Source organism: Rhinolophus ferrumequinum, chromosome X (genome assembly GCF_004115265.2).
Source record: "Rhinolophus ferrumequinum isolate MPI-CBG mRhiFer1 chromosome X, mRhiFer1_v1.p, whole genome shotgun sequence".
In the NCBI taxonomy this organism is placed as follows: domain Eukaryota; kingdom Metazoa; phylum Chordata; class Mammalia; order Chiroptera; family Rhinolophidae; genus Rhinolophus; species Rhinolophus ferrumequinum.
This window is the reverse complement of record NC_046284.1, coordinates 82,455-154,543: the sequence shown is the minus strand read 5'-3', so window position 1 is coordinate 154,543 and position 72,089 is coordinate 82,455. Positions and strand designations below refer to the sequence as shown.

The following is a 72,089-nucleotide window of genomic DNA, read 5'->3' as shown; positions in this document are numbered from 1 at the left end:
GTGAATTGGAGAAGGTGCTTTGTTCTACTCAAGTAGAAAGCAGCCAAGAGCATTATTTTAGGAATCTGAAACTCTGATTTAGTTCTTCAGTAAATAATGGAAGCTGTTGTATTCAAAGGCTGACGTTATGCAAATTGGGGGCTGAGCTTACTGCATCATAATTGATACAAATTCAGGATGAGACCAAGGGTTGAACGTATCTTGGTAATGACTTCAGTGTCTGTCACCTGCTTTTTAAGGCAGAATGGGGGCTCACAGTGGGGCCAGTTTGAACTGATGAGGTTTATAGCATTCTGCTCTGAATTCAGTTTGAGGAGTGTGTTTGTGAATATCATACTATCATGTGTCCTATTCCCACTTGATGAAGCCCACAAGTTTCTTATGAAGAAATAAGAAATAACTATGGAAAAATCTTGACTCTTCTGATTACTGTCACAGGGAACCTAAGATGTTATGCACTATGTCTGGACAAGGATTGCTTTAAGTCATAGACACTTGATAAAATAAGTAGGTTGCTCCAATGATGAAAGATAAATTCTTTGGTTTTGTTTCTCAACAGGGTACAAGTATGAAGGAGTGAAATTTGAGAAGGGAAATTGTGGGGTCAGCATAATGAGAAGCGGTAGGTCTGCATATGTGTGATTTTGTCTCTGTGTAGAAACCCTCAGCTGTTTGCCAGCAGAGGTGGTCTTGTCTGTCATCACTGTAGCTTTAGCTTACATCTCACCACCTGTTTTGCCCACCCTCCTGGTGCCTTGGAATCCCGGCCTGTGTGTTACTGACTGCATCTTCCCTAGTGGCCTAGTTTTATATTTGATGGGTATGTGACCATATAGGCAAAAGCAGTAAATTGTCAGTAACTTCAAGTATTTCCAATGGTTGGTCTTATAAATGTTGTGTTTGTGTTTGAGTCCAACTGATTACCCTTCAAAACCAACCTTTGTGCAGCCAAATCATATGCCTGTAACTAGAACCTATACCTGTTACATGGGGATGATTATTTCCATTCAGTAACTTAATTAATTCTTTTTTTTGTGCAAGATCCAAGAGACAATGGAAGCCCCGCTTACTTGCACTGGAAACAGTCGGATTATTATTTTTAAAAACAGATAAACATTCCCTTTTTTCTTCTGGCTGTGAAGTTCTGTGTGTGAATAATTGAATACCTCAAGTATAATAGGAGCTTTAAACTCCCTTTGTATTAAAAGGTAGCTCTCAAACAATGATGACTTTGGAGTGATGCAGAGACAGGGTTGTTTTTAACCTTAAGAGCTTAGTGGTCTTATAAATATAAATGTCATATATATTAGGAGCTTTTTACATTTATAGTAGTGACATAAGGTTTCCTCTTAAAGTAAATATAAATGAAAACAGTTCAAGAAAAAATAATAGTACAAGCAGAATTCTTTTTACTTTTTATTAAATTGATTGGGGTGACAATGGTTAGTAAAATTACATAGGTTTCAGGTGTACAATTCTGTATCACATCATCTATGAATCACATGTGTGTTCACCACCCAGAGTCAGTTCTCCTTCCATCGCTATATACTTGATCCCCTTTATCCTCATCTACTACCCCTCACCCCTTACCCTCTGGTAACCACTAAACTGTTGTCTGTGTCTATGAGTTTTTGTTCCTTCATTTGTTTGTCTTGTTCCTTTGTTGCTTTCAGTTTTATATCCCACATATGAGTGAAGACATATGGCTTGAAGGTGGTATGAGAATGATTGACTTTGGTAAACACTTCCTTAAAAGAATTCACACTCAAAAATAGCTCCATGTTCAGAAACCCACGGTGGGGGGGATGCTGTTGGTTGTGCTTCTCTGGGGGGAGAGGGAATAATACACTTTTTTTCACTATTTGCCAGCAAAATCTCTGCCACTGAAGTCATTGCTGAGGCTAAGTGATGTTTCCTGATGCCACCTTTTTCTAAAAGGAGATTCTTTGGTCTGTAGCCCCATTCTTACATACACCTTTTGTAGTTTTTCAGATGAAAATAACAAGTTTAGGTGTTTTAAAGGCTCCCTTAAAATAATAGGAGTAAAATGTTCAATGATATTGGAAAAAATCAGGGAGCAGCTTAACAAAACACTTTATTTCCTGTAATCATGGAAGCATGATAGCTCTAAAACTTGCAAGCCACAATTAAAGTAGCTTATCCTAGTTTCATTGACCTGCACTGAGTATAAAATATGAACATATCAGAACTAAAGAATCATCATCCTATTTTCTTTGTTTTACAGATAAGTTTCATTTCAGCTTCCCAACTACCAAGCCTACACCTCCTACATTTTAAGGTCACTATTTAATTAGATCACATGAGTGCAGTGGTTTTCAATATGGATTCATTAAAAACAGTTACATAGTATAGTTTCATCAGTACAGTTTTTGTGTTAATAACAGTCACAAACACTGCTTTGGCCTATTCTTGGACTTTCACTCCATCTCCCTGTAACCGTTTTTTCCTTCATTTTTATTTCCTTCTTCAAGGTGAAGCAATGGAACAAGGTTTACGAGACTGCTGTCGATCCATACGGATTGGAAAGATCCTGATTCAGAGTGATGAGGAGACTCAAAGAGCCAAAGTATATTATGCCAAGTTCCCACCAGACATTTACAGGAGAAAAGTCCTTCTGATGTATCCGATTCTCAGTGAGTGGCTTAAGTTGGATCTGTAACCTTTGGTTAGGGTTTAAATTACACTTAAGGCTTGCCTTTGTATAAAGGCAAAAATTATTTCTAAATGTGTTTTTCTCTGTTGGATCTGGACTTGCCCTGGGCAGTTCACTGGACAATTTTCACTGTGTGATAAAAGTCAAACTTTATTAGAACCAAAGAGATTGTTTCTTAAAATGAATACATTGAAGCAAAGGATCGAATGAGACGACTTATAGAACACTGAACATAGATTGAAACGTCCCCTGTCTAGCCCAGTGAGTATAGCCATGATTAACTCAAGGATTCATTCCCTCTGGACAAAATATTTTGTTGTCTTATTTGGTTTCCTAAGCTTACTCAGATCACACATGGCATGATCTCCTGGGGTTAGGGCTGGAGGGTGGGTGTTAAATTTGATGTCTCTCATACTGAATGAATTTAGTACTTGTTGTGCATTAGAAAACTGAAAAATGTGTGTGTCATGTCCATTTACTAAAAGTAACGCCTCTGGTAAAGAACAGGTACCTTCAAATGAAGCTTTGCTAGATACTAAGTGTCTTTAGTATCTTATGCTAGATACTAAGTGTCTTATGCTAGATACTAAGCTGCCTTTACTTCAGAGAAACATTGAAGACATTTTGAGATAAATGTTAAGTTGGCAATGCGTTTGGTTTCAGGCACTGGAAACACTGTGATTGAAGCTGTGAAGGTTCTCATAGAACATGGAGTTCAGCCCAATGTTATCATCGTTCTCAGTCTGTTCTCCACGCCTCATGGTAAGTGCTGCCTGAGGCCCTGCATGTCCGTCTGTCCAGCCTCTCATTCTGACGGAAAGCTTATTTGCTTCCACATTAAATCTAAAGCAAATTTTGGGAGTTACAACTTGTATTTGTCATCTCTAAGCTTAGTGATAATATTTTACACAATTCTAATGTTCACATTCAAATGGGAGAGTATGACATAACCCCAAGGAAGGAGGTTGCAATTGTTTTCTTGATGGCCGTGTTTTCCTGGGTAGAACCTGCAAATGGCTGAAAGGCCCCTATTTCTCCAAACAGCAAGAAACGGGAGGTTCTAACTAGCCCTGGGGTCTTACTGAAGTAAGCTTCGTACTGTGAAGCAAAGAGCAGAAGTTTCTTTTTCTTTCTTTCTTCCTTCCTGTCTTCCTGCCTTCCTGCCTTTCTTTCCTTTCTATTGGGGATGGGGAACAGGACTTTATTCTTTCTTAAGTTAGACTTCTGCTCAAACAGCCTGGTGATTGAACTGAGTGTTTGCCATTTCCTGAGGAAGGTAAGCCGAAGTTCAGACCCCAGTTTTTTGTTTGTTTGTTTGTTTTTTCCCCTTTTTCTGCCTCCCACCCCCCAACTCCAGTTCAAGCTGTTGTTTCTCAGTCTAGTTTGTTTCTCAGTCTAGTTGTGTAGGACACAGCTCCCTGGCCCATACTGGTATTATGAGCCTTGCACTCCCCCTGGCTGATGCAGTCAGTCACTGGTCGTCGGTCGGCCACTCACGCTGTCCACTGGCCGCTCACAGCGGTGCACACGGTAGCCTGCGGGAGCCTGCAGCAGCTCACGGCAGCCCAGCTCCAGGGAGAGCCATTGTTCACAGTCTTAGATGTAGAGGGTGCAGCTCACTGGCCCATGTGGGAATCGAACCAGCGACCTCAGTGTTAGGAGCACGGAGCTCCAACCACCTGGCCACCGGGCCAGCTCCAGACCCCACTTTTTGGCCATGCAATCTAGGACAACTGTTCAAGTATCCTAATAAAATAATCATAGGTGCATATAGAAATTTAGTTTTTAGGATAATCATTGTAGAGTTATATTTAGAGTAAGAAAAAATTCAAACGTATGTAAATGACTTACAATAAGGAAATGCTTAAACAAATATATATTAAAAAGATGTAATATTATGTAACTAACTGTTAAATCATGTTTTTGAAAAATATTTAATGACATCAAAAAATCTATGTGACGTACCAAGAAGTCCCTGCACCTGTGTTCCAGTTGAGAGACCATCATCTTATGTATGATCCTGTTTTCAGAAAGAACTGTATTCTCTCTATTCCACCTGCCTTTAAAATAACACAGAACGAAAGACTCTTCAGGGCAAAAGTTGCTGTAACTGATTTTTTTTTCAAATCTGGGATGTAAAACATTTTAATTGTAAGAATTTATTAGTGAGTGGGAAGGGTATAGTCTGACTACTATCAGAGCTTTTCAGATATTAGACATTAAAAAACATAAGAAGAGATTAACCAAGTCTGACTAGGTATCCAAAGGTCACTGCTCTCTGTCCTCTGTCAATTTGGAGTCTAGTGACTGACTATAAAAATTCATGAACTCCAATTACTGTTACCAAAAAATACTGCAATGAGTATAATTTTTTTCCTCTTCTTCTTCTTTTATTTTTTTTATTAGTTTCAGTGTACAAAACAATGTAATAGTTAGACATTTACACCCCTCACAAAGTGATAACCCCCCTCCCCCAATTTATTGCCCCTCTGACATCGCATACAGCTGTTACAATTCCATTGACTCTATTCCCTATACTGTACTCCATATCCTGTGACTGTGTACATATTAAATTATAGTTGACATGCAATATTATTCAGCTTTAGGTGTATGGCACAGTGGTCAGGTATCTACACTGTCCATGGAGTGGTCTCTCTAATAAGACAAGTGCCCACCTGACACCCTACAAAATCTTTATAACATTATTGATTGTATTCCCCAAACTGACTTTCATATCCCCGTGGCAATCTTGTGGTTACCAATTTGTGCTTTCTAATCACCTCCCCTTCTCCTCCTCTTCTTTTTTTGAAGGTGCCAAATCAATCATTCAAGAGTTTCCAGAAATCACAATTTTAACTACTGAACTCCATCCTGTTGCACCTACACATTTTGGACAGAAATACTTTGGAACAGACTAAGTTATTGAAGGAAAATTAATTCTCTTGTGTAATAGTACAGTTATGTTTTGACTTTCTACCTGAATTAGTAATTCACTTGAGGAATAATAGAGAAAATTGTGTTAAAGAAGCTGTATAATTTTTGGAACTGGGTGTAGTAAAAAGGAAATACTTCGGGCTTATTTATTTGGTTATTTCTTGACTGTTGGCACCAAATTCAACAATGAAGCACACACAACTCTTCGAAAATATTTTAATAATATTCTTTATATAAATTGTTTATCCCTCAGTGCATTGAAACTGTTCCCTAATTTCCAAACCTCTCGGTTGGTAGATTGCTTGTAGCCACAAATAAAACTGAAATGGGAGTCAGTTCTTTGGCCCACTATAGTTTGCATTTTCTTGAGTTCACTTTTAGTTTTAGGGAGTTCTCATTTATGTGGCTTTCATTTCTGTTGTCGCCTTCCTCTCCTCTTTACTTCCTAGTACTGTACATACTGGTAAGTTAGAGAGGATGAAAAAAGAATTCGTCCTAGAAGCGTACATTTCCTTAATATCTTCACTAATTGGCAGACCCAGGATATATACTTAGCTTTTCTGTCAAGCCATTATGCTCTTCATGTCTCATTTTCTACCCTGTGTATCGCTGGTAGGTGCCTTGCCAACTGTAATGCAGTGAAGAAGATGGTGGGTCATTTCCTGCAACTGGAACCGTAACATGAAATGACTTAGATTGAACTGATGATGTCTGGATGCTGACAAGGGAGGCCTAAGTATGATCAATGCCATCAATGCTCTAGAAAGGAATTGGTGGTGGTTTTGCTGAGGTGTGGGAGGAAGGACAGCTGGGTCTTATAGCCAAGAAGTAAATTCAAATGTTTGATTTTATTTCCAATTTTACTTATTTTTTAAAATTATGTATTTTTCAGTTACAGCTGACACTCAATATTATTTGACATTAGTTTCAGGTGTACAGCACAGTGGTTAGATAATTTATATAATTTCTGCAATGATCCCTCCATAAGTGTAGTCCCCACCTGGCACCATACATAGGTCTTGCAACATTATTGACTATATTCTCTATGCTGTACTTTTTGGCTTTTAATTTGAACGTTTCTACTGGAGGCCTTTGATTTGGAAATTAGTTTTTTTTCATGTTTGTCAACTAGATACATAAAAATGGGAAAAATACTATATTTTTTAAAACATCCCTAAAATTTATCTCTACACCACTGCTCCAGAACAGTTGGCATGGCAAGTGGTCCACTTCTCTCAGAGAGAAAATAAGAATAAAAAGGAACATGATGCTTATGATAGAAAACTCTCTTTAAAAACCCATTTCTGACATTTAAAAACCAATGTCAACTTCACTAAAAATAACAGAAGATGACAAACAGTTGTCATCTTAAAACTTCTTGAATTTGGTGAGAAACATTTGGCCCCTGTTGTCTGAAGAGAGGATTTTACATCGTACCTGCTGTGTAAATAACCCATCTCTCCGATATTCTTAGCAACAACCATTCTACTGTTCAACCAACCTCTCCAAAGCCTCAGGTAATGCGGTGGAGGAGTATGCAAATTCTGAAACTATAATAAACTCAGTAATAGACTTTGCATTGATTCGTAACCTGTAGCCCAGTTTGATAACGTAACGCAGTAGCACATACAGGTTCACTCATTTGATGATTCTGTAAAGATGGGACCCGATTTAAAGTAGGAATTCTTTTTATTAAAATTAAAGTTTATTGGGGTGACAATTGTTAGTAAAATTACATAGATTTCAGGTGCACAATTCTGTATTACATCCTCTATAAATCCCATTGTGTGTTCACCACCCAGAGTCAGTTCTCCTTCCATCACCATATATTTGATCCCCCTTACCCTCATCTCCCACCCCCCTCCCCATTTACCCTCTGGTAACCACTAAACTATTGTCTGTGTCTATGAGTTCTTGTTTCTCAATTGTTTGTCTTGTTCTTCTGTTTTTGGTTTATATACCACATATCAGTGAAATCATATGGTTCTCTGCTTTTTCTGTGGGTAGGAATTCTTAACTAGGGTATATGAATATATTTCAGAGTCTCTGGAAACCCTCTGAAATGGTAAAATTCTCTGTGTGTGTATGTATGACCAAAGTAAGGTTTAGGGTCTTTGGTTTAAGACAACATCAACTAAGTTCAAACAACTTCTCTCTGTCCCATTGTTCCTACTACCCCCCTTTTCCAACAAGTGTTCACAAAGATGATAGCTCATGGCAGTGAAAACTATTATCATGGAGAAGTAGATTTAAAAGCTAGATTGGATAGCAGTAGAAAGATTCCAACGGGAATCTAGTCAATAATAGTGTGATAACTGCAGTGACAGATGGTTACTAGACTTAGTATGGTGATCACATCATAAGATACAGAAATGTCAAATCACTGTGTTGTACACCTGTAACATAATATTGTTGCCAACTATAATTTAATAAAAAATACAACAAGATACCACTTCATGCCCATTAAGATGTCTGTGATAAAAATTAAGAGATGTTTGCAAGGATGTGGAAAGATTGGAACCCTTTTACACTGCTGGTGGGAATGTAAAATGATGCATCTGCTTTAGAAAACAGTTTGGCAGTTCCTCACATAGTTGAACATACAGTGACACGGTATAATAATTCCAGTCCTAGGCATATACCTAAGAGAAATAAAAGCATACCCTGCCCAAATACATCGTTTTATTAATCAAGTGGGATTGCTGTGTCTACTCCCCTTGACAACACCCATGTGAATATAAAGTTGTTTCTGATAACTTTGGCTGAACTGAGGTTATCCAAAACTTCCAGGTGAGGAAAAAGTAGAAAACTTCATAAGTTGATGACAAATGAAAATATTTAAATATAATGTTTAGAAATAGATGCTCCAGATGGTTCTGTTAAGATAATCAGACAGAGGCAGTGAGAGCAAATCTGAAGTTGTCCCTGGATCAGTCAGCTAAAAGGATAGAAGTAGAAGAGGTAAATTAATTTTACCTTCAACAACATTACAATTTTAAGATTGAAAATAGAAGACTTCAAAGTTCAGAGGAAATAATAATCAAGTGGAAAGGGGGTTAAAATGTTAATGTTTCGTCTCTCATCTAGGTTTATTTCCCCCAGTAGCTCCCCTTGATATTTAACATCTCAAACAGAACTTTCTACCCTCAACAGTCAGACCCTGTGATTCACAAGCAACTTTAGAGTTGAATTTGTATTGGGTCCCTCTGAATCACATTACTCCAGTAAGTGCTTTCTAAACGTCCACGGTAATTTATGTATGGTATGACAGTGGATTGGGAAGTATACCTTAATGACAATTTTTGACTAATTAGTAACATACAATCCTTTATTGCTCCAAGAAGGAAACTTTTACTTTCCCTCTACAGTGATTTGTATTTTATTTTCATTGAAATTTTTTTTGTAGTTGTCTTTTGCTTTTTTAAGTATAGTTGACATACACTATTATATTAATTTCAGTTGTACAACATAGTGATTAGATATTAAGTTTATACCCATCTGTCACTGTGCAATTAGCACACTATTATTGACTCTATTCCCCTTCATTCTTTTCACCCATCCCTGCTCACACACCCCAACCATCAGTTTGTTCTTTGTTTCTATGAGTCTGTTTTTGTTTTGTTAGTTCATTTTATTTTTTTATTCCACATATAAGTGAATTCATGTAGTATTTGTCTTTCTCTGTCTGACTTATTTCACTTAGCATAATACCCTCTAGGTCCATCCATATTGTCACAAATGCCATTAAATTCTTATATGCTACAGCCAGATTTATTTCAGTGTTTGCCAACATTGTTAGGATCTAGGTCTGATAATGTGCTAATTTGCAAAATTATTTTGAGTATTTCAATTAAGGTTTATGAGGAAAATTTCTTTCAAAACCATAACATATTCAAATACTTTTTTAAAAGTTTGCTTAAAATGTGCTTTTTACTATCTTAAATTATCCACCCCTGTAGAGGTGGAAGTCTAAACATTGAAACATTGTGCTACTGTGTGAGAATGAATATTTTAATATTCAAAGAGAAACTGACTAGTTTTTCAATGTCCCTGCAAATGGTGAGGTAATTAATTTGAAAATTTTGTTGTTTATAACATGAAGAAAATGCATGTTAATGTTTACACATTCCTACATAAACCATTATACATATGTCTTTATATCTATATGTATAAAGTTTCCTTTTAAACATCTATACCTTGAATTTCGTTAGTAACCTCTACTCAAATAAGGTTCTTGTCTAAACGTCTCTTCTTTTATATCATTTTTATCTAGAAAAAAATTAGTTGTCCTTTGTTTCTGGTTGAATTGTGTTTTTTTTTTATTGTGTTTGTGATGCAAATTTGAGCTGTTTGTAGGTGATGCATTGGAATAAATAAAATGGGATTTTCGTCAGAGATGATTGAGGTCTTTACCTAGGACAAAGTAAGTACTTTTTTATATTTAGTCACAGTCACCAATGACTATTGCGAACTTCAGCTTTCAATGCTCTGCATGTTCGAGGACTTCTGACTTCTTGTTGGCTAATTGAGGGACATTTTCTCCATTGTGTCCAAAAAGGACTTTTGTGCAAATAGTGCATCTATTGAGGGGAACCTTATTTGGGGCTTCATAAGTATCTCTTGAAATATTTCTCTGAGGGTAATGTATAAGTTAGGAGCAAGTGGACCATTGTGTTCTTTTCTCAGAATCACTGTTCTTTTTTTCAAGTGCCATGCATCCGGAGAATAATAAACATAGTCGTAGGTGTACAAAAATGTGAACCGGACTTCATATCACCCTTAGGTACATAAGACAGGTTCTTCCTTTTTCTTTTTCTTTATCACAAAAACAGAGATAAAGGCAAAAGGTGTGTGAGGCTGAGCAGAGACTGAACGTTAAACTAGTCAGCTTTCTGTTTAAAAGCCATTGCTGCTAATTTCCCAACTCATATCCATGTTGGATTGTAAGAGAGAAATACTGAGCACAGGAAGGGGGGTGTTTGCAAGATGAGATGTTACCAAGGAGTCTACATACCAAACGTACCAATTAACCTAGGAGTGAATAAACGCCACTATACCCCCTGAAATGAGATGTAAAGAAACTTCCATCAGAGTGGTCTGAAATGTTAGGCTTTGCCAACATGGCTTAACAAAACCATAATATATAAAAGAAACAACAATTTTATGCATATACTTTAATAAAGGACACAGGAAGATAAAGCTGGCCAGTATTTGTGGGTATTTCTGTAGCAAGACACATGGTTTGAAGAACACTATCATATAATCACTTTGAGCAGATTGGTGGAAAAAAGGATTTGCAGCAAATTGGCAATTTGAGCTTAATTGCTGGAGTCCCGAGCACCTTTCTTTTTCTGGCTCTCCATACATTTCATGTATTTCCAAGACCTAGTACCAGCAGGGTGATAGTGATTATTCCTTGCATCGTATTGTCGTTGTTTTTAACACCATTCCCTACTAAGACTCTATTTCCTGATATATTACATTCATTCATTGTCTGTTTTAACTGATTCTGTGGATGGCCATACACCAGGCTGCTATAAAGAGCACATTGAATAGTTTTGACCATGTGGGACACAGCCCTAGCCCTTTAGGGGAAGTAAACACTCATGCTGTTAGGAGCCACCGTTCATTATTGTATGACATAATACCTACATGCAAAGAGTACAATTCAATATGGCACATTCCAGCTCTGGCTAAAGAAATGCAGATGTACCGTTCTTCATAAACGGTTTTGCTCTGATTGGATGGAGCTCATGAATTTTCTAAGAACAATGGGATTTGTGGAAGGGTTGCCCAATCTTGTTAGATGTCTTCTATGCCTCCAACAGAGGCAAAGAACATGTCATTTGAACCAACTGAATCCCTTAGCTACTCTGGGAGCAGAGGTTCCAGAATGTATAAATGGAATGTTCTTCACTTGCAGTCACTGTGGGACTTTTTTCTAGAAGGAGAGGACAGCGAATTATTCCTTTAAGGTATTTGCTCCCAATGACCAAGCAGCCTGTTTGGGGGGCAGTGTGTGTGCATGTACATGTAGATAAACAGAGGGTGCCCAAAAAAGTATACACATTTTAAGAAAGGACAAAACTGCATTAGAATTGTAATAATATATACCAATAACAAAAGATGAATACAAGTCACGCCTGACTTCTGCAATTACAAGAGATGCTCAAAGTGGTTACTGTCAGCATCCAGATACTTCTGGTTACGGAGAACTATGGCTTGAGCAACGCTGACCAAAGTGTCCATTTGTGTATATTTTTTTGGCACCTCTGGTATATGTGTGATGAGAGGTGACAGGCTCTGCATGACTCTTATTAGGCTGGTGCAAAAGTAGTTGCGGTTTTTGCAATTGTTTTTAACCTTTTAAACCACAATCACTTTTGCACCAACCTAATACATCCTGTGAATTTCAGGTGCGCATTAGAATAATGTGTATTAAATATTCTTAAAACACATCTGCTGGGATTGTGCTCAAATCTCCATTAACTGCAATGTCTGCACTTTCTGCAATTTGAAATAAACATGGGGAAGCACACTGTTTTCACTGCAAAAGTCAGCCCTGAGATTGGGCTCTGTGAATTCAAGAGAAGATAATGCACTGGCTGATGCCATGGAATGTGAAATATATGAGTGCAGTACAGAGGCACATACGAGTATTACATTTCTATCACATAGAAAATACTAGGATGAAATGCATACTTTAAGATTTGGGACATAGTGGGACTCTTCTGAAATGTGATCTTGCTTTCAGTGCTATAAGCTGCTCCATGGTAATTGCAGTCCCTCTAACAGTGCATGGGAACTATGAGTTCTGCCCCAGACAGCTATGTGCTTTTGAAGGGCATTTCATTTCATTTCTTTTGCCCTTAATTTTTTCAGCTGTCCCATGGGGAAATAATTTCTATTCCGTCTTTCTAAGGACATTGTTGGAATGAATGGAAAAGCATTAATAAAGTACTCTGAGCTCTGCAAGAACAAATCAGCAATGAAAGCATGGGGGAAAGAATGGAGAACACTGGTTGCTTAGAAACACTGTTTGCTTAAACCTTTCATTGCGGTCCTGCAATGACACATATTAACAGCACCATGCAGCTATAAGACCCTAACAATGAGTGTCTCCATTTTGCAAATGGGGAAGATGAGTACCAAAGATTGGGGAACAAGATCCCACAGAGATTACTGGACAGGGTCACAAGGAAAAGCAAGCACAGAAGCCAGAGCTAATTCTCAAATAAACCTCTGTCTCCTTCATCAATAGGCAACCAATTGGGGTGATTATGTACAGTAGTCAATGCTCCATAGTCTATGAATAGTATCAGAGCCTACTCATGTATTTGAATAGTATCAGAGAAGTAGTGAGATCAAGGTGCTGAGAGAGGAATAAGGTGTTTTTATTTCACCAAGCCTGCAGGTAAAACACTGATTGATTTGGCCTTTTGAAGACAGCCCTTCTGGAGCTTCCCTGTAGTCTCCTGACACTGTCTTTTATGACCTGATTTCTGTGCATCAAAGAAGTTCACTCCTTTCTGACTTTGAATTATAGTTAGCAGCTTTCAGGAAAGATTGCTTTGAGGCCTACTGGCTGTGGAGTAAGTAATGGCCCTACTTTTAGAGAAAGGTGCACTTGAATATGAATAGAAGGCAAGTATTGTCCATGGTAAGACCACGTGGATGGCCTCCTGGCATCTGAGTTTGACAAAACCCTGAAAGATTTAGTCATGTCTAGTATTGTCTCAAATGGAAATACTGGCCATAATCCATTTAATTTATGCTAAAAGTCTTACCTTGACCAAAATTACCTAGAGGATCCAAGTGAACAAGTGTTTTTTTGCTATGAGTAGCTGGACCTCTCACTTTCTCAGCTCCACTGGAGTCCAGATACTGCATTGTTTGTGGCAGGCAGTTCTTTTCTACTCAAAAACATTTTAGGGGGAATCATTTAGTAAACTTAACAATCCCTCTAGGAGCTCAACTACGCGATATCTGCAAGATGCCAGTAACCCGTCACTGATCTCTGTAGGAGTTGGGACTTCTATTGTCAATAGCTGGCTGAGAAAGGAAAACCATCAATACTCTTACGTGTGATTATTATAAAGAAGCAGCATTAGTGTCCATACTCACTGATTCAGGCACTAGGACTACAAGAAAGGCCAATTATAAATAAATGGATGTAAACTATCTTAATGGCTGAGCTACCACTGAAACTAAAAAAGAAAGAAAGAAAGAAAGAAAGGATTGGTATATTACTATTAGGTTATCACTATCTGTACCCTAACCCCTGCTGTGAAAACAGATGTTTCGTGCTAATCCTTAGGCCAATTTGAACTGGGAAACTTTACCCTTATGAACAGTATTGTAATTAAACCTGAATATCATCCTTAAACCCTTTAATAAAATCTGTGGTTCATAACTAAGGCTTGTAGTTTTTCTTTCATCAAAACAGTAATTCATAAAGGCTAAAATAAAGCTAGGTAGCAGAGAAAAGAATAAAAGTAATTAGAGAATATTACCACAGGCTGCCACCAGAAGTCTTAAAAACACCAACTATTATATTTAATAAAGTGGAAATCTGATCTGATCTTCCCTATCAGGTGTGGAAGTTTCAGGAATCACAGCGAACAGGTTTCCCATTTACATTGCTGTTCAATTCTCAATTGGAGGACCTTCATCACAGTGTACTGAATCTCCCTCTTGAATTTTAGGTACCTGAGATAGGGACGTCGTTCATAGCTCAGCAGATATTTAAATTGCTATTATGGAAAAAATATGATTGAATAAAAACCTCAGATTTTTTAACCTTGATTTTCACAATGCCACAGCAGGATTTTGTGTAAATATGCTTATGCACACAAATGTAGTCTGATTCCCCTCAATGCCACACAGACCCCATAGATATGATTAACAGTCTTCCCAGAGAGCCTCTGAAAAGATAGGCTTTCACAGATTGGGGAAGGGGAAATTAAGAAAGAAAGAGAGGAAGACTGGACTGAATTCAGTGCTACCAGACTGATGAGTTCAGTCAGTAAATTCAATGACTTGTAAGGTCCTGAAACATGTATCAGCACAAATATTTGATGGAATGCTTTCAAATTGTGAAGCTTTTGGTCAGCCATGGTGTCTTATTTTGAAGATTACAATGGTTCCCAACATTGAACTCTGTAAGCTTCATGGGAGATAGAGGGTCCTGGGAATAAAAAGAAGCAATTCACAGGTGAGCTGAACAATTGTAAATATCTACATGGTGACACCCATTGACAATAACATGCAACTGTTAAAATTACATTTCTATGTGTCAGCATTAAAAAGTTAAGTAATAAAAGCAGGATGCAAAATTATATATACAATGTTGTAATTATTTTTAACCCAGAAATTGTATCTGCAACAAAAAGCCTGAGGAAATACACTAAATTGTAAGTGGTGCATTCATGGGTAATTTATTTTCATTTTCTCTACTTTCTACTTGTATTTCCCACATTTCCTCCACTAAATATATAGTAATTTGATAACACAAAACTTTTTTTTAAATTTACATGCAAATAGCATGAGCTTTGAAATTGTGCAATTTTGAATTCTACTTAAAAAATTTTTTTTCAATTACAGCTGACATTCTATATTATTTTATATTAGTTACAGGTGTACAGCACAGTGGTTAGACATTGATATAATTTATGCAGTGATCCCCCAATTAGTCTAGGACCCACCTGGCACCATACATAGTTATTACAATATCAATGACTGTATTCCCTGTGCTGTACTTTACATCCCGTGACCATTTTGTACTTCTTAATCCCTTCACCTTTTCCACCCTGCCCCCCAACACCTCTCCCATCTACAAACCATCAGTTTGTTCTCTGTATCTATGAATCTGTTTCTGTTTTCTTTGTTCGTTTATTTTGTTCTTTAGAGTCCACATATAAGTGAGATCATATGGTATTTGTCTTTGACTTATTTCAGTCAGCACAGTACTTTCTAGGTCCATCTACGTTATCATCAAAGGTAAGATTTCATTCAATTTTATAGCCGAGTAATACCCCATTGTATAAATGTACCGAATCTTCTTTATCCAGTCGTCTATTGATGGGCACTGAGGTTGCTTCCATGTCTTGGCTACTGTAAATAGTGCTGCAGTGAACGTGGGGGTGCAGCTATCTTTTCAAATTAGTGAATTAGAGAAGCTTATTATTAAGTGACATGATGGAATCGGCAAAAAGAGCCTATTTGTCATCTACATCATTTCAGAGACCTGAAATGCACCAGGACAAAGATTCTAATTCATAGTAAGAAAGCACATAACCTGAACAGGATGTCTGGCTGTTTCCGGATACCCTGGGGGTCTTTTGGGCCAAGTGAATAGCGGGAGTTTGCAGGGAATAGAGGCATCTTTTTCAGTACATTACACAGGGAAATGATGTCTAGAACTTGTGTTTATGTGACTAATACGAGAGTGAAGAACTTAACCATCTTATTCACCAGGGTGAGAACTCCTCCTTTCCTGGTACTTCTCCCAAGACCGCCTCTTAACAGTACAGGTGGCATCCTATGTGCCTCCCTCAGAATACAAACCTGGTCTTAGAGATGCAGGAAATGTGAACACTGCTACGTTTCCGTTTCCACCGCAAGAGATGATGAACCTTCTGGATAATCTGTAAGGTTGAAAAGTGAAAATGATCAAATGTCCCTTTCTCTTGGTTGGGTGGGTATTTATTCACTGGAATAGTTCTTTCTTTTCCAGTCACTGGCTCAACATCATATGCTACTAACAAAATTACCCTGCATAATAACATACTTGACACTGAAATTTTAAAAAGGTGACAGTGGTTGTCCCTTACAGTTTCTGCTTTAGATTTGGGGTGTTACTGTTGATCTCTGCCTTTATGTCTCCCCATTTTGGCTGCCTCCCTGCGTTTATTTCTGTGTATTAGGTAGGGCTGCTATGTCTCCCAGTCTTAGTGGAACGGCCTTATGTAGTAGGTGTGCTGTGGGGCCCAGTGGTGCAATCTCCCACTGATCACCAGAGCTGGGTGCTGTAAGCGTGTCCCTTGCATGGGTTGTGTGTGCCTTCTTGTTGTAGTTGAGACCTGATTGCTGTTGTCACGTCAGTGGGTGGAACTAACCCTCAGGCTGACTGGCTGTGGGGTTTGGCCACAACCACAGTCTACGAGTGACTGTGAGAGGGCTTAACCTGCTGATTGGGATTTGTCCCAGTGTGCTCTGGTGCCTGTTAAGAACGCCCTTTGTGTGTGCCGCTTGTGGGGCTAACTGGGTGGTGCTCTGTTGTGGTTGAAGGCAGTCTCCATGTACGTTGGTTCTGGAGCCTGTTGGGAGGGGCTCCCATGCAGGCCCAAATCAGCCACTGCCTGTGACCAGCTGGGGGCTAGCTGGTAGGAGCTACAAAGTGAGCCACAGTTGGTCACTGCCTGTGCTGGGTCTGGAAATGTGTAAGAGAGCCCACGCTGAGATCTGAGGCCAGCTGCCATCAGTACCAGGCTGGGGGCCACTCAGCAAAAGGCTCAGAGCACAACAAGGCCAGCCGTTGCCCACTTGGGGCCTGCTGACCCTGAGAATTATCCATGGAACACTGCAACATGGGCCAACGCCAGATGCCTGCCCCGAAAATTACCTCTGGTGGTGCAGGAGCTGAGGCCCATTGCCTGCTACCCAACATGATTCAGGTGGTGTGCGAGCTGGATGGGGTGGGGTTCCAGTGAGTCACCAGGGTGGAGCGAGTGGAGTTCACCAGGCCAATCAGATTCAGATTTGGCTGTGTGGGGGAGGGCTCAACACAGGAAAGATGGTGCCTGCAGGCACAAGCTGCAGGGGATAAAGGCTCAACACAGGGACAATGGCAGCTGTCCCTCCAGCTCTTGTCCTGAGGCCACAGAAGTTAGTCTCTCCATGTACGTCTTGCACTTCCCGAGCCATCACTGTGCTGGAGCTCAAGGTGAGTGCCTGGGAGTGAGAACAGTCTATTTGCAAGCCCTTGAAGAGCCTGGGTCTACAGAAGCTCTCTGTATGGACAGAATCCCCACTGATTTTCACAGCCAGATGTTGTGGGGGCTCCTCTTCTCGGCACTGGGGCTCCGGGCCAGGGAGCCAAGAGTGGAGCTGGGACCCCTGACTCCTCAGTAGGAACCTCCACAGCTGAGAGCTCTCCTGATTTTTAACCTCCATACGTGGGTGTGGGTGTGGGACCAGGCCGTTTCATGTCTCTACCCCTCTCTACCCCTCGTGGCTTCTTTATATCCTCAGTAATATGATTTCTGTTCAGATAGATTTCACATGGTTCTACAGATTAATTGTCCTATAATTTAGCTGTTGTAATTTTATTTATTTACTTCTAAAGACTGATTTTTGCCAGTTGAGACTATGAGTTTTGCCAGTTGAGTTATTTTGTTTTGTTTTTTAAATTTTATTGGGGAACAGTGTGTTTTCCCAGGGACCATCAGCTCCAAGTTGTTGTTTTTCAATCTAGTTGTGGAGGGCACAGCTCAGCTCCAAGTCCAGTCGCTGTTTTCAATTAGTTGCAGGGGGCACAGCCCACAATCCCATGCGGGAATTGAACCGGCAACCTTGTTGTTGACAGCTCGCTCTCTAACCAACTGAGGCATCCAGCCACCCCTAGCTATTGTAATTTTAATGTGGTGTTTATCTACTCCACCATCTTGACTGGACTCTGACCTGCAATCCAATAATTACTTTTCAAGTGGACCTTAAAAAGGTTTATAAACTGAAAAGTAAATAGGAGCGAAGGAGAGACATTGGGTGGTGTGGTGATTAAGGATTTGGACTTTGGAGCCAGATTCTGTCACTTACTAGCTCTGTGCCTTTGAGTTTCTCTGTGCTTGAGTTTCCTCATCTATAAAATGGTGTTATTTAATATTTACAACGCAGAAAGTGATTATGACTTAAATGTGATAATGCCTGTTAATCACCTGGCATATAAGAGTCATTCAACAAATGTTAATTGTACCCTTGGAATTAAACAGTCACCTATGTGCAACCTTATTTTGCTAGGGTATCAGAGAATAATGAAATGAAGGTGAAAAGGTCTTTGACTTCAAGGAGTTCCTATCCAATCCCTTACCATCCAAACTCTGTTGGAGCCAGGTTACTTCATCACTTAGCTAGGGGTCTCGTCACTTTCCTTGTACCTTCTCCCTCTCATTCCTTGCCACCAATCTGAATACTATCTCATCTTTTAGACCCAAATTCTACCTCCACTGTAAAGCCTTTCTTTACTAGCCTAGCCCACAGGAATCACACTCTCATTTGAATTCTTATAGCACAAAACGTATGGTTCTATTTATTTGGTCAAGAACGTGTCCCATACTGTGTTTTGTTAGGCAACTTTTCATGTATGTGCCTTATCTCTCCAAATAAATGCAAGACCCTTGAATTCAGAAACAAATAATGCATAACACCCCTTATGGGTCCAATGTCATACCTTTAATATGCTCTCAAAAATACTAGTTTATTTCTTGCATTATTTTTCCTAATGGATTATTTATCATGGCAGCAGAAACTACCAGATTAAAAATAAATCAGAAACCTCTTCTACTTTGAGCAGTTCGTAATGGTCTCATACAAAATGTTTTGCATTTTGCCCAATGCAGGAGCAGGAAAATTAGGCTATATATAAGACCCATTATATGCTTGAGTCTGAAGTCAATATTTTTTATAGATAAGTTTCCAGCATTTGACAAGAAGGAGATTAATTCTTCGAAGCCCTGGTTATCATTAACTCCAGAGGTTGTATTAACAATTTCAAGCACATTTTTGTATTACAGAGATTTTTTTCACTTGATAAAAATGTCCCTCCTGAGATGTACTTTACTAAAATTATCAAAATAAATGGAAGAGTTGATTTTCAGTCTCATTAGCTGGAGCTAGAGAGTGATTTTGTTTAGTTAAGGAAAGCTCAGTTCTTTTTCTGCTGGATTCTTTTTAAAATGTTGTTGTTGTCATAGTGCATTGATATAGAGTAACTGGAACGGGTTGTGCATAATTATTCTGTACCCTACAACTTGATCCTGACCTGGAGCTGCCTACTTGATTCTTAAAATAGGAAGACAGTTTAAGAGAAGAGACTGATGGAAGGAAGATCTGGGTGATAAGGAGGAAAGGAACTGACTCCACCTTCTTTACTGGGAAATAAAGGAGCTAAGCCTAATGGATAGAGGTCCTATAGTTACAATTACCAGATGCTAACCTTGGTACTTATATTAAAGCCAAAACTGAGTTCAGTTCATGCTAAATAACCACAAAATAGATGTGCCTGGCAGTATTTTTTGAAGACTCCAATCTGTGGGTCTGGGCTGGGAAATATTTAGAAGCAGATTACTATGAGTGTCATGCAGGATATCAGGCGGGGTCTCAGCTCCCGCTCCCCACATAAGAACGCAGGACATGGTGAGGCCAAAAAGGAACACCCACGGAGCCATAGGTAGGGGAGTCACACCACTATAGTCTCGCTGGCGGCTGGGTTGGAGACACAGGAAGCAGGAGTCACACGATCCGCAACCTGCTGTCCACTTTTTTGCCAACCAATCAACTCCACTTGCTAGCTGCAATCTGCGCTTGCTAGCTCAGCCACCATCTTCTTGCTAGCCCCCATTTTGCTGCTAGCCTAGCCACAGCAGTTATATTAGTGGCCAATGTCTCACTGGTTACAGCTGACGGCCAACCAGCCACAGCTGATGGCCATCCAATCACAGTTGATGGCCATTTACTACCTGAGCCAGCATCTTTCCATATGAGGCCGAGAGCCTGGAAACTGCACTCCTAGCTGTGTCCCCACTATGAGTTTAGGTTCATTCTAGATAACAGGGTGATCTGGGAAGTTCCCTATAAACTGGCAGTTTTCTCTGACCTCTATCAGTGTTAAGTCTAGACTTTTAAGAAGCTTCATGAGTACCATCCAGAGTGCAGGGGACTTGCTTCCTTTAGAGCTAGGGCAAATGTTGTCTGGCCAATCATAATATACATTATTACACAGTTCAATTTGGGCTTCTCTGTGGAAGAACCCCAACATGAGGACTGCAGGTCACTTGAAGTTGCTTATTTGGATTAATATGGAAAGAAACATCTCACAATTCTTTGGTAAGATCGTGCAGAGTAAATTTTCCTAACAGGTAGGCTGTATTTCTATTTATCATCAAATATTTCTGGATGGAAACGTCTCTGAAGCTAGCTAATATCATTTTTCAATCAGTGGTCCTGACAAAAATTACTCCCTTTCAATTGGACAAAGCCTTTGTTCTGCTGTTGCAGTCTTTATCAATGTCTCTGTTAAGTTCACTGCCTAGAGAATATTGACTGTGGCTGCCTTCTCTGAGTTCCAGTGATGCTGTATCTTAAATAAATATGCATGATCAAATAGTTCAGCAACTATTCTGAAAGGGGTGATCGTTGGGAAATGGCACAGACTTTGTTACCTGCTGAAACAATAAAAGGACAGAGAGCATTCAAAAAGCACCAGAGCCATAAAGATAAAAAGAATATTGAGAAATCACCTCTTTAAGAAAATATTAAGGAGCTAGAATTTCTCCCCAGAAGGCTGAAGGGGTTCTCTGTGGGTTTCACATACAGGCAGACTCAAAGTCTTATAGCAGTTTGCATTTAAGAATCACAACGACAATCACAACCACATTATTAGTCATGACATTTATGGCAGGCAGGGCCATAGATGCTATCTATCCAATTTGGAAGAAATGTATCCCAATTTTGAATAGAGCAGTAAGACATATATTGTAATCTCTAATGTTTTAATGCATGCTACAGGAAAATTTGTAATGAGTAATAGAACACATATCTCTGCATCATTTCCTCAAAAAAGCTTAACTGTAGCCCTAAGTCTCTCAAAACTCTTTTTAAAGATTTTTATTAGAAAATATAGCTAACATACAATATTATATTACTTTTAGGGGCACACCATAGTTGTTCAACATTTATAGACCTAAAGAAGCGATCACCATGATAAGTCCAGCAACCGCCTGACACTGTACCATGCTATCACAATATTATTGACTATATTCCCTATGCTGTACATTATATCCTCATGACTTATTTGTTTTATACCTGGAGATTTGGACCTCTTATGCCCCTTCCCCCCTTTTAATTTTTCAATTACCGTTGACACTCAATATTATTTTATATTAATTTCAGGTGTACAACATAGTGATTAGACATTTATATAATTTAAGAAGTGATCCCCCTGACTAGTCTAGTACTCACCTGGCACTATACATAGTTATTACTGTATTATTGACTATATTCCCTTATGCTTTACTTTACATCCCCATGACTACTTTGTAACTACCAATTTCTACTTCTTAGTCCCTTCCACTTTTTCCACCACACCCTCAACCCCCCTCCCATCTGGCAACCATCAAAATGTTCTCTGGGGGCCAGCCCAGTGGCTCAGGCGGTTAGAGCTCCATGCTCCTGACCCCGAAGGCTGCCAGTTCGATTCCCACATGGGCCAGTGGGCTCTCAACCACAAGGTTGCCGGTTCAATTCCTGGAGTCCCGCAAGGGATGGTGGGCAGTGCCCCCTGCAACTAAGATTGAACACGGCACCTTGAGCTGAGCTGCCGCTGAGCTCCCAGATGGATGGCTCAGTTGGTTGGAGCGCGTCCTCTCCACCACAAGGTTGCCAGTTCAATTCCTGGAGTCCCGCAAGGGATGGTGGGCTGCGCTCCCTACAATTAGATTGAAAATGGCAACTGGACCTGGAGCTGAGTTGCACCCTCCACAACTAAGACTGAAAGGACAACAACTTGAAGCTGAACGGCACCCTCCACAACTAAGATTGAAAGGACAACAACTTGACTTGGAAAAAACTCCTGGAAGTACACACTGTTCCCCAATAAAGTCCTGTTCCCCTTCCCCAATAAAATCTTTAAAAAAAAATGTTCTCTGTATCTATGACCTTGTTTCTGTTTTGTTTGCTTGTTTATTTTGTTCTTTAGATTCCACATATAGGTGAAATCATATGACATTTGTCTTTCTCTGTCTGACACTCCACTCAGCACAATACCTTCTAGGTGCATCAATGTTGAAGATGGCAAGAGTTCATTCTTTTCAATTTTTTTAAGTTTATTTTGTTTATTTATTTTTAAATTTTTATTGGGGAATATTAGGGAACAACAGTGTGCTTTTCCAGGACCCATCAGCTCCAGGTCAAGCTGTCACTTTCAATCTAGTTGTGAAGGGCGCAGCTCACTGGCCCACGCGGGAATCGAACCAGCGACCCTGGTGCTATGAGCACTGCGCTCTAACCAACTGAGCCAACAGGCCTGCCCAAGATTTCATTCATTTTTATGGCTGTATAATATTCCATCGTATATATGTACCACCTCCTCTTTATCCATTCATCCATTCAGGGACACCCAGGCTGCCTCTACATCTTGGCCATTGTAAACAATGCTGCAGTGAACATATGGATGCACATATCCCCTTGAAGTATCGTTTTGGGTTTCTTTGGGTAAATATCCAGAAGTGGGATTATGTGTCCTTCTTTGTGTCTTGTTATAGCCTTTGTTTTAAAGTCTATTTTTTTCTGGTATTAATTATTGCTACCCCAGCTTATTTTGTTTTGTTTTGTTTTGTTTCCATTTTCTTGAAGTATCTTTTTCCATCCCTTTACTTTCTGTCTTTTGATCTGAAGTGCATCTCTTGTAGGCAGCATTGCATTTAAAGGGTCTTGTTTTCTTATCCATTCAGCCACCCTATGTTTTTTGATTGGAGCATTTGATCCATTTACATTTAAAGTAATTGTTGATAGATATGTAACTATTGCCATTTTATTATTCATATTTTTTATCTTCTTCTCCTCCTTCTTTCTCTTCCTCTTCCTCCTCTTCCTCTTCTTCTTCTTCTTCTTCAAGAAGTCTCTCTAAGATTCCTTGTAATACTGGTTGATGAACTCCTTTAACTTTTTCTTGTCTGGGAAGCTCTTTATCTGTCCTTCAATTCGAAATGATAGGTTTGCTGAGCAGAGTAGTCATGGTTGTAGGTCCTTGCTTTTCATCACATTGAATATTTTGTGCCAATCCCTTCTGGCCTGCAAAGTTTCTGTTGAGAAATCAGCTGACAATCTATGCTATAAGTTACTAGTTGCCTTTCTCTTGCTGCTTTTAGGATTTTCTCTTTTTCTTTCACCTTTGCCATTCTAATTATAATGTGTCTAGGTGTGGGCCTGTTTGGGTTCATTTTGTTTGGGATTCTGCATCTCCTGGACTTGTATGTCTATTTCCTTCACTAGGTTTGGAAAGTTTTCAGTCATTATTTCTTCAGATAGGTTCTCAATGTCTTGCTCTCTCTCTTCTCCTACTGGTACCCCTATGATGTGAATGTTGTTACACTTGATGTTGCCCCAGAGGTCTCTTAAACTGTCCTCATTTTTAAAATTCTTTTTTCCTTTTGCTGTTCTGATTGGGTGTTTTCTACTACCTTGTCTTCCAAATCGCTGATTCGATCCTCTATTTTATCTAATATGCTAGTGATTCCTTCTAGTGCATTCTTCATTTCAGTTATTGTATTCTTCACTTCTGACTGGTTGAGTTTTATGGTTTCTGTGTCCTTTTTTATACTTGTTATCTCTTTGTTGAAGTCCTCACTAAGTTCCTTGAGCATCCTTATAACCAGTGTTTTGAATTCTGTATCTGATATGTTGCTTGCCTCCATTTCATTTAGTTCTTTTTCTGGAGTTTTCTCTTGTTCTTTCATTTGGGATATATTTCTTTGTTTCTTCATTTTGGCTACCCCTCTGCGTTTGTTTCTATGTATTAGGTAGATCTGCTATGTCTCCCAGTCTTGGCCAGGTGGCCTTATGTAGTATGTGTCCTGTGGGGCCCAGTGGCACAGTCTCCCTGGTCACCTGCACCAGGTGCTCCAGGAGTGTCCCTTGTCTAGGTTGTGTGTGCCCTCCTGTTATAGTTGAGTCTTGATTGCTGTTGGCACGTCAATCGGTGGGATTGACCCTCAGGCTGACTGGCTATGGGGTTTGGCCACGTCCACAGCTTATAGGTTGCTGTGTGGGGGGCTTACCCCACTGAGTGGGATTCGCCCTAGCAGGCTCTGGTGCCTGTTGAGACCGCCCTTTGGGTGTGCCACTTGTGGGGCTAATTGGGCGGTGCTCTGCTGTGGTCTGAAGGTGGGCTTCAACCAAGTATGTTGTTTGTGGGGCCTCTTGGGAGGGGCTCTTATGCAGGCTCAGGTGACCCACTGCCTGTGACTGGCCAGGGACTACCTGGTAGGAGCTACAAAGCAATCCATGGTTGGTCACTCCCTGTGCTAGACCTGGAGGCATGTGAGAGAGGCCACACTGCAAACTGAGGACATTTGCCACCAGTACCGGGTCTGGGGTTGCTCTGCAAAGAGCCAGGAGACCCTGAGGCCTACTGCCACCTGCCAGCTCCTATAAGGTTCAGCTGCTGATAAAGCCTTGTGCAGTATGGAGTTGGGTGGGGCAGGGTTCCAGTGAGTCAGCAGGGTGGAGCTGCAGAGCTCACCAGTCCAATCAGATTCAGATTTGGCCATAAGCATAGGGGGCAGGCTCAACAGAAGAAAGATGGCACTGTTCTGTTGGCTGCCTGAGCGGAGGACTCCACACAGTGGTTGGAAAATGCCAACTGTAGTCCAGTCCTCGCCCTGCAGCAACACACCTCAGCCTGCTCCCCATTTGTCTTCAACATCCCCTGAGTCATCAGCCCTCTGCTGAAGCCCAAGGTGAGTACCTGTGAGTGAATCTGTGCACGGGCCATTTAAGAGGACGTCTGGATTTTCTGCCATCTTCAGTCCCAGCCAGTCAGTCAGAATACCCACTGTTTTTCACAGATGTTGTGGGGGCTACTCTTCCCAGAACTAGTACTCCCAGCTGGGGAGCATGGAGTGGAACTGGGGTCCCTCGCCCTCCGAAGGCAACCTTTGTGACTGAACTATCCCTCCCAGTTTTCATCCACCACATGGAGGTTTGGGGCTGCCCATTTTGCGACTCTGCCACTTCTACCAGTTTCAACGTGGCTTCTTCTTTATATCCTTAGTTATAAAACGTCTGTTCAGCTAGATTTCAGATGGTTCTCCAGGTTGACTGCTCTATAATTTAGTTGTAATTTTCATGTATTCATGGGATGAGGCAACCACAGTGTTTATCTGCTCTGCCATCTTCAATCATTGCTCTCAAAACTCTTTTAAAAGGTGCCTGTTAAAATTTCCTCAGAATACACTGATCTGTCACTTTAATTTGCACATTTTAATGCATTTATACATGAATTAAAGACTATATTTGTGAAAATTTCATCAGAGAAGCCTATTTAAATCTCTTGACTTCATAAAGATGTATCTTTACCTAGTCTGTTGCTGTACTGAAATACAGCAGGGATTTGAAAGACGATAAAGCCTTTATATAGTTCCTGAATGTTTTAACATATTCTATCAATTTATATACATTTGAGAATTTTTTGCATTACACAATGTACAAGTACATCATTTATAGTAAACTAAATATTATACTTTGGGCTAAGAATCAAACCTTGATATAATTCCTAATAGAAATTAAGTCATTTTAACTACAGCACCTTTCCCAGGAATCTAAGATTCTAAAAGTGAAAGGACTAATTGTATATGACCAGTTATATACAGAAAATTGGGGCAACTGAAGACAACACAGAATCAACTGGACAAATAGTGGAGCACAAGAACTTGTGTTGGAGAAAAGTACAGTTTTCTAACTGTTAAACTTGTTAGATACAGAAATGGGTGACAAGGAGGGTTGTGGAATCTCTTCCAATGGACTTAAGAAAACCCTCATACTGTGTTTCCCTGAAAATAAGACCAGGTCTTATATAAATTTTTGCTCCAAAAGACATGTTAGGGCTTATGTTCAGGGGATGTCATCCTGAAAAATCATGCTAGGGCTTATTTTCTGGTTAGATCTTATTTTCGGGGAAACACAGTATATGTGGTATGGTGCAGCAGTTTTGCTAAAGCAAAAGGCAGCTTATAGTCTGATTTTACAATTATAAGAAGCAGTTGAATGCATCAAATAACAAGATGGCATCCAGTCATAACACTGGACAGACATAGAGTTACATTGGAAAGAATCCAGGATTTGGAATCAGGATGCCTTACTTTAAATCCAAGTTCTGCTTCTTTCTTGGAATATGACCTTGGATAAGTTATTTAACATTTTCAAATCTCAGTTTCCTCAGTTATAAAGTGGGGATGGTGTTAATAATAATGCATACTGAACCTGACAGTTGGGAGTCACAATGGATATGAAAAAAAGTATATGAAAGTACTTTGTAAACTATAACATGGTATATACTTCTTTTGTGACTTATAGGGTCTTACCATGGTTTAAAATATCTCCACAATGGAAACAAAACTATTTGTATCTGAGCCTGGTGTAGGCAAGCAGAACACATTAAAGTCTGTTCAGAAAGACTTATAGCTGAAGGAAGGTAAGTGAAAATGCAGTCCATTTTTCAATAAAGAGTCAGCAGGAGAAGGTAAAGGAGTTGCTCATGTTACAAGTTCTCTGTAAATTTTTTCCTTTTGTAATTATGGATTTGGGACTGTTTTGTCTTCCTTAGTCTTATCAACATGACTCACTCTAACACTGGACTTCCAAGTACAGAATCTGGGCCTAGATAATGTAACTAGGTGAACATTTAGAGAGGCTTGTTTCCCATCCGTGCTCCCCACCTCAGTGAGCCTCGTTCACCCTGGGTACAGTTTGTGATAACTAGTACAAGTTCCCACTCAGAATTTCTGTCAGATACTGCATTATCGGGGTGAGCCACTAACAGTTACTCTCTGATGCCTGTTATTAGCAACATAAACACATTTGGAGGTGCAGTAGTAAGCATAGCATTACTTGGAGACAAAGGATAGGTGGCAATGGGGGTACATGACACAAGAACTCAACATTTAGCTTTTCATAGAAACATCTCAAGGTGACCCAATAACCAGTGGGAGAAAGGTGGAAGGACAAACTTCTGCTTCCTGATTTTTCCCCTCTGCCTTTCAGAAAAGTAGACTACATGCATGTAGGCTTGCCCGTACATACAATCTTTTTTTTTCCATGCATTTAAACCACTCAAAAAGGGAAAGGGGATGAGATTTTAGAGAAAATGTAACCAATGTGAATGAATAAGGGTAGAGAAAGGTAAGCTGTTGCCCAGTGATTGAATTAAGTCAAGCAAAGGACGATGACTGGCCAACTGGCAGAATTGTTTACAAAAATGCACGGCACTGTTTATTATATTTTCTGATTTATCTGATTGGTTATAAATCATGGTATCACAAAGCTGGTAATGAACCTCCCAAGCTGCCATCTAACCCTACCTAAGCCACCCATATTTGTTAAACAAATATGGCCATACTTGCCCTTCTCCATCCACAGGGCACTTATGTAGTTGACATGTTATAAAATCTTCCTGGACACTATTTTCTCACTGCACTATACTGGTTGTGTTAACATTGTTTTTATTAGTGCTTGGTCTACTGGGTGGAGAAAAGAATTCCTTATTGCCTACTAACCTCGGTTGTCATCATCATTGTCTTCCCAGGGCTCTTCATTTGCTAGCAGTGGGTTCTGTGACTCATTCATACACCTCATAGGGAAGGAGTGTCCATCACCGGGGCTGGTGGGGAAAGGAAGGCAGTGAGGTCTTGCAGCTGACCTGGACTTTTTATGAGGGTAATAACCCTACTAGAAATAGGAAGAGGGTTCTTAGCAAGATTTAAACCATTCAGCTTATTGGCTAAAGCCATAGTGGAACAGGATCTTACAATAGCATCATTTAGTTTCTAGATCTTGTTTGTTTGTCTGCATCAGTGTTGATTGGGCATATGAGAAACAAGTTAGAGTTGCTTACAAACAAAAACATGTGCGCACAGTAACCTTCATAGATACCATTTAATGATCATGATTCCAATTTGTGTCCCATTATCTTATTGTTTTGGTTCAAAATATTCAAGAAAAATAAGCAGATTTAGAATCATTAAATACAATGACATAAGTTGTGAATAATGTTTTAGTGCCCCACTATTTAGCTCATATGGCAGAAAGGTTATTAGGAGGTGGGGCGAAGAGCCGGAGTGAGGCCTACCAAAGAGTGCAGATTTGGGGGGCAATTATTCACATGTGAGGCTCACTTTATGGATATCTATGGTAACCTAGGGTCACCTCCCTTGTTAATCTCTGGCCCTGGCTAAAGTGGGTAACAGTTTGAAGAGTTGAGTCTACACATCTGAATGCATTCCAAATTTATATCTGAGTGACTTCTGGATTATCCATTTGATATTACCTATGCCTTTTCTCCTGTTCACAAATGTTGTTAATTGACAGTTGACAGATCTTGTTAATAGTTCTCTCCATAGGGTGTAAGTATACTGATATAAGTGACTGGGCTTTGATATTTTGCTTTTGTCCTTATTCCAGAGAAGACTCATTTTAGACCTCCCTTTTCAGTAGTGATAGTATGTGTGTATTCGTGTGTGCACACGTGTGGTGCAAATAATTGCTGGTAACAGTTATTAACCACCATTGCTCATGGACACAGTTTTGTCTTGTGATTTATAGCTAGGGTAGTAACATATACCACAGATCTTAAATAAATGACCTTGTGAAATACTAACTGGTTCAGAGGAACCATCAGGGCAATGAGTGGAGGGGAGGAGAAGATTTTCCTTAATCACCACCAACAAAGTTTCCTCAAAGAAGTGAGCAAACAAATGCATATCTGTCTGAGGAGTGAATGTTACAGGGCTGCAGGAAGGCTACCAGTAATGCCTGCTCCAGAGCTGGTTTACTTGATGGGAGTTTACGCTGGTTCACGAACTCACTCAGGACACAAGCTCATCCTCCTTTACTACTTTCCCATCATTCCTGGTGTGCTTCTAAGAATGACCTACAGCTTCTAAAGCAGTCTTTGTTCTTGTTTTTTAAATTTTTTCCTTCATCAAACTAATAAAAACATTTCACCCCAAAATATGAAAAATGGAAAGAAAAATAATTTCTAAGACTATGGCCCTTGCCGCTTATAGTATTTTGGGGTATATTTCACCTGTTTTTCTTCTGTATATATTTGTAAATATTTTTTAATTACAGTGTACATACCATTTTGAATTCTACATTTTCCACTTAACATATAGTAAGCAGTTATCCTTACTATGACACAGTGTTTAAAACCATTACTTTTGACTGTATTTTATATATATATATATTGTTTAGGATGTTTAGGTTGTTTCCTAATTATTGGCTGGAAATAATGCTGTAATAAACATTGTTGTGCTTACTTTGTCTTTGTCTGTATAATAGATTCTCAGAAATGGAATTACTGAGACAATGAACATGTAGACTCTTATAGGTTTTTAGATACATATTACCAAATTATTTATAAAAGAGGGTAGCAGTTTACACTGCCATAAAGCATGAGAATATCTATTCTATCATAGCTTCACCTCCTGATTTGTCTTTACTAACTTAGAAATGAAAAGCTTAGGGAACAGTTTTACAATACACTGATATGTGCTGCATCCTACCTTCAAAATTGAATCTACTACTTCAAGGCACGGTCCAGCATCAACTTCTTTCAGTGGTAATAATTACCTACCTGGATCCAATAGGTATTAACCAGAACTTCTTCTTGTCTCCAAACACCTGCTGGATATTTTTGATGAAGCCAAGGTTGAACCCATTTTTCTCTGGGCCACTTGTAAACACTGGAGTACAGAAGGCCTCTAGGGCAGGGTAGGGGAGTTGAAGAGAAGAGGAAGAAAGCAATAAAGGAGCACATTTCAGGACCATCATAATTTTACAGTTCTCCATGAATGTGACTTGGTTCTACAATACCTTTTTGCTGCGGTAGCATAGGCCATTCACTCTCAGTTATTGCTAAATTACTTAGTAAAAACCAGTTTAATCACTTACTTCAAAAAAAAATGTCAATGGGAGAACTATTCGGTTGGTGCAAAAGTAATTGGCGGTTTTTGTAATTATTTTTAACTTTAAATAATATATAAATATAATCACCTTAAAGGCTGTGGGAAACTAGACCATATTAAACACACATTTACCCCATTAAGCAAACACTTTGTTGGACTCTGGTTGCATCTGGCCATTTCCCACTTGTCCTTTGTTTTCATACTTTTCTACTTTGCAGCTGATCTCTAAGCCAAATAAATGTGCTAATCTACCACCCTAACAACTAACTGCCACATATGTATTTGGTTTAGAAAATGAGTGCAAATACTTTCTTAGCTGTTAGCATTATTAGCAAATGAGTTCCAAAAGTATAGTGGCTTTTGTACTAAACTTTCCTCAAATCTATTTTAGCTAAACATGCAACATTTTGACACTTTCTCCTCACTCTTCATGCACTGATTTGCATACAACGTAAATATTTCTTCCACCATAGAAGAAAAAATTGTTGCACTGGAATCCATAAGAAATATAGTTCTTCAAATAACAGCCCAGAGTATAGAGTGATGGACAGAAAAATAATGTACATTTATTGTACCCATTTTTCTAGAAACTCATTTGTTCAATGTGTTTATCTTATTCCCACAGTCTCTATACAGCTTCTTGGTGATTGCAGATACTCAATGATTTGTTGGTTTGAATTCTTTCTCAGGACTATTTTTGGATGTGCTCAATAAATTAGATTCTTCTATCTTTAGTGACCTTTACCTCCCCCTTCTGGTGTTCCCTTCTGTGCTGATTCTTTCCTTAACTTCCTCATGTGAACACCGTTCAGAAAAATCTTTCAGCTGTTTATCTGGACGGCTATTACCCAATATGAACTATAAAGAGGAATGGTCACTTCTGGTTTTTTGTGAGGTTTCATTCACTAATACTCTCTTCACTATGTATGCTTCATTCACTACAGCTAAAGTTTTTGTCTTCCTTGGGGACAATCCAGCGGTCACTGTGATATACATTAATATGTTTCTTTCTCCAGTCTTAATGTCCAGTCTTACCTAAGGTGGTTTTGTTTCTGCTGACAAGCCAACAATGGTAGCCAAAGAGAACCACTAGGCTGACAAAAAACATGCAGGCCACAAAGAGAAGAAAAAGGACATGGAACTTAGAGCGAACACTGGGCAATTCCCCCTAGGAAAGAAATAATAAACAGAAACAAAAGATTAAAGTGGTAAGGCTTGGCTAGCTTTTTCTATATCATTTAGTAATTTTTTTCGTATGTATAAAATGTCTAGCTCTAATTTAAAAACTCGATTTTGTAAAATTTTTACAAAACGACAACTCTTTTTGTTGATGAGCACACCTCAGTATGGATATGCTTTCAGCCCACAAAGCCTAAAATGGACCTTTGCTTAAGTGTAGTTCAGTGTGAAATAGAGGGTATAATGTGCCAGTTAGACAAAGGTAATGTGAAAAGGGCATACTCGGACCCTAATTGCTATGCCGTGCCTTAAAGCTTGTACTCCATTTAATTTCCAAATTATACATCACTGGCTAGAGGTGATTTTGAGGTCATATGGTTCATCTTCTTATCTCAAGGTGTCTTATTCTGGAATACTTCAAATGTCATGTTTCCTTGGATACATATGTATGTTGAAAATGTCATGGTGATATATGTAGGAAATTATAACAAATAGGTAGAATTTTAAAATCTTCTACCTATCTGCCATGACCTGATTTTAAAGCTACTGCGAATTTTGTGTGCTTGGCTTTTTTTAATAGCTGAAGTACAATGTCCTGCAATATTATATCCTGTGAAACAGATGTTTCACAGGACAGTAAAAACAAGCAGTATTTTGCAGGCAATTTTAAGTAGGTAGCTAAAGATTTTTATACTTAGCTGGGACATCTTATTCCATGTGGCGGCAGCTTTTTTTTATATGCCGCCCTAGACCAGAATGAATTTTCTAAGTCCTATAGCACACACACCATGTAACATTTTGTGTTCTGAAGGGAATCTTAGAAAAATTTTCAATTTTGCACTGAGCAGTTGAAAAAATGACTTTTCTTTATTTCCTCCTTTTCTGTGCTAATTGATCATTGTTTGGGCATGATGAATGTTTTTGAAATATTTCTAAATGCTCTCAAGTAATAAAGTTAAAGGTGATTCTTGATTGAAGTGGATCTGGGTCTACTCTAATTTGGAATGAGAAAGTTAAGGCTTGGAAACACTTGGCAAATTCAGATAGTATAGATTTTTTTTTTTCTTCTTTTAGAGGAGATTTTTATCCATTTTGATGTTAAGAAAATTAGGAATCTCCCAGAGGGTATGTATATCTTTGAAGAATGAAAATAAGGGGAAGTAAGCCAGTGAGATGCTTTCAGCTGAGGGATGGTCTGGGTAAAATTTGCACGGGGGCAGAGAACCCCAGGAAATAGCTACCCCAAGGAACTTTTATCTGAAGCTTCCTTTTAAAATGATCCCACCGTAAAACCTTGGCCTGGGCACCCAAATTGAACTTGATTGTTTTTTGTTTGTTTTGTTTTTAATTTATAGGAAAGACTCCATATATAGCTTTGTAGTGGTTTTTCCCTCGTTGTGTTTTTGCTTTCATAATCTCTACTTTTTCATAATCTCTACATAATCTCTACATACTCTGTCTTCTAAAGCTCATATTTATTTGAAGTCTCATCTTTCGAGTTTAAATGGGCAACAGAAAATGGCTGTGCAAGACAGATTGATATAAAGTGATCTCTTCTGCCTGCCAAATCATATTTACTGTGTTGTCCCTTGATAGAGTACTTCATATTTAAGTTTTTTTTATTAGAAGAAGGTGATGGCCTATATTCAGGATTACCTTCTAAGAAGATAACCAAGCTAAATTACTCAAAGCAATAACCAACAAGAACAGTTTATGGGAATACTGCTGGAATAATACTATTATCTTGGTCCTAAAATAATTCATAGCCTCTGAGGACATTCATGACCCAGTATAGGAAGTGTATATTACTACCCTGTCTCCCCGAAAATAAGACCTAGCTGGACCATCAGCTCTAATGTGTCTTTTGGAGCAAAAATTAATATAAGACCCGGTATTATATTTATATTATGTTATGTTATGTTATATTATATTATATATTATATTATATTAAGACCCAGTCTTATAATAAAATAAGACTGGGACTTATATTAATTTTTGCTCCAAAAGATGCATTAGAGCTGATGGTCCGGCTAGGCCTTATTTTCGGGGAAACACGGTATGTTTTTTGTGAGGCAAAGATCAACTTCCTATCAGAGTAGCTACTCTTGAAGTTAACATTGAGAGGCGAGACATGATCTGATGGTTTTCTGAATTCTTTATTCCAAAGGGACTAGAGCTTCTCCATAACAGGACCATAATGGGCAGTAATACATCGGGCCCTGTTTAAGATCACTCAGCTTAGGATCAGAGAGATTCAGATCCTGACTTTGAAACATATGGGGTTCCAGTCAAGATGGTAGAGTAGAGAAACGCTGTGATGGCCTCCTCCCAAAATCACATCAAAATTACAATCAAACTGCAGAACAACCATCATTGAGAACCATCTGAAGTCTAGCTGAACAGAAGTCCTATAATTAAGGACATACAGAAGACGCCACCGCGAGACTGTTAAGAGGGGTGGAGATGTGGAACACACTGGTCCCACATCCGCATGTGACCATTAAAAATTGGGATGGATATCTTGGCTGTGGAGGTTGCCCCCTGGAGGAGCAAGGGGTCCCAGCCCCACACCAGGCTCCCCAGCCCAGGATTCCAGTGCCGGAGAGAGAAGTCCCCATAACTTCAGGCTGTGAAAACCAGCAGAGATTGTGGCTAGGTGAGATGGAGGATGGCTGCATTCCCAGACCCTCCTCTTAAAGGACCCACGCATGGTCTTATTTGATGACGGACTCAGTCGCTTTGAGCTCCAGCACTGGGGCAGCAGCTCAAAAGGCACCAGGGACATGCAGGGAGGAAATGAGTTGTCTGGCCTCAGGACGAGGGCTGGAGGGGCAGCTTTCTCCCGGGCGGAGGAGCTGGCAAAAGCCATTGATTCTTTGTTGAGCCCTTCCCCTCCCTGCGTGCAGATGCAGGCGGCCGCCATATCTGAATCTCCATCAACCTGGCTAATACCGTTTGCCGTACCCTGGTGGTTCCTTAAGACCCAGCCCTACCCAACTTTCGGGCCCACCCAAGCCACTTCCAGTGGCTTTCCCATACAAACGGCCTGTCTTGGCTCAGGCTGCAGACTTTCCTAAAATCTCTCAACGGTCCACAAAACTCAAACAAGCAAGCAGCATCTGGCCTCAGCATGTCCCATACCACTTGCTGAGCAACCCCAAGCTCTGGCTGGAGAGACTAAAAAGAAGCATTGCTCAAACTGTTAATGTCCTTTTCATTAGAAGGGCAAGCCAAGACAGATTTCCTCGCCTGTCATCTGTTAGGCATGAGCTAGTATATTGTGCAGGAAAAAAATGAGGGTATAGAAAAGGACAAAGCTCTGTTCACCCCTGATACTGCTTGTGAATACTGAGATATTTCTGGCAATTAATTCATATCCAAATATTATCTTTCAAGATTAAAAAAAGCATTTGGCACCTGGCCGGCATTGTGGTATTTGATTATTGCCTAACTAGGAGGGCCAAAAGCAAAATGCATGAAATGCAACAATGTTTATTTACTCTGTTAGGAGAGTAAAGAATGATTCTTAAACAGTGTCTTACTGTGTTAAGGCCCTGTACGGTCTGTACTGACGACCAAGGCTGACACTTTCCCTGCTGAATTGGATGCAATAGATTTTCTTTACTTTCAGGATGGTAGCTCAGTGTGTTAATAAAATGCCAAACAGGTCCTAGATAGAAACCTGAGTAATAGATAAGAGATCCTGTGCTGTGGAAAGGGGCCAAAGAAGAAACACTAAGATGGTGAATGAAGCATTTTGTATTTGGTGGAAATTGATGAGAAAACGTCATTTCTGCCTGTGCTCTTGTATCTCTGAGTTGAAGATTTTGATAATGCGTTATATAATTCCTGATTCTTAAAGGTATTAAATATCTGAATTAATCAAGCAAATTGAAGGGAGAATGGAAAGCACATATCACTATAATTTTCGACAGTAGTAGGGATCAAATCACTAGTAATTTCAATACTCTTAGCTATCTAGATTCTCACTGCCTTTCCTTTCTCGTTTTTTCCTCTGGTTTGTCATAATCTAAATTCTGGCCTGTGAATCCTGTTATAGGATCCTATAATAGGAACGTCCTGAGACATTCCTGTTATAAGGCTCTTGTGCAATTGCTAAAGTAATAACTAGTAGCTCTGCCCACATCTGTGTGTTGCTGTTCAGGTTCAGTTTGGATAACCCTCACCCTGGATGGTTATGACATCTTAGCAGTAATATTGGAGTTGTGTGGAGGGAATGTCTCCTGGAGTCCATGGGCATGAAACAAAACAAACCAAAGCAACATACTTCAGTACTCTGCTGGCAGACCCTGTACACATACGTAAACTGAAAATCTGCCTTCAATTCTTTTGGAAATAGGTGGGATATGATTGATATCTTCAAGTAGAAGGAAGACGAAAGTAGGGTTTTTTTAAAAAAGGTTTTATTATAATTATTAGAATCATGTTTTGAAAGGTAAAGTACTTTCAACATCTGTTTCATTTGATTTTGGCAATGAGCCAGTGAAGCAGATACAGAGCCAATTTTTTTTCATATGAAGTTCAAATACGACTCCTCATTTCATTTTGGTCATATGTGAAGATGAGTCAGTGAATCTTTCTGTCCAGTAGGAATTTTGCAACTGTTCTTTGAACAGGGAATTAGTATTTTCTAACAATGAGCCAGTACTTTTGTTACCCTTTTTCTTAGGAAACTAGGGATTCAGAATTAGTTTCAATATTTTTCAAATCTATAATTGGTAAGATGTGAATTTTTAAAGCTTGACTAGAGAAGTACATTGTAAAGAATCAGTAAGAGTCAAGAGGTTTTGTTCCTGAAGGCCTTCAAAAGATTCTCATGTATGACAGATGCTTTTGGTGTCTTCCCTTCTGGTTACTTCAGATTTCAAAATGTAAAAAAAAGATGAGGTGAACAGTGTCACGGACTGGAGTAGATGTGTGTTTGTTCTGGACGGGTAGTGGGTGGGGGATACCTTCAGGGTTTTTTAACTTACTCTCCAGTATTTGATGAAATAGCTGAAGACCGTTGTAGCAATGTACAGGCAGTAGAGAACAGAATAAGCTAAGAACTGAAGGAAGAATTTATAGTTGGAAAATCCAATGCAGTTATTAACCCTAAAAAAGAGAAAAACTGATTTGAAATTAGGACCCATTTATGGAGAGCACACTGATACATAAACTGAACTAAGCAGTGGAAGTATGTGACTCCTGCTGTTTCATCACGTGTTGTGTAGAAACTCAACAGAAATAAAAGTCCCTTAATAGGTACAGGCTGGAAAAACAAGTTCATGTGTCACTGTTTTGTCCTTTCATTTACAGGTCCAGAGACACCAGGACTAACTAACAGTTCTGGACTGGTTCTTGACACACCCAAGCAGACCTAGATCTTGGATGCTGAAAACCTGTTAGACTTAGTACAGCGTGGCATGTTCTCTTTGCAGTTAAAGGATTTCAGACTTGTTCTCTATGTCAGACATATAAAATTTGGAGAATTGCTAAAGTTAACAATCTAGAGTATTTCAAACATCAAGACAGCAGAAAACAGAACTGATTCTGTAAAATCAAGGAGAAGAACTATTTGTGTTCTATTTCTTTCCTTGCCCAATTACTAAAGCTAGTGGACAAGAGACCATTAGATTTGTAACCCCAAGACTTCTCTACCATGCCTTTGGTTGTATATTTATTCTTTCTTTAAAAACTTAAACCTCCCATGTCCCTCAAATAGATACAAAGCACAGTGAATAGCAGAAACAGGCATATTACAACTTTAGAGGAGAGAATTGAATAAAAGGGACTTACCAAGGGCAGTGATGGTCCATTTTTAATACACACCTAAAAATAACAAAATGTAGTATGATAAGTAGAGCTATGGAAATGAAGCAACACCTCATCATTGAACTCAAGGTCTGAGTAGTATTTTTATATGGAACCAGTACACTCATTCCTAGATTTCCACTATAGCTACTCTAACTAAAACTATTGTTTCCTCAGTCATTCCTAGGATGAGGCAATCACAACAATTTATAGGATCACGCTGGCAGCAAGTTACATGCCTAGAAATCCATATTTTTAAAAAGATTGGGAACTCTAGGATATTGATACAGACAAAATGTCCAAGATAATGCCCCTCATTTTGCTCAATAGTCAGTTTAATAAAAGCACAGAAGAAAACATGATTACAGTCTGTTTGAATCACGGGTAAAATAAATGTCATGTGGTGTCCTGGATGGACTCTTGGAACAGAAAAGGGACATTAGGGAAAAACTGAGGAAATCTGAGTATGGATTTCAGTTTAAAATAATGCATCAATATTGGTTCATCAATTGTAACAAATATGAAATTAACATAAGAATTTAATAATAGGGGAAATGGTGTGGGACATATGAGAACTATCTTCACAATAATTCTATAAATCTAAAACTGTTCTAAAGTAAAACATTCGTTTTTAAAATAGGGTTTTATTTTTCTTTCCTATCTTTAGAATGGTTTGAATCATAATATCTGTGACGGTGTTTGGCATGTGCTCATTACGAATGAAAAGAAATGCTCTTATCTAGCCATGGTTACATGTCACAATCAGTCACATTGTTGTCTAGGCAACCATCAGTGGCCAAGCTCAGTCCAGGGGAAATATGGCTGTAACTTACATGGCACAGACAGAGCAGTGGTGGCAGCGATCTGGCTTGATCAAATGGCACCGGTCACAGAATCTTACAGCTATAGGAAAAATAAGGTGGTTAGCACTGATTAGGGCTCAGTGAGACACCATATATCTTCCTAGCCTATCCAGACGTCTTACTATACACTCATTACAGGTAGTCAAATCATTTCATTTCAAGTTACAAAGCAAAAGGCAGACTGCATAAGAGAATTGTGGTATGTGTTTTTTCCCTGTTGGATCAATCTTGAAAGCACCTTTTGGGGGATGAACGTAAGGGGGAAAGATTTTATATCTGGATATCTAATCATAACATTTTGTATTATAAAACAAACTACTGTCAACTGCTTGAGTAATCTTGGGAAAATCATTTAGCCTCTGTTTACTTCAACTTTCCTATCTAAAAACTAGAATTCATAATTTATTTCCTCTTTCCAGAGGTTGGATTGTATGAGTTGGATAAAACTCCAAAAGCATGGTAATAGAGTGGTTCTTAGAATAACAATTTGAAGAATAAAAGAGACATTCTAGAACAATTAGTTCAGGTGACCATTTCACAGATAAAGGAAGTAAAGTCCTGAGCCATATCATCAAGTGACTTGTACAAGGTCACACAGCAAGTGAGTGGCAGAGCTATGACCAGGACAGGTTTTCTGACCCCTTAGTTCAGGGTTCTGTTCACTCTGTATTCTGATATAAAAAAATCATCCCTCCCTACCTTTCTTTATTTCTCTCAGATCAAAGGCATTTTTTAAAAAAATTTTTTTCTCAATATTGACAGACAATATTATGTTAGTTTCAGGTGTACAACATAGTGATTGGACATTTATATAACTTACAAAGTGATCCCCTGATAAGTCTAGTACCCACCTAACACCATACATACTTATTACCATATATTATTGACGATTGATTCCCTGTGCTGTACTTCACATCCCCATGACTATTTTGTAACTACCAATTTGTACTTCTGAATCCCTTCATCTTTTTCACTCAAACCCCCAACCCCCCTCGCATCTGGCTACCGTCAGTTTGTTCTCTGTTTCTATGAGTCTGTTTCTCTTTTGTTTGCTCATTTATTTTGTACTTTAGATTCCACATATAACTGAGATCATATGGTATTTTTCTTTCTCAGTCTGACTTATCTCACTTAGCATAATAACCTCTAGGTGCATCTACGTTGTTGCAAATAGTAAGCTTTCATTCTTTTTTATGGCCGAGTAATACTCCACTGTCTATATGTAACACATGTTTATCCAACTGTCTATTGATGGGCACTTAGGTTGCTTCCATATCTTGGCTACTGTAAATAGTGAGTGCCACAATGAACACAGGGGTGCATATATGTTTTTGAAAAAGCATTTTCCTTTCCTCCTCATTTTCTCTATGCTTATTGATAGAGTATTACTGTGTTTAATAAGATTAAGTATAACAACTAAAATTATGAATAATTTGAGCTAATACAGTAATTCCATCTAAAGTGTATATTAAGCATACATAACTGACTCTACATAATGGACTGCTAATTCAGCAGAGTTTGTTCATTTCTAGCAATGCAGGAGGTAACCAAAGTATGGGTACAACTGAGGCAAGGAGGAAGGGAGAGGGACATGCATATTTAGGTCCTTCAGCATGCCCAGTTTAAGCCACCATCTCTCACTTAGATGACTGCAATAGCTGCCTAATTATTCACTCTGCTTTCATTCTTGCCCCCGTACAATACATTCTCTACAGAATAGCTAGATGATCTGTTAAAAGGTAAATCAGATCACATGATTCTCCATGTAAAACCTTCAATGTATTTCCAACACCTTTAAAATAAAATCCAAACTCCGTACCATGTCCTGTATCATCTGGCTTCTGCCTGCCTCTTCAATCTCCAGCTACGATGCTTCAGCCATACTGGTTGTCTGTCTGCTCTTTTAATCCTGTCCCAGGGCCTTTTGTATGTGCCGTTCCTTTTTATTGTTCAGGTCTCAGATCAAATGACATTTCTTCAGAGAAGCCTTCTCTATTACTCTATCTTATGGGGGCTGCAAACAAATGCTTCAGTGGTCCGGAGAATAGTGGGTAGTGAGTGAAGCAGGCAGTAGGACTCTGGGAGAACCTGAGAATTCATGCTCTGTTTAAAGAGAGCAGTTACTGCTCAGTATTAGCTAATTTTTGCCATGTGGAACTGTAGATCGAATATTGCCAGTGTTTGAGTTTTCAAGACAAGCCAGAAATCTGGATTTTCATGTGGAACTATTCTAATTGTTAAAAATTAGTAACAATTACAACGTTTTAAAAGACACAGAGCTGAAACAAAGTTTGTCTCTGGACCCAACACATCTAATATGCCTCTGTTTGTGACCTCTGCTCTATCACATCATTCTGTTCACTATTGTCTCAGATTATATAATTCCTGCCTGTCTCCTTTTCACCATATAGCTGTGTGCTTGAAGAGCTTTAAAAAACCATAAGCACCAAGACATTAGTGCTCTAACAAATTTAATACATCCTTAATACCATCTAATGCCTAGAGCATATTAAAATTTCCCCAGTTGTCATATGAGATCTTCATAAATATTCATTGAATAAATAAATGATAAATGAAAATAAATATCTAACAGTAAACTTCCCAAAGCTTTCAAACACAATCTTCCTTGTAGAAATATTAGGGTGACTTGGCAAAAGAGCCTCAGTTTTCAAATTTTAAAAGGCAAAGAATTGGTTCAGCTCGTACTGTTCTAGTCATGCAGATGAAAACTAACAGTAAAAGTCCATAGTGGGCATTTGCCCTCCAAAATGAAGACCTACCTCTCCACAAATCCTTGTACAAAAATGTTCATAGCAGATTACTCATAATAGCTAAGCACCACAAACAAGCCAAACATGCATCAACAAGTAAATGGATAAACAAACTATGATATATTCATAAAGTGAAATATTACTCAGCAATAAAAGGAATGGAATACACAACAATGGGAATAAGTCTCCAAAACATTGTGCTGCATCAAAGAAGTCAGACACAATAGTACATGCTGTATGAATCCATTTGTATAAAATGCTGGAGCAGGAGAAACTAATCTATGGTGGAAAAATATCAGAATAGCAGTTTTCTTTGGTGGCGGTGGTGGTGGGACTTACTGGGAAGGAGCACAAAAGAACTTTCTGATGTGTGACAGTGTTTATAGAGGTTTTGGTTTCACAGGTGTGTACATTTGTGGAAACACTGAATGGTACACTTAAGATTTCTGCATGCTTTTATATGCACAGAGGGTGCCAAAAAAATGTATACACATTTTTAAAAAGGAAAAAATTGTATTAACATTACAGTGATGGTAACCACTTTGAGCACCTCTTGTAATTGCAAAAGTCAAACGTGACTTGTATTCATCTTTTGTGATCGGTATATATTGAGTATTATAATTTTAATACAGTGTTTTCCTTTCTTAAAATGTGTAGACATCTTTTTGGCACCTTCTGTATATTTCACCTAGAAAAGAATGATACAAAATGTTAGGTGGATATGTACTGATATCTGGTACTTACTTTAAAATGCACCAAAAAATGTCTTTATGGATGATGGATAGAGGGATGGATTTATGGACAGGTGTGTGGTAAAGCGATACGGTAAAATGTTACTGGTAGACTGTAGTGGTGGTTACTGGTAGACCGTAGACAGATGTTTAGTGTATAATTTTCTATCTTGGATGTATGTTTGAAAATCTTTATAATAAAATGTTGAGAGAAAGCTCCATAGTGTTTTTCAGAAAAGAGGAGAAAGGGGGCTAGCCTGAGGATATGTATGACTTGGACTTTCTGCAATCCTTGCTGAGCTGCCTCTCCAGCTGACTTTGGCTGAACTGACCTCCACTCCCGGTTCTTGTGTAAACGGGTAGCTTCTTGGCCATATCAACCAGCATCTGCTTTTGGACCTCAGGTCTCTCTTCATTTTCATAGCGTTCCTTATCTGCATAGGACAAGTGGAACTGGAAGCAGAGTGAGAGGCAAGACTTTATTTTCCGTGGTTGACAGAAAAGATGAAAAACAACAACAGCAATTATGTAGAAGATATTTGTTACTTACCCTTGAAGCCCAGGTACCTACCGTGTTTCCCCGAAAATAAGACCTAGTCGGGCAATCAACTTTAATGTGTCTTCTGGAGCAAAATTAATATAAAACCTGGTCTTATTTTACTATACTATAACACCGGGTCTTCATATAATATGGTATAATATAATATAATATATAATATAATACCAGATATCATATAATACCGGATATAATACAATACAATATAATACTGGGTCTTACATTAATTTTTGCTCCAAAAGACACATTAGAGCTGATTGCCCGGCTAGGTCTTATTTTCGGGGAAACGCGCGGTATTTGGCTTATAACTTTCTCTGCATAATTACCTCAATGACCTTATCTGATTTTATCTCAATCCTCATAATTGTATGATAGGTGGCATTGTTTTATAAATAAAACTTAGATTAAGTACCTTGATCATTGTTACACTCAACCAGTAAGTAGCAAAACTAAGGCCTACACCCAGTTGACCTATGCCCTTCCCACTCCAGTAGACCATGATGTTGCGTCCGATGTGACACCTTGCTGCTGTGACCCTGTTGCTGATTAACTATGCTTGTTATTAAGCTGTGAGTATTTTTCATAGGTGACATTCTTAGAGAGTCTGGATGAGACAGCTTGCAACATTATCTGCATATTCCAATCTTGCAAATGAGTAGAAATTGGGATATCCTCACTGTTTCAGACATTTTTAGTCTGGTATGGAGCTTGTTGCCATGTTTGTGCCATACTTTGCTAATCTTGCAAAAGATATGCCAACAATTCCCCAAAGTAATACAGACCTGAAAGCTTTCTTCTGTCTGGGCCAAGGGTAGGCAGAGGTGAAAAAGAGAAGGATCTGTGTTCAGATTTTCTGGGTTTGTACCTCATCTCTACCATTTAATAGTTAAAGAATCACTTTTAAAAACCAAAACACTCTCAATCTAAGTTTCTTCATCTGTAAAATAGATGGCAATAATACCTACTTCACAAGTTGGTGTAAAAGTGCTAGATAATAACAAGAATTAAAAGTCTCTTTTACAAGTCCAATTTCTTAAATCATTTAAAATATTTCATATTGCAAATATTTTTAACTCTTCTAGAAAGTGTGTAGTGGTATGTTACTGTGATTTTAATTCGCCCTCCCTGGTTACTAGTGATATTGAGCATCTTTTCATGAATTTATTAGCCATTTGGGTATCTTCTTGTAAAATGCCTATTAAAGCTTTTGTCCACTAAACAAGAATTAGGTTGTCTTTTGTGTATTGATTTGTAGAATTTCTCCATATATTTTGGATAGTAGTCCTTTTAAAAATATTTTCTACCAGTCTGTGGCTTTTCTTTTTACTTCCGTTATGGAAGCATTTTGATGAACAGAAGATCTTGGTGGGAGTGCAGATTTATGTAACCACTTTGAAAAACTGTTTCATGTTATCTACTTAAGCTAAATATATGCCTGCCCTATGACTCAGCAATTCCATTCCTAGTTATATACCCAAGAGAAATGAGTGTGTGTATGTATATATGCATGTACAAAATTGTTCACGGCAGCTTTATTCATAATAGGGAAAAAAATTAACAACCCAACTGTCCTTCACTTGGTAAATGGAAAACCAACTCTGATAAAAGGGAATAGCTAATAGCAGTAAAAGGGGGTGAACAAATGAAACATACATCAACATGAATGAATATGGAACACATACTGAGTGAAAAGCTTACACAAAATAGTGTATACTATGATTTTGTTGTGAGGTTGAAAAATAGGCAAAGCTAATCTATGGTGATAGAAGCCAGTTCTATTTGAGAGGAAGTTGATTGGGAAGGGGCATAATGGAGATTTTTAAGGTGTTAGAAATGCTCAAAATCTTAACCTGGATGGTGATTATATGGGTGTATATAGGGGGTGCCAAAAAAATGTATACACATGACTTGTATTCATCTTTTGTTATCAGTGTATATTGAATATTACAATTCTAATACAGTTTTTTTCCTTTCTTGAAATGTGTGTACATTTTTTGGCACCGTCTCTATAGGTAAAAATTCATCAAATTGTTCTCTTGACAGCTTCATTCTTGGACTACAGTATGTATGTTATACATTAATAAAATACTAAAAGAAATAATGAAACATTTAACATAATTTAAGTGTATCTAACTTTAAAACTGGAAATGCATAAAATCGAACACTATTTTAAGCAACATACCCAGTGGTATGTTTTTATAGTATCATGCCATCCTTAGGAGAATGAGAATTGAGTCCTGCTTCAGGGTATGTGGAAATGCGTAGGGGCGTTTTTGGTTGTTATGAAAAATATGGTGCAGTATGGACATTTAATGGGTGGGGGCCTAGGGTGCTAAGGATTCTGTGATGAACTGGACAGATGCACACAACTAAGAATTTTCCTAACCAAAAGGCTATAGATCAATGTTATAAAATAATAACTAAATAATGTAAATTTAATATAAAAACAACTGGGTATGTTGTTTTCTTAGAAGAAAATTATACTGACTGACTCAAAAGAATTGTTTTTAACAATTCTTAATTTTGATAATTAGAAGTAGCACCTTTGGGCACTTTTGGGGAATTTCTTTGGGAATATATTATTTTTAATTTTTTAAACCACAATTACTTTTGCACCAACCTAGTAACTTTCTTGTCTGCTTGAAAGGCAGAGACAGAGGTGTAACTGCTTCTTTGTGATGAAAACCTTGTGGTTGGTTACTCAAGAAGTTGGCTTTAGTTTGGAATAAAATGCTACACCTACACGCCCAATTTCTGGTACTGACCAAGCCTTTTTGGGGATTAGGATGCAGTGAGCCAGTAAATGGATTTTGGGTGGGACAATTGGTGATAGACTGGGGTATAGTTGGTATTAGAGAAATTAATATGGTGGCTATCAAATAGTCCCCAAAGACTCACCTTTTCTTTTTTCCAATTAAAAATGATAAAGATGTTGTCTTAAATGTTACACATGTGCAGTGCTTATCTAAATTCTGTCATCATCTCACCCAATTTAGGTCTACACCATTCCCACCCTCTCATCCTTTCTACAAGCTTCATAAATAGTGTGAAGGGGAAAATTATTTTTTTTCATTTTTTTAATTTATTGGGGTGACAATTGTTAGTAAAATTACATAGATTTCAGGTGTGCAATTCTGTATCACATCATCTATAAATTACACTGTGTGTTCACCACCCAGAGTCAGTTCTCCTTCCATCACCATATATTTGATCCCCCTTACCCTCATCTCCCACCCCCCAACTCCTTTACCCTCTGGTAACTACTAAATTACGTTCCCCAGATTAATTTTCAAACCCCGTGGCCATCTTGTGGTTACCGATTGTTTTCTAATCCCCTCACCTTCCCCCCTACCCCCACCGAAAATTATTTTTATTGAGCTAAAATTCAATAACATAAAACTCCATTTTAAGGTACACATTTTATAGTGTACAATTCAGTGCCATTTAGTATATGAGGTCTGCCAATTAAGTTCACAAACTTGCCCCCATGCACTTCCATTGGCAGCACTGTACAAACAGCTCGGGAAGGTTCTATAACCTTGGTATATCAGTGTCTCACAGCTGTGTTCATGTCGACATGTGGCGGTGTCTTGCTGAGTGGCGTTCATTATTGTTGTGGCGTGTTTTTGTGTCCCATCGCGAGAATGTCTGAGCTTGAATTAGGGCAACGAACATATATTAAATTTCTTGTTAAACTTGGCAAGAGTGGAAGTGAAATCAGGGACATGTTAGTCAGAGTTTATGATTTCTATCATGGATAATGCCATGAAGAAAATGGCAGTATATGAATGGATTAAATGTTTTTCTGAGGGGAGAGGACACGTCACTGATGAAGAGAGGTCAGGGTGGCCAGTAATGAGCAGAACTGATGAAAACATTGCAAAAATTCATAGAATTGTGCGTCAAACTCATCGACTGACTGTGAGAAGCATAGCAGACCCAGTAAACATCGATAGAGAAACAGTGAGGAAAATCTTAACTGAAAATCTTGGCATGAGAAAGGTGTGTGCAAAAAATGGTCCCGAAGGAGCTCACTGATGAACAAAAGCAAAGGAGAGTCGAAATTTGCCAAGACCTTTTGGAGAGGCAAGACGATGTTTTGGGCAGTGTTATCACTGGTGATTAAGGTTTCCAGGCGGGAATTCCTGCCCGTTCTCAGAAATTTTTTTCACTTTCCTGTTCCCGAATCCTGAGAAAAGTTGATTGGGAAATTGGGAAAATTGGCTCCTTGAACCCAGGTGGTTGGTAGTATCGGCCATCACTTTGTGGAAACATTTCATTGTGGAGAACTGAAAACAGTTTATATCTTGGGATTCGGGAACAGGAAAGCGAAAAAAATTCCTGAGAATGGGCAGGAGTGCCCGCCTGGAAACTCTGCTGGTGATGAAACATGGGTGTACCAATACAACACTGAAACAAAGCGTCAAAGTGCACAATGGAAGTCAGCCAATTCTCCAAGACCAAAAAATTTCCGTCAGTCCAAATCAAGTCAAAACCTTTTTTGATATCAGAGGGATTGTTCATTATGAATTTGTACCAACTGGACAAACAGTTAACCAAGTTTATTTTTCAGAAGTGCTGAAAAGCCTGCATGAAAAAGTTAGACAAAAACGACCTGAACTTTTCGCCAACAATTCATGGTTCTTGTATCACAACAATGCACCAGCTTACACGGCACTGCCTGTGAGGGAATTTTTAGCCAGTAAACAAATAACTGTATTGGAACACCCTCCCTACTCACCTGATCTGGCCCCCAATGACTTCTTTTTTTACCTGAAGATAAAGGAAATAGTGAAAGGAAGACATTTTGATGACATTCAGGGCATCAAGGGTAATACGACGATAGCTCTGATGGCCATTCCAGAAAAAGAGTTCCAAAATTGCTTTGAAGGGTGGACTAGGCACTGGTGTCAGTGCATAGCTTCCCAAGGGGAGTCCTTCGAAGGTGACCATAGTGATATTCAGCAATGAGGTATGTAGTACTTTTTCTAGGATGAGTTTGGGAACTTAATTGTCAGTCCTTGTATTCACAGTTTTGTGCAGCCATCACCACTATCTAGTTTCAGAATATTTTTATCACCCCAAAAGGAGACCCCCATATACATTAAGAATCTTTCCCTATTCCCCCCATCTCCAGACTCTGGCAACCACTAATCTAGTTCTTGTCTCATTAGATTTTCCTTTCTGTATATTTCATATAACTGGAATCAAACAACATGTGGCCTTTTGTGTCTGGTGTGTCAATCAGCAGAATGTTTTCAAAGTTCATCCATGTTGTAGCATGTATCAGTAACACGTTCCCTTTTATGGCTGAATAATATTCCCTTGTATGGACACACCACACTTGATTTATCCGTTCATCCATTGATGGACATTTGGGTCCTTTCCACCTTTTGGTTATAGTGAATAATGCATTATGAACAATTGTGTATAACCATTTGTTTGAACACCTGTTTTCAAGTGAGTATATAAACCTAGGAGAAAAATTGCTGGATCGTATGGTAATACTGTGTTTAACTTTATGAGAAACCACAGAACTGTTTTCTACATCAGTCACACCATTTTACATTCCCAGTAGCAATGTATAAGGATTAAGAGTTCTATATATCCACACCAAAACTTGTTATTTTCCCATTTCCTTTTTCCTTTCTTCTTCTCTCTCTCTCTCTCTCTCTCTCTCTCTCTCTCTCTCTCTCTCTCTCTCTCTCTCTCTCTCTCTCTCTCTCTCTCCCCCTCTCTCTCTTTCTGACCCCTCCCTCCCTCCGTTTTCTTCCTTCCCTTCTTTTCCATCCTAGGGGGTATGAAGTGGTATCTCACTGTGTTCTTGATTTGTATTTCTCTGTTGACTCTTTTCATGTGCTTGTTGGCCATTTGTATATATTCTTTAAATGTCTATTCAAGTCATTTGACCATTTTTAATTGGGTTGTTGTCTTTCTGTTGTTGACTTTTAAGAATTTCTATTTATTCTAGATACTTGGCACTTATTAGATATATGATTTGCAAATATTTTCCCCCATTCTTTGGGTGGCCTTCTCACTTTCTTAATAGTGTAGTTTGATGCACAAAAGTTTTTAATTTTTATAAAGTTTAATTTATCTATTTTTTCTTTTGTTTCTTGTGCTTTTGGTGTCCTACCTAAAAATCCATTGCTAAATCCAAGGTCATGAAGATTTTTTTCCCTAGGTTTTCTTCTAATTGTTTAAGAGGTTTAGGTCTTACATTTTGGGATTTGATCCATTTTTTCCCTTATGGTAAGATATACACAACATAAAATTCAACCATTTAAACTATTTTTAAGTGTACAACTCGGTGGCATTAAATACATTCACATTGTTGTGCAACCATCACCACCATCATTCTTCAGTCCTTTTTTCATCTTTCAAAACTGAAATTCCATGCTCATTACACAACAACTCCCCAACCCCCCTTCCCACCAGCCTCTGACAACCACCATTTTACTTTCTGTCTCTGTAAATTTTACTACTCTTGGTACCTCATATAAGTAGAATCATACAATATTTGTCTTTTTATGACTGGCTTATTTCACTTAGCATAAAGTCCTCAAAGTACATCCATGTTGTAGTGTGTATCAGAATTTCCTTCCTTTCTTTTTTCTTAATTGATGCTAACAGGATTTTGTAAAATTCAGCATAATTTCTAATAAAAACTCATAAAGAATTTAGAATAATTTAAAAATGTATGCTTTATACCAAAGCCAGTAACTTGCTTTATAATGAAACATTATCATTATTCCCATTGAAGTCTGGAACAAGACAAGAATGCCCACCATCATACCATGTAGGGAAATGATAGCCAATGTGATTATATATGGAATAAAAATAAGAAATTAAGTACTGAAATTAAATTAGGATTGTAATTTGTTTGTAAATGATATGAAAATCCCAAGGATCAATTGAAAAACTTGTAGAATCAATAAAAAATGAGTTAAGGTAACCAGTTATAAAAATTAAATATAAAAATTAAAAACTTTCCTATGTATAAAGCATAACCACTTAGAAAATATAAAAGAATCCTATTTATAATAACCACAAAAATTAAATAGCTAAAAATAAATACTAAAATAAATTAATAAAACTGACTTTAAAAATGATAAACTTTTGAGACAAAAAAAACGTTTGAATAAAGAAAAGATATACTTTTAGGTTAAGTACTAAGATTCAAACATTGCATAATTATAATATCTTTTAAAAGTAATCTTATATCCAGTACAATCCTAATCAAATGTCTAAGAGAATACTTTTGGGAATTTGAGGAAATATTTCAAAATTAATTTGGACGATTAACCATTCAAAAATATCCAAGGAAGTTCTAAAAAAGAAAATAAATGAGGAGAAATCACACTAAAAAAATTAAAATAAATTATAAATGACAAAAATTAGCAGCAGACTTAACTCCAGGCCAGGTATGATATACTATAAAGTTGTTGACTAGATACAGTATATGATAAAGGAGGAAAATGTATCATTTAGTGAATGGTGCTGAGAAACCTAGCTATTCTTAGCGTGTCATTTCCGACACACACAGAGATACATATCCCTTTTCAAAGAATAGTTAGCTCACGAATTCATCTAATACCTTGATTTTTTTTTTAATCTTCGTAATCTTTAATCTCTATTATCAGATCTCTAGATGGGCCTGGCTCTTTTGAGTGGCTCCATAGTATCTGTTGTTTAGGTATGTCAACTTAAATAAAGAGGTAAATTTAGGCAAGATCAAATTACCAGAAACTGAGTTTATTTGGGAATAGCAGAGGAATTAGCAATAGCAATTTAGGAATCTCATACTGTAGCAAGCTACAAGTGAGTCTGTTCAGAATTTCCTTCCTTTTTGAGGCTGAATAATATTCCATTGTGTCTGTATATCACATTTTGTTTTTCCATTCATCTGTTGATGATTATTTGGGTTGTTTCCACCTTTGACTATTATGAATAATCTATGAACAATTGTTGAACATATGTGTACAAATAAATCTCTGAGATCCTGCTTTCAATTCTTTTGGGTATATACTTAAAAGTGGAATTGCTGGATCATATTTTAGTTCTATTTTTAATTATTTGAGGGACTATCACGCTGTTCTCCATAGTGGCTGCACCATTATATATTGCCACCATCACACAAGGGTTCCAATTTTTCCACATCCTCTCCAACACTTTCTATTTTCTACTTAAAAAAAAAAAAAGTAGTAGGCATCCCAATGGATGTGAAGTGGTATTTCATTGTGGTTTTGATACATAGTTCCCTAATGCTTAATGATGTTGAGCATTTCTTCATGTGTTTGTTGGTTATGTGTGTATCTTCTTTGGAGAAACGTCTATTCAAGTCCTTTGCCCACTGTAAAACTGGGTTGTTGGGAGGGATTTTTGTTGTTGTAGAGTTGTAAGAGTTCTTTCATATTCTGGATATTAACCACTTGCCAGATATATAATTCGTGAAAATTTTCTTCCATTCTATAGGTTGTCTTTTCACTCTGTTGGTTGTGTTTTGATATCCAGAAGTTTTTAAATTTTGAAATAATCCCATTATCTATTTTTACTTTTGTTTTTGGTGTCATATCCAAGAAATCCTTGTAAAACCCAATGTCACAAAACTTATTTCCTATGTTTTCTTCTAAGGGTTTTATAATATTAGCTTTTTAGGTTTAGGTCTTTAATCCATTTGAGTTTATTTTTGTATATGGTGTAAAGTAAGAACCCAGCTCCATTATTTTGCATGTGCATATCCAGTTTTCTGAACACCATTTGTTGAAAATACCATTTTTTCCCCATTGAATGATCTTGGCACCTTTGTCAAAAAATCGTCTGATCGTATAGACAAGGGTTAATTTCTGAGCTCTTTATTCTATTCCGTTAGACTTTATGTCTGTACTACATTGTTTTGATTACTGTAGTTTTGCAGTAATTTTTGAAATATGGAAATGTGAGACTTCTAACTTTGGCTTTCAAGATTCTTTTGGCTATTTGGGGTTTCTCAAGAATCCTTATGAATTGTAGGATAGAATTTTTCTATTTATAAAAAAAATCATTGGAGTATTGAGAGAGATTGGATTGAATCTGTAGACTACTTTGAGTAGTCTACAATAGTAACTAACTCTTCCAATCCACAAACACAGGATGTCTATCCATTTATTTGTATCTGTCTAACTGGTTTTGGCAATATTTTTTTCACTGTATTTATTTATTCATTTATTTATTTTGCCATTCAATATTATTTTCTATTAAATTCATGTGTACAGCATAGTGGTTACACATTTCTATAATTTAAGAAGTGATCCCCTCAATTAGTCTAGTACCCAACTGACATTATACATAGTTATTACAACATTATTGACTATATCCCCTATGCTGTACTTTACATCCGCTTGATTATTTTGTAACTACCAATTTGTACTTCTTTTTTTATTAGTTTCATGTGTACAAAACAATGTACTAGTTAGACATTTACACCCCTCACAAAGTGATAACCCCCTTCCCCCAATCTACTACCCCTCTGACATCGTGTAGAGCTGTTATAATTCCACTGACTCTATTCCCTATGCTATATTCCACATCCTGTGACCATATATATATTAACTTATAATTGACATTCTTATTATTCAGCTTCAACTTCAGGTGTACACTGCAGTGGTCAGGCATCTACACCATCCAAATCCCTGCATCGTTTTTGCCCAACCTCCCAACCCCCTCCCATCTGGCAACCATCAGTTTGTTCTCTGTATCTATGAGCCTGTTTCTGTTTCGTTTGTTCAAATATTTTGTTGTTTAGATTCCACATACAAGTGAAATCATATGGTAGTTACAAAATTGTCACAGGGATGCAAAGTACAGCATAGGGAATATAGTTAATATATCAACTGTGATTGAAAAATAAAGTGAGTTATTTGTAGACAGCATAAAATAGGTGATAATGTGTATCTGTTATGTGACTATCTGCCTTTTAATTTGATAGCTTAATTCATTTATATTTCAAATAATTACTCATAAGAAAGGACTTCTATAATTTTGCTATTTATTTTCTTTATAGCTTATCTGTTTTATGTTCCTCAATTCTTACTTTACTGCCTTCCTTTGTGTTTAATTTTATTTTTCTTGTTTTGATTTTTCTTGTACCATTTTGATTCCATAAATGGTAAAATTTAAACCACTATTTTCCCTAATATTTGGAGGCTGTTAAAATCACTTCCCTTGTATGTGTTTTTTTTTTAATTTTTCTACTTTGGAACCTAATCTGTTTTACAGTAGTCACGTTTTGAATGCCTGATATGACTCCAAATTCTTTGATAAACATTTCCAAATACTGCATGAAACATTTTGGTTCAAAGGAGCACACTTTGATCAATTTGACTATTGTAACTTTTTTCCTAACAGTGGTTTTCCAGAGGCTCACTGGGTTCTAAAATAATAGTTTCATAGAATTGAAGTAGATGAGTTTTCAGAATCCAAGTGGGTTCTTGTTTCTCTAATTATATTATCAATGCAGGTAGTGCTTTCCTGGTTTTAAACATATCCATGACTGGTGATTTCACAAACTCCTTCAATATACAATCTGCCCCTTAATTTATTGTTTGCATGAAGAGTCATTTTTAAAGATCACTCTGAATCTCTCTTTTGTAATGGAAGGCTTTTTGCTCTTCTTTTTGCCCTCTTCTTGCCTTATTGACTTTTCTGCTTTCCTCTGTTTTTAGTGTTTATGAAGTAAACGGTATTCTTACCTTCTGGTTTGGCTGTTGTGGGAGTGTAAAAATAGACTTCCAGTAGGTCCAGGTAAAGAACACAAAGATGGCATGGTAGAATATGAGGTAGATAACTGAAATTTAAGAAAAAACACAGTGTTTACACTATCCTTTTGTCCATTTCTAAGAGTTCAGAAAAACATAAAGCTCAACAACAAATTTCTATTTTGTTTTTCTATTACCAAGTATTTTTTTAGTATTACTATAAAATATTAATTCTTACTTTTCCTCACGCAGTGACAGAAACAAGTTACAATGCCAAATTTTGAACACAAAGGAAACCATCAACAAATCAAAAAGACAACCTACCGAATGGGAGAATGATATATCGATAAGGGGTTAATATCCAAAATTTATTAAGAACTCAAAGAACTTAACTCCCAAAAGACCAAACAATTCAATTTAAAAAGGGCAGAAGATCTGAATAGACATTGCTCCAAAGAGGACACACAGATGGCCAATAGACATATGAAAAGTTGCTCAATGTCACTAATCATCAGAGAAATGCAAATTACCATACCCCTGTCACATTTCACTCTGCAGTGTGTGTTACTGAATTATGGATATGCACTCTGATTCTCAATTTTATGTTTCTCTCTCTCTCCCTCTCTCTCTCTCTCTACACACACACACACACACATACACACACACACACACACACACACACACACACACGGTGCCAAAACAATGTATATACATTTTAAGAAAGGAAAAAACAGTATTAAAATTGTAATACTCATACATATATACCAGGGGTGCCAAAAAATGTATACACATGACTTGTATTCATCTTTTGTTATCGGTATATATTGAGTATTACAATTTTAAGGCAGTTTTTTTTCCTTTCTTAAAATGTGTATACATTTTTTTGGCACCTTCTGTATATTCCTAAGCTATGGTCCCAAATGTATGAAAGTCCATTCTTTGTTTTATACACCTGAAACTAATAAAAAAAAAATTTAAAAAGACACCTAGCAACATATTTATTTGTAGTGAATTATTACCTAGACTAATCATTTGTATAAACTGCAGGGACACTGAGTCTTTCTTTTTAGGTGAGATGCTCTAGTGAGGTTTCAGATCACTACAGAAATCAAATAGCTTGTAAACTGTGTTCCTGAACTGCCACTACTCAATGACATCTTTTCAAGCAAGCTGGCCCAGTAGAGCTCTTTGCTTATCTGGTAGAGATCACAGTCTTGGGGCATCATAAGCTGCTGGAGCTGTGATTAGCATATGAAAGCCAAGTTTTTTTTGTTTCCACAGCATGCAAAGGAGAATGACTACTTGAGCTTTTATCCTGAAATAAATGATTTATAAACACAGTGACTAAATTCAGAACAACTGCAGTCTTATGTGGATTTTTCTTTGGGAGTTGGTCATGTTCCTTACAGCTGATGGCTAAAAGCACTGGAGTTGGTAAAGGATGTACCCAGGCAGGGGTATATCTTTCAACTTCATACTATAATTCCAATAGGAACAGCAGCTGTAGTTTTACCAATGGAAAGAGACCTCACTTGAATCCAATTTTGGTTTAAGATAGAAATCTCCAGATTATGACTGGGGGAAATTTGTCAGCCAGACAGTCCTACCTTTAAGTAGGACACCTAGCAATGAGGTGTCGACTCTAATGTTTGAGTTCACTGCCTAACTTTATTTCCCCTGCCTTAAAAGCTCTAACAAAAAGCTGCAGTTTGTCTCACAGCTATTTGAAGAAGTGTTTGGAGAGGATGGGGTTAGAGGCCCATGGGCTGTAATCAAAGAGCTAAGGACAGTTCATGAGAGTACAAGAATTTCTCAAGAGTTGTTTCCATGATTTAGCTATCCCCTAGGAAAATACAAAATTTTCTTCAGAGTTATTTCCAAGGTTTACCCAGCTACCCCCAGGAGTCTCTCTGTTGGTGGGCTCCAATTCCAGTGCCAACATATGGCATCATGTTTTGAAAGAGTATGCCTGGCTTTCCTTATTGATATCAACTTCAAAAGTTACGGCCATCTACCAAGTATCGTCATTTCCTCTAATTATCCATTGGCATGTAGTACTCATCAATGATTATAAACATTTTCTGAAGCTGGGTATGTCTAAAGTCTGTACCAGTTCTGGGGGATAATGAGTTTCATAAGTTTGCTAGCCACCGTGCAAAGCACGGTTTAATTTTACTTGTCCTCAAGTTAGTATTTTTCAGTTTCAAAGAGCTTTGTAGTTCCAGTGTATTGGAATTTAGTAAACCACAAAGCTAACAAAATATATAGCCTTTTTGTGCTTATAAACTTGGATTAAAGTGTTTCAACTCTAGACCTGCCACTTAAAAACTGTGTGTCCTTGAGAAGCTGGTTAACCTTGCTGATCTCATCATATGTGACACACACACACACCCCATCAACCACGTCAGGGATTTTCACAGTGGACACCAAAGCAGAGCAGAGAATCTCTATTATCCATGTGGTGGTTAGGGATGGGTAAGCCAGTTTTTCACTGGCTGGGGAAGTGGCCCAGGTTATCACAATCCCAGCTTGGTTTCATCAGAATGTATTTCCTTTTGTTAATGCAACCAAAAAATCTTGTACCTTATTAGTATGATGTTCACTTGATTTATTTTAATATTATAAAATTTTACATTTGAAAGAGTCCTTAGATTCCATTGGATCTAACATTCTCCATGACATATAAATTTGATTTGCATTATCCATAATAATTACCCAGCTTTTGCTTGAACACCTGAAGTAATGGGAAACTTATCAACTCTTGGGCCTGCCCATTCTGTTGTTGGATAACTCTGACTGTTAGACACATCTTCCTCATATCAAACATAAATATGCCTCCTGGTAACTGGCTCACATCAACCCTAATTTTGCTCCCAGGAGAGGAATCTATTTGCTTAAAAACAAAAAATCTTGTATCTAAACATTTAAAGATCAGTTACAAGTGAATAATGAGAGAAACAACTCAATAAAAACAGGCAGAAGACATAGACATTTAAATTAAATTAAAATTAAAACCACAAGGAGATACCACTTCATAGACAACATAATGGTTTTCAAAACCTTGAAAACACCAAGTGACAGTGAAGATGTAGACCAACTGGAACTCTCATGTTTCACTGATGGGGATACAAAATGATAGAACTGCTTTGGAAAACAGTTTGGTAGTTTCTTATAAGTTAAACATACATAATATAGAATACTATGTAGCAATACAAAGGAACAAAGTACTCCTACACACACTGACATGGATGAATCTTAAAAGCATATTGCTAAGTGAAAGAAGCCAGATAGAAAGGGCTATGTATCTTATGACTCAATTTATATGACATCCTGAAGAAGGTAAAACTACAGGGACAGAAAATAGATCAGTGGTTGCCAGGGTGGAGAGTGAGAGAACTGCTTGCAAATGGAGCCTCTGGAAGGAGCATGGCCCTCCAACACCCTGATTTCAGACTTTTACCTTCCAGAACCATAAGAGGATACATTTCTGCTGTTTCATGCCACCATGTTTGTGGCAAATCGTCATGGCAGCTCTAGCAAACTTATGTACTCTCTATACTCAGTTTTTTTATCCATAAATGAACATATGATCCATATGATCATACTTACTTCATCTGGCTTTAATGAGAATTACATGTACCTAAAGCATGTTAGAGCAGTAGCTGGCACATAATGAGTGCACTTGAAGTAGTTTTTATTATGACTCTTTAATAGTTAAGTGACCATAGTTATCTTTGAGCCTCTGGTCCCTTCACCTGTTACAGTTAATAATAAAAATACTTAGTCTAACAACCTCTAAATAAAGAAACAAATAAATAAAATTGGACTTTTCCTTTCATATCTTTTCATTTTAGTTTTTCTAATATTTAGTATAATAGATAGCTATTTATTCTGACTTTCTAGCCTAAAATTTTTATTTTCCTCACAGCCATAGTTAAATGTGTTGGGAGTTATAGGCTGTATGATTGAAAGCAGTGTCATACACAGCTGGAGGAGGAACCCAAAGCATAACTCTTTTTCCTCCCTTCTTCCGCCTCCACCCCACTCCGGTTCAAGGCATTGTTTCTCAGTCTAGTTGTGTAGGACACAGCTCCCTGGCCCATGCTGGTATTATGAGCCTTGCGCTTCCCTGGCTGAGGCAGTCGGTCGCCAGCCACTCACGGCAGCCCACGGTAGGCCACAGCAGCACACAGCAGCTAACGGCACACAGCCGACCTCTGGCTGCTCACGGCAGCCCAGCTCCAGGGAGAGATATTGTTCACCGTCTTAGCTGTAGACGGCGCAGCTCACTGACACATGTGGGAATCGAACCCGTGACCTCAGCGTTAGGAGCACGGCGCTCCCTCCACCTGAGCCACTGGGCTGGCCACCAAATCGTAACTCTGAAACCTAGAATTGGCTACACTCTGGCTGATGTTTCCTTATTGAATTTTCAATAAGCATTATTTGTATAACAAAATGATATAAATATTAATTAGTATATTAATAATTATTCTATTATATAATAAGAATACGTATAACAATGATTATTATATTAATACCATGATTAATATTCTTTTAGAAGTGGGTTAACCTCTAAAGAAAGCCTTTGTCTGCTCCCCAAAATCCTCATTATAAAATAATTTTACAATAATAAATATAAAATAGTATATTATTAAGAGCACTGAGATAACTGTTCAAAACCTAATTTTGATTTTCCTATACAGTTTGGAGGTGAGTAGAAAAGATCATACTGTGGCCGAAACGTTTTCCCTCGCAAACTCCTGATGTCTATTATGTCACTGATAAATTAAGGTTAGTGTAATCAGGAAGCTAACACAAAGCAGATATTCCCATGCTCTGGGTTTTCAAATGGAAAACTAAATAAGTTCTTGTATTCGTTTGCTCAGGCTGCCATACTAAAGTACCACAGACTAAGTGGCTTAAACAACAGAAAATGACTTTCTCAAAATTTTGGAAACTAGAAGTCCAAGATCAAAGAGTGGGTAGGGCTGGTTCTGAGGCCTCTCTCCTGGGCGTGTTGACGGCCGTCTGCTCCCCGTGTCCTCACACGATCATCCCTCTGTGTGTGTCTGTGTTCTCATCTCCTCCTCTTATAAAGTCACAAGTCTTATTCATTAGGCCCACCCCAGGGACCTCATTTTACCTTAATCCCCTCTTTAAAAACCCCATCTCCAAACAGTTATATTTTGAGGTCCTGGGGGTTAGGACTTCCACATATGAATTTGGGAGGGGGAGACACAGTTCAGATTATAAAAGTTCTATTATTTAGGAATTGCATCTGTTTCTAAAAAGTTAAATAATTACAACCATTTTTAACTTTAAAAGAGAAATCAGAGAATTTAGTATGCAAACCATTCAAGATTAAAATGAATTCTCACAGAATGCATTAAAGTTTTGCTTAAAATTATTTAATCAATTTAATCAATATATTAGTCTTGATTATATGTGGATTGTCTGACAGATTGTGCCTAATCTCATTCCTAAATTCATCCCTTAGCCCCACCCATCCTTGGACCCTACTAAATTTCTAACCTCCAGCTTATCCCAGATCCTCACTTCAGGAATAGAGGAAGGAAGATTTTCCAGTCAAGATCTTCAAAATAGAGATAGTATGATGCTGAATGAGATCATCTATGCAAAACACTCTAATGAAAGCAAAATAAGTACATCAGTATTATGACGAGGTCAACACATTTTACTTGTCTTACAAGTACATTGGTTTACATAGACAGGCTCTTTCTTCAAAGAAGCCAGAATGTAATATGTCATCTGTGATTATACAGGACTCAGAAATTCTGTTTTCAAGACATGGGTCCATCCATTATGCTAACTGACACTTAGGAAATGCTTTGAATGATAGAGATGCAGCGGTAGAGGAGGCAATGTGTTGATAACAATAACAATAATAGTCCTTTTGTTGTTAAAGAACTGAAATCCTGGTAACTGGCTTTGAACTGAGTTGGGCTTACACTCTAGATGACCTGGGATAAGTTACTTAACCTCTCTAAACCTTAGTTTCTTTCTCAATAAAATGGACATAAGCATGTGCACATCATTGTGTTGATGGAAATATTGAAGGAGGCCATGTCTCTACAATACTTAGCAGGGTACCTGGCACAATAAGGTATAGTTTCCAGTAATAATAACAATATTACTGTCATTGTTCCTATTATGGTAGAGCATCATCTAAATCCCCACCCAACTTGTCTTGAAAGTTTATTGTTGAAAATAATATTTATTTATAAATATAAATATAAATATAAATATAAATATATGCAAACACACACAAAATGATCTCTGACTTTATGAAGCATAGATAAGGATAAGAGGCAACTCAAAACTTGCTCTAAGGCTATAATAATAGTAGCAAGCATTTATAGAATCACCAATATGAGCTTTACTCACCACTGTTGTAAGTGCTTTCTATGTATTAACTCATTAATTGTTCCAACAGCTTTACAAAGTAGGTAGTATTATTATTGCTATTCTACACACAAATAAAAAGAGCACAAGCAGGATAAAATAATTTACCAGGAAGTAGTGAAGTCAGGATTTGAATTTAGACAGTTCATACTTTTAACTACTATGGTCTACTGTCTTCCCACCACTGTGCTTCACGGCCTCTAGAGCCAACACCTCTGCTAAATGAGTAATAGCAAGCTGGAGGTTAAAAACAACACAATACTAATGCTATGTAGTTAGTGAACGACAACAACTATTTCCCACGAAGTGAGAATTAAAACTGGCTACATAAATACTTATGGTTATACCTGATGAAATAATGTAAAGCTAAAGCTTTCTTAAGACTCATGCTTAGCTTACAGGTTTTTAATGGAAAATACCTCCATCTCTTTAGGTAGAATGACAGTGCAGATTGCAGATCTAGCCAAGACAGGGATGAGGAGTGGAGAGGAGTACAGTGACTGTACTGGAAGTGTGCTGGGCAACGACTTAGGCCTTACAAGCCCCCAGTAGAGCCCTTACCCAATGCCTTGAACAGGAGGCGAGTTGGTTAAAAAGGCAAGGTATGTAGGAATGAACCCAGCAATGAACCCAGGGAGAGCCTAGGGTTACTATGGCCAACAGAGTGGTTGTCTGTGCCCTTCTCCATCAGAAGTCCTGGTAACTTTCAGTTCTGTCCTACAGCCAAAGGGGCCACTGAAAATAGGTTCTGCTGTGCTTCTGGGTAAGCTTCTTGAAAACCGTTGTCCTAAACTCAAGTGAAAAATTTGCTCAAATTATAGGCTTTCATGTAACTCACTTTTAGATAGGAAAGATGGATACAGTCCTGACCAATACAGTTCACAGCACCCTCTTACCTTTTTCTGCTGGGCTCAAAACAGTCACTGTGGAAAGAGAGAAAAAGGTCAAAATTAGTGATATTTTCAAACACACTTTTCTAATTCATTTCTCCATAGCATCATTTTTGAGCAATTTAGTCAATGGTACTTTAGGGAATCATCAGCCTGCTGAGATAAGGATTGAACTCCATCCTCTCCTGTCTTCCTTCATCTTAAATCATGAGTAAGAATTTCTACTCATTCAGCAAATACAGGTATAATTTGATTAAAAACAACAAAATGGAAACACTAAAGTTATGTAAGATGGTAGTAAGAATTTAAAAGATGATAAGTTAGGAGATAATTATTCATTTCCCCAAAGTATTCACTGTGGAACCTCTTTAAATACCAAGCGTCTCGTATATTTAGAGGTAACATAGTATGGAGGGAGCATGCCAGCTCTTAAGTCAGACTGTCTGCGTTAGAAGCCCAGTCACACTATTTTGTGACCATGGGCAGATCCTTACCTTCCCTTACAGTACCTACCTCACAAGGTTGAGATTTAAATGTGGTAATACATGTAAATGCTGTTTAGCATAGTATCTATCACAAGGCAAGTACTTAATGAATATTATTATATTTGAACTAAGATTTCATAGAATATCAGAACTGGAAGGGACTTGAGCGATTATCTCATTTGTCTGTCTCATTTCATGATGGGGAAAATGGACTAGAGTATCATCAAATGATTTGCCCAAGGTCATAGAGCAAGTTAGTGGTAGAGTTGGGACTAGATTCCAGCCTCAAAGGCTTTTTCCATGTGCTGTGTCTACCTTTCCCAATCACTACTTGCTGGCTTACTATGATATATACGTAACTTTTGTTCCAGAATATCATTTGTACAAACTGAGGCCTTTCTTACTCACCACCTCTGTGCACTTGTACTAGGTGCCAAGGGAAGGTGAAATTACAAGGCATAGCTCTTTAAAATGGAGATACAGCAGAGTTGCTTGGACACCAATCTTAATAAACAGTAGCTGCCAAATTGCTGTTTGGTGTATCTCCTTGTAATGTCTATGGCTGAACACTTGCTGCTAAACAGGAAGCGGGGATCCTTACTTCCATTTGTTTGGCTACAGAACTTGTGAGTCAGGGAAGGAGAGCACCCAGTGCTTTATGCATGTGGAATTAGACTGTGTATATAGAAAAATGAGTGGGGACCAGGAAGTGTCCAGGGGAACAGCTGGCTTTATGTAATTTCAGGACTGTCATGTGCAAGTGTGTCTGGTTTATGTGATCCAAGAACAGAGGGAAGAAACAGAATCAACAGGTAAAAGCTGCAGGTCAACACTGTAGCTCAATATAAGAAATGATGATGACGACGACGACCAACCAGACTGGCAGCATTGGGAAGGAGTGAGTTGCCCACTGCAAACACTTGGAAATGTTGTAGAAGACCTTTAGACATTAGTTAGGCAGGGGACTTGTCTTTTAAAGTCCTTTTTACTCCTGAAATCTGAAAGGAGTCAGTAACTTTAAGGGAAAACATATTCTTGCAAAATTCTGTTGGAAGTTACATACTTCTGATAAAAAAGAGGGGGCCTTTATTCTAAACCATTGTGGCACTTATCTTGGTAGTTCTGCCTTTCCTTTATTTTTCTAATATTGCCTTTTGCATTACTAAAGTAAGAGACTAAGGGGGCGGCAGGTTAGTTCAGTTGATTAGAGCGCGGTGCTCTTACAGCAAGGTTGCTGGTTCGATCCCCACATGGGACACTGTGAGCTGTACCCTCCACAACTAGATTAAAACAACTACTTGACTTGGAACTGATGGGTCCTGGAAAAGCACACTTAAAATAAAAGTTAAAAAAAAAAAGTGGTGAAATCACCCACTTTAAAAAAAAAAGTAAGAGACTAAGAATACTTCAGTTGTATTTGAAATGAAAATGATACAAGTCATACTCAACTTGTACCAAATGAAATCTCTGGGCCATTCAAGAATATCTCATGACTTCATTTAAGTAGATGCATGTTTTAGGGTTCACAGAAGAGTTTTGCGAGAATAAGCCTAATATGGGGCTAGAGGAGGATGGTCAACAAATGTAGTAGAAAGGATAAGGAAGAAATTCGACAATTGAAATATAATGTGAGCAATGTAATTTAAATGTTCTAGTAGGAAAGTTTTAAAAAGTTAAAAAATACCAAGTGAAGTTAACTTTAAGAATATATTTTACTTAATCAAACATATAAAAAATATCATCATTCCAATATGTTATCCACACAAAAATTATTAATGAGATATTTTACATTTTTCTGTTTGTATTAAATTTGTGAAAGTTGGTGTATATTTTATACTACCAGCAGATCTCAATTCTGATGCCACATTACAAGCGACTAATAGCCATGTGTGGTTACTGGCTACCAAGTTAGTGAAGCTCAGAAGGACTTGTGAAAACAGAGTGGGAAGGCTGAAAATATGAAACTAGTGAGATGAGTGCTCACAACATGAAGTTCTATTTTAAGTAATGACTCATTTGGGGAGGGAGTTCATTGTAATGATGTATACAGTATACTTTGGTAGATTTTCATATTCTGGTTCTGCAACTTCCTCTGTGACCTTGGGCAAAGTATTTAATCTATCTGTGCCTCAGTTTCCTCATCTGTAAAATGCTAAGGCAGAGTCTAAACAGCCTGGAAAAGCTGAAGGAGTGTCCCAACACAGAGCTAATTTTCAAAGGCTGAGGGAGGATATTTTTCAATTCTTTTCTATTTCTTTTATGACTATACGCATTCATGAAATCTTTATCAAAGGACTAACTGACCAAAAGTTTAAGGAGCAAAGACTTTAGAGATCACACATAATAACAAACACAGTATTTAATATAGAAAAATCACTGAACAAACAACAACTCACAACAGGCAGCAAAAACAAACGTGGGTGAGGGGAAGAATCTGATTTCTATTTAAACAGGTAAATATAAAAACCAGTAGTGTTGTATTTTTGGTTTTCCACTTTTATTTACTATATGATTTAAAAGACAAATGCATAAAACAATAATGATAAATCAATGTTAATAGGCATATAATGTATAAAGATGCAATTTGTGACAATAACAATGTAAAGTGGGAAATGGAGTTGTAAGAGAGCACAGTTTTGTATATTATCAAATTAAGATGGTATGAATTCAACTTTTATTGTTATAAAGTTAACATGTTAATTGTAATACACAGGATAAACACTATGAAAAAAACCAAAAAAAAATGTAGAAAAAGAAATGAAAGGAAAGCAAAATGGGTGCACTAAAAATAAATTAATCAAATAATAATGCAGTAAAACAATGAGCTATCATTATACACATATTAGAATGGCAAAACTCCAAAATAACTGAAAACACCAAATGCAAATGCAGAGAAGGATGTGGCATAACAGGAACCTTCACTCATCGCTGGTAGTAATGAGAAATGGTACAGCCACTTTGGAAGACAGGTTTTCAAAGATATCCAAGTAAATAGTAACCAAAAGAGAGCTAGGGTGGTTATGCTAAGACATTGTTGATTTTAAATTAAAAATTGATACAAGAGACAATGGAGAATATTATATATTGATAAAGGGGCTAATTCTTAAAGATGACATAACAAGTATAAACATCTACAAACCTAACAACAGAGGTCCAAAATATAGGAAGCAAACTCTGACAGAATTGAAGGGAGATGTAAACAGTATTAAAATATTAGCTGAAAACCTCAATACCCACTCTTGACAATGGATAGAACTACTAGACAGGAGATCAATAAGAACATAGGGGATCTGAACAGCACTGTAAACCAATTAGACCTAACAGACATATGTAGAACTCTGAACCCACCAACAGAAAAATACACATTTTTCTCAAATGTACATGGAATATTACCCAGTATAGGTCATATGTTAGACCACAAAACAAATCTCAGTAAAGTTAAAAGGTTGAAATCGATCATACAAAGTATGTTCTCTGACACAATGGAATTAAACTGGAAATGAATAACACAATAAAAACTACAAAACTCAAAATTATGGGGAAATTGAACAACATACTGTTAAACAATCAGTGGATCGAAGAATAAATTCCAAGTGAAGTTAAAAAATACTTAGGTGAATGAAAACAAAACCACTACATACCAAATCCTATAGGATACAGTGAAAGCAGTATTCAGCGAGTAATCTATGTCTGTAAATGCGTACATTATTAAAGAACAAAAATCTCAAATAAATGACCTTACTTTATAACTTCAGGAACTAAAACAGAAGAGCAAACTAAACTCAAAGCTAGCACAGGAAAGGATATAATAAAGAAGAGAGTGGAAAAAACAAAATAGAGAATACAAAAACAACAGAATCAATAAAACTAAAAGTTGTAACCTCGAAAAGATCGACTAGACTGAACAAGAAAAAAAGAAAGAATAAAATTACTAATACCAGAAATGTAAGTGGGGATATTTATTGATAGAAAACTTGCATAAATAGAAAGGATTATAATAGTAAGAACAATTGCACGCCAAAAAATTAGATAATCTAGATGAAATGGGCAAATTCCTAGAAACACAGAAAACTGACTCAAGACGAAAGACAAAATCTGAGCAGACTTTTAAGTGAAAGATTGAATCAGTATTCAGAAATCTCCCAACAAATCAAAGCCAAGACCAGATGGCTTCACTGGTGAATTTTACCAAATATTTAAAGAAGAATTAGCACCAATCTTTTTCAAACTCTTAGAAAAATTTGAAGATAAAAGAACACTTCCTCAGTCTATGAGGCCAGCATTACCCTGACACTCAAGCTAAAGAAAGACATCACAAGAAAACTACACACAACTATCTCTTATGAACGTAGGTCTAAAACTACTCAATCAATTACTAGAAAACCAAACTCAGCAGCATATTAAAGGAATATATGCATCATCAGAAAATGAGATGAATCCAAGAACTGTAAGAGTGGTTCAACATGTGAAAATCTATTTTGTAATACACTACATTAATAGAATGAAGGAAAAAACACATGATCTCAATTATGCTAGGAAAGCATTTGACAATATGATACACACTTTCTCGAAAAAAAAAAAAAGCTCACAAAACTAGAAATAGAAGGGAAGTTCCTCAACTTGATAAAGGGTATTTATGGAAGCCCCACAGCTACTCAATGGTGAAAAGACTGAAAGCTTTCTCCTTCAGATAAGAAACAAGGTCAGGATACCTATTTTTACCACTTCTATTCAATATAGTACTGGATGTTCTAGCCAGTGCAATTAGGCAAGAAACAGAAAAAAAGCATCCAAATTAGAAAGAAGAAATAGAATTCTCTTTATTTTCAGATGATATGATTTTATGTATAAATAATCTAAATAATCCACTGAAAAACCTCTCAGAGCTAATGAACAATCAGAACAAGAAATTAAGATGACTATTCTATTCATAATAGCATCCAAAAGAATAAAATACAGTGGTACTTTGGCTTTTGAACGTCTCTGTTGACGAACATTTCAGTTTACGAACGCCGTAAATTTTATGGATCTATGGTATCATTAGAGAGTAAAATTTATGCTAAATTTGCAGTTTTAGGGGTTGATATTAAAAGTCTGGAACGGATTAATCCATTTTGCATTACTTTCTATTTGGAAATTGTGCCTTGGTTTTTGAACGTTTCAGAACTCGAATGGACTTCCAGAACAGATTATGTTCGAAAACCGAGGTTCCCACTGTACTTAGGAATAAATTTAACCAAGGCGGCTCAAGAGTTATACATTTAAAATTCCAAAATACTGCTGAAAGAAATTTAAAGGACTAAATAAATGAAAAATATCCCATGTTCATGGATTAGAAAACTTGATATTGTTCAGATGACAATTCTTTCCAAAACAATATATAAATTCAGTGCAATCCTTATCAAAGTTCAACCAACCACTTTGCAGAAATGGAAAAGCTGATCCTAAAATTCATATGGAATTGCAAGAGACCTTACCCAAAACAGTCTTAACAAAGAAAAATAAAGTTGGAAAAATCACACTTCTTGATTTCAAAATTTATTACAAAGGTACAGTAATCAACACAGTGTGCTACTGGGTGAAGAATAGATACATGGATAAGTGGGACAGAATTAAGAGACCAGAAATAAATCTATATACCTATGGCCAACTGATTTTTGACAATCATGTCAGGACTATTTAATGAGGAAGGAATAGTCTCTTCTACAAATGATACAAGAACAACTGCACGGCCACATGCAAAAGAATGAAGCTGGACTCCTAGTTCACATAATATACAAAAATTAACTCAAAACAGACAGATCAAGGACCAAAATATAAGAGCTATCACTATACAACTCTTAGAAGAAAACATAACTCTCTATGACTTTGCATTTGGAAAAGGATTCTTAGACATGATACCAAAAACACAGGCAACTTCAGAAAATACAGATAAATTGAACTTTATCAAAATGTTAAACTTTGTGCATCAAATGATACAATCAGGAAAGTGAAAAGACAACTCATGGAATGGGAGAAAATATTTGCAAATCATTTATCTGATAAGTGTCAAGTGTTCAGCATATATAAAGAAATCATACAATTCAACAACAAAAAGACAGATCATGCAATTGAAACAAGGCAAAGGACCTGAATAGACATTTCTCCAAAGAAGACATGCAAATGGCCAAGAAGCACATGAGCAGATGCTCAACGTCACTGGTCATCAGAGAAATGCAAATCAAAACCCTAGTGAGATACCACCTCACACCCATTAGGATGGCTACTATTAAAAAAAAGAGAAATAAGAAGTGTTGATGAGGATGTGAAGAAATTGGAACCCTCCTGCATTACTGGTAGGAATGTAAAATTGTGCAGCCATCATGGAAATTAGTTTGGAGGTTCCTTAAGAAAATTAAACATAGAATTAATAGAGCCAGCAATTTCCACCCCTCTCATTGGTATTTACTCAAAAGAATTGAAAACTAGTATTCAAACAAATACTTGCACAAATACTTGTTCACAGCAGCACTATTCAGAGTAGACAAAAGGTGGAAACAACCCAAATGTCCATCAACAGATGAATGGATAAAGTGTGGTATGTATATAAAATTACTCAGCCATCAAAAGGAATGAAGTACTGTTACATATTACAGTGTGGATGAACCTCAAAAATATATGCCAATTGAAAGAATCCAGACACAAAAGGACACATATTGTATAATGCCATTTATGTGAAACATCTAGAGTAGGTGAATTCTATTGAGCAGAATCCCTTACATCTTCATCAATAACAAGTTACTATTCAATGAGCTCTTACAAAGTGTTCTCAACGATGAGCTGCATGCTTTCCATGTACCATATTATTTAAAATGTCATAACAACAGTTCCGTAACAGCATACAGTAGGAGCTAAACAAGTATTTGTGGTATGAATGAACAACCGTACATGTAAGATGCATGTGAGGCAAGTGAGGTTGACAGAGAATTTTCTCAACTTTCCCCAGGTGTCCCTAGTTGCCACGTGGCAGAATTCAAACTCTAAGAACTGCAAGACAAAAATACCACGTTGGGCTTCAGCTCTAACCTCATATTAGAGAGAAAGACATCCGGTTCTATTTCTGGGAAGAAGTTGAGTCCTTAATATTACATTTGGAGTCATATTGAAGCTCAAATCGGTTAATTTGCTTGTGCTGATTTGGTATCAGGCAGCCTTGACATCCAAATCTCCATTATTTACTAAACATGTGACTTTAGGAAATTTTTTATTTAAGCTTTCTGAAAGCAAGGTCTCTCATTCGTTAAAGATTGTAAAACGAGGGCCGGCCCGGTGGCTCAGGCGGTTAGAGCTCCATGCTCCTAACTCCAAAGGCTGCCTGTTCAATTCCTACATGGGCCAGTGGGCTCTCAACCACAAGGTTGCCAAGTTCGACTCCCACAAGGGATGGTGGGCTGTGCCCCCTTGCAACTAGCAACTAGCAACGGGACCGGGAGCTGAGCTGCGCCCTCCACAACTAAGACTGAAAGGACAACAACTTGACTTGGAAAAAAGTCCTGGAAGTACACACTGTTCCCCAATAAAGTACACACTGTTTCCACCTTCACCAATAAAATCTTAAAAAAAAAAAAAAAAAAAAAGATTGTAAAACGAAGATGACAGGATGGACCGGTAGAGCCCGAATTGGAAGTCAAGGCTAACTTACTGTGCTGTTGTTTCAATAATGGGAACTGGTGCAAAGTGTTAAGAAAACATTGTTGAGGCCAAAATAGACCTCTGCAGGCTGCATTTGTGCTGTGAGTCACAGGTTCGGCCTCTGTGTTAGTAGAGAGGAGGCAGAGGTCAGACACTGCAGTGGTAAATGCATGGACTGTATAGCCATGCTGTCTGGCTATTTTAATAGTGCAGTTACCTTAGCCAAGCTTCTCATTCTGCCTGTGCCTCAGTTGTCTTGTCTTTAAAATGGGAGCAATGATAGTATGTGCCTCATAAGGGTAGTATAAGGGTTAAGAAAGCGAGAGAGACGGAGAGGGAGAGAGCGCACGTGCGCGCGTGTGTGTACTCATTTAAAAACAGTGTCTGGCATGTGACAAGTCCTCTGCAAATATGTTAAATAAAACAAAATGAATAAGCTCTAAGATTCCTTTCAGGTTTTAATACTATTAATATTAAGGTGTATACAAACTTGTAAAAGCTGACTATCTGCACTGATTCTAACTTGGTCTTTACCTCAGTTTGGTCATCTGCACAATGGGAACAGCAGTGGTATTTGCTTTGTCTAGTTATTGTGATGATTACATGAGTTAATAGAGAGTTATCAATAATACCTATATCTATACTACTTAGAACATTGCTTGGCACAGATTAGGGACTATGCACGTGTTAGCTATCATCAATATTAATTTTTTAAACGGTTGCTTGGCAAAGGTCATGTTGGTCAGTATTGAAAAACTCCAAAATAACAATGGAGCTGCACTTTTAACCCCTCAATCCATCATTCAAAAATACTAGGTGGTGAGCTCTAAGAGTAGAAAAACTTACCAGCCATTGCACAGAGCATTAATGCACCTCAATATCAGATTTACATTAAAAAACAAAAACAGCCTAAATTTCCATCTATGAAAGTAACTAATTGAATTTCTTTTTAATAACTCTTTCTGCATTTTCTATGATAAATCTAGGAAGGAGATGAGGAAAATTTGAACTCTGATGCACAGCATACTTTGATCAGAAGAAAATTGCCTCCCTAGTTAATCCTAGTCCACCTGGAATAGAAGATTGCTGTGTCAAAAATGTAAGAAGATGAAGTTATAAGTGAAGTCATGTCCCGGGGTTGGAAAAAGCAGGACCCTAACCATAATTTTTAAGGTGAGAAGAATCTGGTATGAAGAAATACAGAAGACTTGGAAGGAGTTGGGAGGGAATGTCCAACAGGACAAATAGGAGTGTTAATGTGAGGGGACTGGAAACATACTGGGACCTGACACTGAATGAATGGGGAACACTATAGGACAAGGGTGCTGGAAGTGGGATTCTAGTACTGAAGTGACAATAGCTTCCTTTGAGAAGTGATGGGAATTCTTCAACATGAGAGAATAGTGGTAAGAGGAGAATCACTGTGAAATAAGCCGAGGACATAATATGAAGTTCATTGTGAATTTATAAGAACCTGATAAGGACATTACTGGGGGGTAATCCAAGTTGGGCAAGTACAGGACAGAGTCTTGGGGTTTGTGTTGAGAAATATTAGAAATTCCAGTGTTAAAAGATGGTGTTTCTGTTGTTTGAGGAGACCAGGGGAGAAGTGCAATCGTAGATGGAAGGAACAGAAAATAGAAGTCCAGAGAAAGAGAATGGCAAAATGTGGGGCTAATAGTGGAAGACGTGGGGAGTAGGTTTCAGAAATGGTGAGAAGTGGTGGACCTTGGAAGGGGTATGAGGTATATTGTGGGAACCTGTGTGGGAGGGTAAAGGGGACACTCTGGTGTGAAAAGAGTACGGATGAGGCAGGACCATGGTGTGATAAAAGCAGAGCGAGTAGTCTGAGGTGTCAGAAAATAATGGGAAGGAAGGAAGGAGACTATGGGGAATCCAAGTGCGATCAAATCAGGGGCTGTAATATGAGGCGACAGGGCATGATATATTGTAGGGCTCCAATTCCACTGGAGAAAATGAAGAAATGGTCGAGGCCACAGGGAAAGAGAATGGAGGGCTTACCACTGTCTGAAACGGGGTGATCTCAGTGTGATAGAAGGTGTGCTGTAGCTTCCCGAATGGGAGAAGATGTGAAGTACTTTAGCCAGCCTGAGAGGATCACTGGAAAAGGATGAATCCCAGTGGTGGAAAAAGAAGAGCTAGTAAGAAAAGAGAGGAAATATTTTGAGGTTTCTAGCTGGATGCATTGGTTGCACTGGTCATGTTAGCAGCAGACAGTTTAAGGATTTCCTCCGTTTGGTAGTGACGGAGCCGCCAGAATGAGAACACAAGGCAGAAGTGTGAGAAAAGGGCACCCTATCGGGAAGAGCCAGGGAATTCTCGTGGGTACAACCAGGAAATAATGTAAGTGTTGGGGACATGGTGGGACCCTCGTGGGAGGGCGCAGGAAATGTTGTGGGTAGCCAGAGGTTGAAGGTGGGCAGCTAGCTGTCTAGGGAGCTAGAGGAAAAGCGCAGCGTGGGTGCTAAGCACAGAAGCACACCAGGGTGAAGGGTAGAGCAGCCGGTTAGGCTGGAGCAGGATTTCCCCAGCTTAGGTGCGCAGCTCCACTTACCCAGGCAGAGTTCAAAGACGTAGGCATAGTAAGACCACAGCACGACCAAGACGATAATGAGCACTGGCACCCAGGCCAGTACCCGGCGGCAGCACCGCAGCCCCCCGGACAGGGCCATCTTCCAGCCCCGCCGCATCCTCGGTTCGAACATCGACCGAGCAGGCCTGCTGGCGCTGGGTCGTGCGGCGCTCCACTGCCTGCCCTGGCGGCAGCCTTCTCCCTGCGTCCTGCTGGAGCACCTGTGGGGTTGCAGGGCAGAGCCGCCCTTCCTGACACAACAGGCATGAGTCACGGCGCCGACCAGGAACTGGCAGTGCTGGAGCGGAAGGTGATCCGTCCCGCAGTCTATGCCGAGCACTTTCATAGTGCTGCCCCTCCCCTTTCCTGCTCTCCCACCCACCTGCTCAGCGACGTACCAGGCTGCCCTCTTCTCCGCAGCTGCGGAGTAGACAGCGGGTCCGCTCCTCTGCTCTCCCCGCTCTGTGTCCTGCTCATCTCCACTCCGATGGGTTTCTACTTGTCCCTACACACACACACACACACACACGCGAGCGCACGCACACACACACGACCGCACACTCACACGAGCGCACATACACGCACAATGAAAGCTAAGAACTATACCATCTGCTGACTTAAAGACCATTCGGCCTCATCCTCCCGCCGCGTCTTGACCAGTATGCTTAACACGTAGTGCTGCAGCAATCCCTGGACAAGTCGCTCCCTTCTTCCTTGTCTTCTTTCCATCCCTGACTCAGCTTAGTACATTTTCAAAATAAACACTGGTGCAAAAGAACTAATAGGGGACCCCTTAATTCTCTGACAGGT

General features: G+C 38.1%; 2 protein-coding genes across 3 annotated transcripts in view; one reads left to right on the top strand and one right to left on the bottom strand.

Annotated features, from left to right (window-relative positions):
* The window catches only part of UPRT (uracil phosphoribosyltransferase homolog), a 17,091-nt gene extending 9,679 nt beyond the window's left edge, over positions 1-7,412 (top strand). For both annotated transcript variants that reach the window (XM_033108928.1, XM_033109680.1), the window contains 4 exons: positions 560-622; positions 2,493-2,654; positions 3,338-3,436; positions 5,486-7,412. In XM_033108928.1, coding sequence (XP_032964819.1) covers positions 560-622; positions 2,493-2,654; positions 3,338-3,436; positions 5,486-5,592 — 431 coding nt within the window. In that variant the 3' untranslated portion in view covers positions 5,593-7,412. The remainder of the gene's footprint in view (positions 1-559; positions 623-2,492; positions 2,655-3,337; positions 3,437-5,485) is intronic.
* Positions 7,413-11,770: 4,358 nt separating this feature from the next.
* On the bottom strand, positions 11,771-71,600 carry ZDHHC15 (zinc finger DHHC-type palmitoyltransferase 15). The gene is made up of 12 exons (XM_033106500.1): positions 71,262-71,600; positions 60,537-60,563; positions 53,209-53,303; positions 42,255-42,375; positions 38,391-38,460; positions 37,543-37,575; positions 36,738-36,858; positions 31,600-31,732; positions 30,234-30,360; positions 28,156-28,259; positions 16,175-16,254; positions 11,771-14,795 (listed from the first exon to the last, which is right to left on the bottom strand). The coding sequence occupies exons 1-11, from the start codon at positions 71,410-71,412 to the stop codon at positions 16,208-16,210; spliced, it is 1,029 nt and encodes a 342-aa protein (XP_032962391.1). The 5' UTR covers positions 71,413-71,600; the 3' UTR covers positions 11,771-14,795; positions 16,175-16,207.
* Positions 71,601-72,089: the final 489 nt, after the last annotated feature.

Excerpts from the sequence above, each read along its gene's own strand:
- ZDHHC15 (XM_033106500.1), bottom strand. The coding sequence starts at position 71,412 with ATGTTCGAACCGAGGATGCGGCGGGGCTGGAAGATGGCCCTGTCCGGG. Across the intron at positions 37,576-38,390 it reads CACTGCTCTGTCTGTGCCAT|GTGTGTATTAAAAATGGACC; the intron begins GTAAGTTACAGC and ends TGTTATTTTTAG. Across the intron at positions 30,361-31,599 it reads CAGAAACAAAACCACCTTAG|AGGCCTTCTGTACTCCAGTG; the intron begins GTAAGACTGGAC and ends ACCCTGCCCTAG.